Source organism: Helianthus annuus, chromosome 17, assembly GCF_002127325.2.
Source record: "Helianthus annuus cultivar XRQ/B chromosome 17, HanXRQr2.0-SUNRISE, whole genome shotgun sequence".
Taxonomy (NCBI): Eukaryota; Viridiplantae; Streptophyta; class Magnoliopsida; order Asterales; family Asteraceae; genus Helianthus; species Helianthus annuus.
The window spans coordinates 18,905,219-18,969,021 of record NC_035449.2 but is presented as its reverse complement, the minus strand read 5'-3'; the positions used below and the strand labels follow the sequence as shown (position 1 = coordinate 18,969,021).

Genomic DNA, 63,803 nt, shown 5'->3' with positions numbered 1-63,803 from the left:
AGGTGTTGTTGGTTTGCAAGTGTGTGTGTGTTTGATGCAATTTGGCATGTGTTCATGGATCATCAAGAACGAATTTGCTAATTGCTACCATGATGATTTCGGTCATTAATTAATCTTATCATTAAATGTCTCCTAATTATTCGTCAATCCTCTTTACTATCCGGATAATATCATATTGGTTTGACTAGGGTTGGTGTTTCTGCTTCGATTTTGGTTGGATTTCGGTTTTTTAAATTTTTCTTTTTGTTCACACTGCTTCTATTTCACCGGTCTACACTGAAATAGAAAGAGTTTCACACCCAAACTTGTCCCAGCCGAACCACTTGAAACCGGTTTGAACCGGTTTTGACCGTCAAGTTCGTTCTAGCCGTTAGAAAACGGTCATTTGATCGTTTGAGACTGATTTCTAGCCGCTTTGACCCCCCCCCCCCCCCCCAAATACTATTTTGTCATTCCATGTTAGTATAAATAGCTAATTGGTGTATTTAGTTGATCACAACTTATGTAACACCCCGTTTTGTTGACAAATATAAAACTAATATTTCAGATATTGTCAAAAGAGTAAGTAACAAGTAGAATCACTATTTGAAATATGTCGTGGATAGACAAGTAGTATTACATCAAAGACCATTTAATAATAATAAAAATATTATATTTCAATCTTACTCTGTTTCTAATGAAACTTAAGTCAAAATGTAGAGAAAAATAAACTGGTCTTAACAACAAATGAACTAGCTAAATTAGTTATAATAATATAATAATATAAAATTATAACAACAAAAATGTGAAAATATGTCGTGCATCCCACATCGAACAGAAAAGATGTAATAAGTTTCACATCCCACATCGAAACTCGAAACTTTGAAGAAACTAAGCAACTTATGACTTCTTGTAATAGTAATACTCATTTTAGAGTACAAGTTTTTCATGGGAACGATCTATACGGAGACTCTTAACCTTTTTATTTATTTTTGGAATGCAAGTAGGAAGACTCTATATCAAATTATAATTTTAAAGTACGTGCTTGCTTAGGTTTAAGTCTAGTTAATTATTATTTTATTAGGTTAAAGGGTGTGAAGATCATGGTTGGGACATGATTCGCTACCTAGAAACATGAATGGAAGGCTACACCACCTTCTTGCTTGATCCACCATGGTTTGCGTGGATTAAACCATGTCAACCATGGTCCTTCTTTCCATTTTTCACCAAATCATTTTCTTTTTCTTTAGACAAAGATAAATTAAAATAAATAAGGGCTAGTGGTTTGGGTCATGACCACACCCTTAGGGTAGTGGTTTTAGATGGTGGATTAGATGTGGTTTACATGGCACTAACGTGGATGGTCATGGTGGTCATAAGGGTCATGACCCCACCCTATAGCCTTAGTATTTGTATTATTATTATTATTATTATTATTAGTATTATTCTTTTAGGTATTAGGGTTATTGTCATGTGCGGATATCGAGTAGCCTAGTCTTAGTTAGGCATGGCCTGATCAACTATATAAAAACAAGGCAGCGCTTATAAACATCCAATCATGATAATAACTAGTTAGATGTGCCATAACCTAACCTAGGATTTCTTATGCTGTATCAGGACCTAGAGATATTGTTTGATTATGCTAGCCAGTGTCACACATGTGAGTTTTGTGAATGTTTTCAATACGTGAACAGAAATATTGTTTGATCATGTTAGCAACTGTTACACATGTGAGTTTTATGAATGTTTTAAATACGTGAACATGTTTGCCCCAAACTTTAATAATGTGGCATGACTGTTGTACGCATGTTTATAACCTATGCACGCATACACATGATATTTGTGGTCCCTTATACGTGCTGCTACTGTGGGATTTATCAGGTACTACACCAGTCGGTGTAGAGACATTAACTGTATGATGATATATGTCACGTGGTGACGTTGATTTATAATGATATGGATGGGTACAAAGTCATAGTGAAATAATGCGGTCTTTTTATTAAGAACGTGTCACAAGTGATGAGGCATGATCACTGCTCATAGTCCCAGACTTGTGATAGTCTCGGATCAGTGTGATCTGGTGGAAACGTTGTTACATCAGGTTAGACTTAATCTGATTAGATGTTGTAATTTGAGTTTCCAACATTTGTACAATACGTTTATTATCAATAAGATAAGCACTTTCCGTATCAACATGTGTCATAAAGCATCCTTATCGGGTGGGGTGTCACAACTTACAAAAAAAAAACCCCGCTCTTGTTTCACTTCACTTACTTTCGAAATGCTTCCAAGTGTTCCCATTTGGATTGAAGACGAGGAGTATGTCGTGGGCCTTGCTTTTATACACGTTAGAACCTTAGACATACAAGAGGGAGGTATAAGGTATCGTTGTGGTCCTGATTTTTTAAAGCGCTAAACGGATAGATTTGACGAGCAAATTGGTTTTGCAATTAAGCGTACAAACGATGAAATCAAAAGAAAGATGCTGAGTATATCCAAAGTTCTTTAAAATCTTCACATAATCCACTGCAGACTGATGGACAAGTTGGAAGATCCACTTAATGATGAAAACGTTGTGAAAGAATCTATAGCAGAATATTAACGAGATAATTGAAGGTCATTTACCAAGTTAGAAATTTAGAATGTTATATTGGACGTCACTTTGTAATTTATCTTATAAAATTTTTATATTAATGATATTATGTTTAAGAAAGTGTAAATTGGAAGGTGGGGAAATAAGGATTATTTTTACAAATTTTTTATGTAATTTTTTTGTCGACTAATATATGCGCGAAAAAAAACACGAATCGGTTTGGAATCAAAACTAAAACTAACACCCAAATCGGTTTATAAGCTAGAAAAAAAAAGATATTGACAAACTCTATTCAACTCTATATATAAATATAAATGACCTGTTATACATGATCTATATATAAACAAATATAACTTGTTAAATGGATATGTAAGACTTGTAAGTGCCCAACTAGAATCTAAGTAACTCACTAAAATTTATTATCAGTATCGTGGCAAAGCAAACTGATTCTCGTCGAACAACACTAGTACCGATATTGGTTCGATTAAAACCATTACCGGTATTCGTTTTTATAGTTTTCGATTTTTGTAAAATATATGCCAATACCTTTAGGCATATCATAACTAAACACCTTGCATGCATGCATGTAAACTTTCGCTCTAAATATAAGGATACCCTAATAAACCGACCTTTTTAATCTCTTGCCACACAAGAAACCATAGAAACTACCACTCATAGACTGCATTCTCTCAATCCTCCACCCACACACACTATTCCTCACATTAGAGTATACATTCAAGCGTAAATACATAACCATGAGTACAGACATGGAGAAAACAGTTACAAGTTCTTATTGTGACATCTGTGCCTCCACGGCCATCGAACAAATACCGAATCAATGAAATGTTGTGTTTCATACTTGATATTTGTATAAATATGTGTATCGTTTGCACATATCAATTCTTGTTCGATTTCAAGCTTTAAATCGCTTACTGGAAGGTTATACGCAAACTGATGGGTAAACGCAGTCAGTATAACGTGAAAAACACTCCGGAATAGTGACATAGGCTTAACATACCTTAAATAACCTTTACCTAACTTAGAAATAAGTTTTGGAGGGTTTGGTGTGTCGAAATCAAGTTCATTCGCTTAAAGGGACTAAATACGACAAACTGCGAAAGTATGCCGATTCGTACTGTAACGAACCTTCCGGAACATGATCATAAGTTAAACATGCCCTAAATATCCCTTACATAGCATAGAAATAGGCTTTGAGGTGTTTTGATGCGCAAAAATAAACTTATTGATCAATAGGGACTAAAAGCGTCAAAAAGTGCATAAGTTTGCATTTTCGCGCATATCTTACGTTCTGAATATATCCAGACATCCAAAAATTTATGTAATCATTAAAATATTTTATTTTAGTGATTGGCATGATAAAATTTCATTCGTCGCGTAATTTGGATCGTTTTTGCGTTCGTTACGATTTCCGTCGTAATTAACCGAAAAACACAACCGTACGACCAAACGAACCGACATCCGAGATATTTTTGAGCACATTTCAAGTTCCCTATACTTTAACTTCCTTTTAGAGCCTTGAAATGGGGTTAACAGGGCTTAAAAGTGGCAAAAATCAAGTTTTACAAGTGCAGGGACCATTTTTGAAATTTCTAGCAGATACATTGAACTTGGTACATTTTTGAGGTTTTGATGGTTTTAACCCAAGGTTTTGCACTCTATGGGCTGGAATTTGATGGTTTTAAGTATTCCCATGGTTTTGAAAACCATGTGCCCAAGTGGAGGGCCAAGATCAAGGCACGAAATGCAAGAAACGATCCTAACGGTTCTCCGAAATCTATAAATACCCAAGCTCCCATTCCATTTTCCTCACACCTTGATCTAATTTTATGCTCTAAGTTGAAGCTTTATGCTTCATACCTGAGTATTTAGATTAAGTTCTTCCTAGCTTGGACCCGTTGTAAGTTTCTTTCGTGCTTTTATGCGTTTTTAAACGTAAAAGTCGAACAGTGTTTGACTTTCTGCTTTGACCAGCCTTTGGTCAACACGAAGTTCGTTAGAACTTCTCAACGTGAGCGTAATCACGATAATTATAGTCTCTAGTGACTATACCTACTGATTACCACGTTGATTAGGTGTAGTGACGAGTCATAGTTTCGGCCAAAATACGTGCCTATGCGTATTTTGTAACCAAACTATTCTTGGGTATCAAAACCGTTTGTTTTGATATCAAATTTGTTTTCTAACTTCGTTAAACATGTCTTAACATGTTTAACTCGTCACTTTAGGTTTAGTGCTTATATAGGGTCGTAAGATAAGCGGTCTAAACAACCGCTTAGACTTTCGAACCCGACCCGTTTGGTCAATCATTAGGATCCGATCAAACATGTTTTGTGACCATAGTTGTATAGGGAATAACCTTCCGAGGTTATACCTTATGGTCACTACGTTTAGTTAGTTGTATGATAGGTAATTTATATGCCTTAAGAAAACGACCAAAATGCCCTTTTTTATGCATAAATTCATTTTAAGCATATGTAACCTAAATTTTCACATCTAAACTGATTAGGTAACATTATTAGACATGTTAAGGCATATAATACTTGTCATAGGACTAGTTAGGCGGTCCAAACGCGTTTTACGCGAACGGCGCGTTAAAGTAGCGTAAGCTACCTAAACGAGTCGTAATGGGTCATAAGCACTTAGGTTAGATTTCGATTTAGTATGTAGGCCTTGTTAAACCATATCATATGAGTTCCAATACTCATTTGGTTTACGAAATCTCATCCTATCCGATCTTCCGATTTAGGTCCGGTTTATTTACATAGTTACTTATATTAGGTGCCGATTGATTCCGTGCTCCCTCTAGCTTTGCTTGGTTGTTATTTAAGACTTCTAAGCATTCTCAAGTGAGTACATAGTTCCCCTATTTTACTGTTTTCAAATGTTTTGGGGTGATTCATATGTGTTAAATGATTTCGATGTTTTTAACGATGGTTTCGAAAATGATTAAAATGGTTTATATTAAATTAATAACGATTTCGATAATGTGGATAAACTTGTTGGTTGTAATTACATAATGAATAACATTCATTAGTTTTGGCCGAACCGACCAGTATTAGGTTATGGTACCATAGGATCTGACAAATCCCGTTATCAGACTGCACCCATGGTTATGTGTGGGTTAGGTGGGTAATGACTGAATCTGTGATTGTTACTTTACCCTTTGGTGGTTTATTAATGCGAGTTTCGAGATAGTCGAGTCACGAAGGTTTGGATGTTATTAGCGAGATGACCAAAAGTAGTTTTCACAATTTAAAACGAGAATGATTTAAACGACTGAAGCGATTTTTAACGAGTTAAACAATTTGGGTAAACGATTGGTTTTTGGTTAGTATTTAGATAACGGGACGGGTGTAATATGATGAAAACATGGTAGATACGCCGCTGGTACTTCTTATATGTAAGTGTTTTCATCATATTACATGTCGTGGCGTTATTTAGTTCACTTGGGTAAACGATTCCGAAACGATGTCACACAATGATGTTTTTTAAATAATATAAACCATACGAGTTTTATTAATGAGTTTTTACGAGATGTTTTACATTTTGATTTAATTAAATAAATGTTTTGGGGTTAAGAATCATGGCTACGAGATTTTATAAATTATAACCAACTTGATTTGAGTTGGTTAATTATGTCGCAATACTATACTTTTCAAAACAAGGTTTTTAATTAAGTATTGCAACATGTAAACTAGCCATGAATCCGACATTCTCATAAATCTATGTGCTCGCCGAAGCGCAGTTGGAGGCTGAGGAATGGCATTATATGGAGTTGATCTTGGCGGCAAAAGAATGGCGACTGTGGTTAACCGATTGATATATGTTAACAGGTTTTGGTTGTGGTTGTTGATTTCGCCTTCAGATTTTTAGGTTTCAAATATTATATATTGTTGGTTTGCAAGATGTGTTTAAACGTACCCTCGATTACTAAAGTCTAAACATACCTCATGCATGTGAAGCTGTGAGGGGGAAATATATATTTTAATAGTGAGAGTCTGTGTGACAGAGAGAGGGTACGTTTAGCAAGACTTTAGTTTGCAAATGTGGCTTGTGTGTTTAGATTAAATGATAAATACACATTCTAAACTTAAGACTGTTATGATCTCTATTGCAAATCCGTCGTTCCTTTTTTCTTAATTTATTAACTATGGTCGCAATTGTTATTAACTATGGTCGCAATTGTTCAGTTTTCTAGTAGTGTTGGATTTAGAGTCCATACGTGTAGGCAAGACTACAAAGGGATGCTCCACTGCTCATTATTATTCTTTAACCATCACAACACCGTATCATTATCTCCTAATTATTTGCCGCTCTTCTTTCCTATCTAGATATATCAGATTGGTTAAGTTTAGATTTCTGTTTCGATTTTGGTTGGATTTTGTTTTTTAATTTTTTTTCCTTTTTGTTCTCTGCTTCTATATATTTCCGATTTTACACTTATTATAAATATTTTAACGAATTCAATCTAAATGCTATATTTATTCCACCGGTATAAACATAATATAAAACAATATTATTACTCATCTCACAAGTTTTTCATAAATGATATTTATAACCATACTAGTGCTAATACTCGCGAATTTCGCGGTGTTGAAAAATGATATGTTTATACTTCTGATAGACGGACTGTACGGATAAAATTATAATGGCAATCTGAATTTAAAATACTAAAAAAAAACAAACGCATTGTACTACAAACTTAAATAAAGGGGGATCGAAAAGTAAATGTAAGATATATGTTTTTCGGGTTTTCAATATAAACTGAAACTCCATTACTGTAACACTTCTGCTTGCTGGAGTTTCGTAACCAATAACTTCGAATTCGTTTTAGACCAGTTGAAAAAACAATCGTCACCTAAGGAAATACGTTCAGCTTCAAGTATATCATGCCATCCAACAACACCGTACCTATGGTAGATAAAATATGAAAAAATTTGTTAGTAATACATATACAAATAGGGTAAAAGATAAATAATAACTAAGATAATAAACTGATTGACAAACCTTCTTTGACCATCAATATTGTGTGTACAAAGATTCTTAACCCAAGTATTTCCTTTAATAACTTTGATCTTTAGTTCAGAAAACTCATTTAAACCACTTAAGTCAGTAATTAACTTTGAAGGATCTACATTTTGTAAGAACGTTAAAAATATGTAAATGTTATTAAATGAAAAAACACTAAAAATAAAAAAATAAACGTAAAACAGGATAGTATAATACCAATTGATGAGTTACTGTCATTGCAAAAAAAGGATAGTTAGGATCGTCACTAACTTGTCGATAACCTTCCACATTGCTAATATGTTCATATTGTTGCTCAATCAAAGGAGTGTTGTTTAACAAAACTTGACGACCATGTTTATTGAATATGGTAATATTAAAATGTTTCACGTCCTTTATTTGAAAACACAAAATATCCCCAGGATTTAACCTTAGATCATCAATAAATTTTAACCAACCATCAGCAAAACAATAATTTGGACCAATCTTTCTAATACGGACTTCCCATTGATGATTCTCGGATACGTTAAGTATAACCATGTTATCCGGTAAACGATAATCATAATGTTTTGAAATAAAAGTGCTTGGTAGAACCTGTAAAAAATAATTATTACAAATTTATGCGTATTATGGTTTTTTAATAAATCGTAATAACAATAAATAAAAAATTAAAATCTATAATAAAATTACGTACCGTTGGACTTTGTAAAGGATTTTGAATAATTTTACAAAACGATTTTCCATACTTTTTATTTGGATCATGAGAGAAGAGCTTGAACTTGAAAGTACGATCACCAAGATAGTTGAAAATCATGAAGAAAGATTCATGGCCAAAGTAGTTTAAAACCTCACACCATCCATCCGTAAAGTAAAATACATCTTCTATTAATTTGATAACAACAGACCATGAATGCGTTTCATCAAATTTAAGACTAACAGTTGAAAATTCTAACTTATTCATCCATATAAATCTACTCATACATATAGGTATAGCCTGAAAACCAAAAAAAGAAAAGGCAAATTTCTTTCGAATAAAAGATAAAACAATACAAATCATTAGTTTTAAGAAATAATACGGAAAAGTATGTACCTGTTGAAGAGATAGCGGATCAAGTATAGTTATGATAAAATACGGATCATGACGATACATGTTAACCCAAACACGAAAATTCAGAAAGAAGACTAACAATCGAATAGTACTTGCAACACATACAATGAAAGAAAAAATTAATAGTATGTATTTATAAGAGAAAATTGATAAATTATTCTTAAAAATACAATAGAATCAAAAGTTGTTATAACTATTTATGTAAATTATTATTCAACTGAATATTGGCCAAAAAAATAAAATTTTTTGTAAATGTGTAATAAAAATTTAACCGATTTAAAAAATCTTGAAAGTAAATAACAAAAATCATTGTAATAGATATAACAAATCGTAATACTTTCATTAGAATATATAATTAGTTTAGTTATAGATAATGCATACTCAAAGATTTTCCTAATGAATGTACTGAAAAATATAACAAATCGTAATACTTTCATTAGAGTATATTCATTTTTATTCATTACTATACTTGTAAATATATTGAAAAATACTTGATTTAAAGTATTAAACGTTTAATAAAAAGATAAACAAAAAAGCCTATATCTATTTATGTAAAATATTGAAATAAATAATGGGAAAAAAATAAGTTAATGTAATATACTGAAAGAAACGGATATAGCAAATAAAAAGATCAATATATATTTAAATATTATAAAATCTAATACAATCATAACATATCAACTCAACTTCCTTCAACACTCATATCATCTTCAATCACAAAGCTCAAGAAAATTACAATCGACGGTTGAACAAATTGGTAAAGTTACTTTACCGACTTAATTTCCGATCACTTGAACGGCATTCTACGGTTTGATTTACACACTTATTTTCCGATAACTTGAACCGCAATCTTCCCTTTGAGTTACTTTACCGACTTGTTTCCGGCGATTATTGAAAAATTAGACGTGAAATAGAGTTTTAGGTTTTCATGAATTTGAATGTTTTTTATGTTATGTGTATCTAAGAGGGATTAGATTCTATTGCATGTGTTTAAAAGTATAGAATTTTGGTTAATTATGTGATTTGGTTGATATATTTTGTGGATCTTCTTGTGAAAAATAGAATTTCTTGGTTAAGATTGTTATTTGGATGATTGAATAGCTTATAAGTATCACATAAAACTTAAGATTGAGCATATTTTTTGTTGACTCATAAGGTGTTTTTTTCCGGCTATTATTGAAAATTTAGACGTGAAATCGGGTTTTAGGTTTTTATAAAATTGAATGTTGTGTATGTGATGTGTATCTAATAGGGATTAGATTGTATTGCATGTGTTTGAAAGTATAGAATTTCGGTTAATAATGTTATTTGGTTGATATATTTTGTGGATCTTCTTGTGAAAAAATAGAATTCCTTGGTTAACATTGTTATTTGGATGATTGAATAGGTTATCAGTATCACATAAAATTTAAGATTGAGAATATTTTTGTTGACTTATATTGAAATAGGATTACATTGATGTCATATACTTTTATTTTTCCTTATCTATGAGAATATATATATACAATAAGATTCAACACTAAAAAAAGAGGTATGTCAACTAAATTGAGTATGTATTTACTAGTAATCAAATACATTGATCTGATAACAGTTCCTTTGTTATTGTTTAAAGTCTACATAGACAGATTTTATGTAGATTATGAATTTGGATTATTGCTATAAAGGCATATTTATAAAAAATGTGTATCTAGTATTGCTTAAGACGTAATTTTGTTATTGCTATAAACATATATGTATGCATTCAAGTTGAATACTAAATGTTTATAACAGTTGTTGCTATGTTACAGGTATATAAAAATGAGTTCGTCATGCGTAGCTGTGTTAGATGAGCAATACTCGTTAAAACTGGTATGCTACAAATGTTACAAAAAAGTATATATAAATTGTGTTAGATACGATCTAAAACATAAATTTAACCACAGGTGCTGCCAGTTGACTTTGTTAAGAGTGTATATGGTGATTATTGGCAAAGAACTAAATTAATTATACATAATGAAAGTCGAAGAAGTTGGCCAGTTTCTTTGAGAAGTGTAAGCGGGGAATCTGTTATCACTGACGGATGGAGTAATGTGGTAAGGGATCTTCAGTTGACAAAGCAGACGTTATTGCGCTTAAGGATAATCGAAGATAAAAATATTCAAATGGATTGTTTCATCGAGAACATGTGTGGTGAATCTTTTTTAACAGTAAATCGTTACGGCATTTTAAAGATAATAGTAAGTATACTAATATGTATGAATCGATTTTTTTTGTTATAGTTGTAAAATAAATGGTATACATATATATTTGACAATAAAATGCTACATAACTTTTCAGGTGATTCCAGAAGCTTATGTCACAAAATGTTACTCTTACACGCCAGTCAACGATTGTTATAACATATATGCAGCAGGTCAGATTTGGAAAGTTGAGACGAACAAAATCAATGATAATTATGTTTTTTACAAAAGGTTGTCCTTATTTCATGATCTTGCGATAGAAGATGATGATATATTGTTGTTGATGAAGACGGACAGCAACACATTTGAGTTAAAAATTTATCGTCGAGGAGTTGAGGTTGTTTTGACTGTAAGATCCGTCTCTATTAATCAATATTATAATATTAAACACGTATTTTATACGAAAATGCAAGCTTACAAAAACTTTTCCAAGTTAAACTTCTTACATAATTTAAAACATTAAAAAATATAATTTCAAGTGTTTACAATATCCATTTTTTAAACTAGAACAAAATAAGATCGTTGCGGAAGCTTCGAGACATGTGTTCGGTTCTCCTTTCTTGCTTGATCCTCATCCGGAGTTCCATAAGACATTCCTAAAATCAAAACCAACATAAAAGTTAGTTTTGACAGTTTCACAACAAGTTATAGACATTTTTCCATCCAATTCATTCATCCATTATTCAAAATTCTTGTTTCCTTCGAATTCAAATTTCCGGTTCTTAAACCGAATTATTTGACCTGTTATGGGTATTTATGTCAAAACTATAATTTTATCAACTCTTATTAAAAAATAAAACTCTTATTTCCTCCAACCATAATCCATATTATGGTTGGTACATGTACCCTTCACGAGAGTATCATTCCTTGTGTGTACCTGGCACGGGTCAACATTGACTCGTTTTTAATACATTGCATTACCTTTCGCCAACCTTGGCAAAACATGCTCATACTTTTCGCTTGCCTGTATTTGTAACACTTAACAATACATAATATTAACAATCATCATTTATATTATTATACAACTTCTGACCAATTATTGAGTCAAAACTAAGTGTTTAAGACCCCGAAACAATTTCTGCAAGTACGGACCTGCTTGCTGTCAATAACTATTTTGTTGACAAAACGTCCGCAAAAACCACGTTAAACAACTTCCGAAAAATTTATAAAAATTACCAGTTATCATTTATATTGTTATACCACTTCTGACCAAATATTGGGTCAAAACTAAGTGTTTAAGGCTTCGAAACAATTTCTGCAAATACGGACCTGCTTGCTGTCAACAACTATTTTGTTGACAAAACGTCCACGAAAACCACGTTAAACAACTTCCGAAAAGTTTATAAAAATTACCAATTATAGTTTATACTGTTTTACCACTTTTGACCAAATATTGAGTCAAAACTAAGTGTTTAAGGCTTCGACACAATTTCTGCAAATACGGACCTGCTTGCTGTCAACAACTATTTTGTTGACAAAACGTCCGCGAAAACCACGTTAAATAACTTCTGAAAAGTTTATAAAAATTACCAATCATCACTTATATTGTTATACCACTTCTGACCAAAAATTGAGTCAAAACTAAGTGTTTAAGGCTTCGAAACAATTTCTGCAAATACGGACCTGCTTGTTGTCAACAACTATTTTGTTAACAAAACGTCCGCGAAAACCACGTTAAACAACTTCCGAAAAGTTTATAAAAATTACCAATCATCATTTATATGTTATACCAATTCTGACCAAATATTGAGTCAAAACTAAGTGTTTAAGGCTTCGAAACAATTTCTGCAAATACGGACCTGTTTGCTGTCAACAACTATTTTGTTGACAAAACGTCCGCGAAAACCACGTTAAACAACTTCCGAAAAGTTTATAAAAATTACCAATCATCATTTATATTGTACCAAATATTGAGTCAAAACTAAGTGTTTAAGGCTTCGAAACAATTTCTGCAAATACGGACCTGCTTGCTGTCAACAACTATTTTGTTGACAAAACGCCCGCGAAAACCACCTTAAACAACTTCCGAAAAGTTTATAAAAATTACCAATCATCATTTATATTGTTAGACAACTTCTGACCACATATGGAGTCAAAACTAAGTGTTTAAGACCCCGAAACAGTTTTGCAAATAACGAAACTGTTTGCTATCAATAACTATTTTATTAACAAAATGCCCGCGAAAACCATGTCCATTTTATTATTCACAATGCTATCCATTATACAAGTAAGTATTGTATTCTAGAAGGTGTAAGTTTTACTTACCTTGCATCCGGTTATTCTTTTCCGCGTGCTCCATCCGTTTGACCCGCTTCCTTCCCAAGCTTCCATCTAGCTTGTTAAGCGTCAACTATCATTATAATTCGTAAGACGGTTAGATTAGTCATTATCAATTATGACTATTCCACCTTACGTATTTCATATAAAAATTATCATTCATCATATTGTTGGTCAGTTTGACTTTCTAAAAGTCAAACGACCATTAGTATTTAAAATGCACATTCAAGTTCATCAACTAATTTAGGCACTCTTTAATTACCCGGTTGGCGTTATCTTTAGGCCACCGTTTTAACCAAGGTTCTAACCGAGTTTATTACATTTCCCACACTTTATCTTATTCAAGTGATTATCAAGACTAATTTGTTCATTCATTTCGCACGAACTAGGGGTTTCTCATATACAAGTGAAACCCGTTTCGTCATATCACTAGCATTCATCCGAACACCTAACATAATCAAGTTCTACCTATCAGTTAGTAGATAACATGATTTCATATACCTAGTTACATGAATATATTTACCGGATTTCATCATAACATTCAAAAACCCGTTTCAAATCGTGTATGGGTATTCACTCGAACCTATAAATTGTTCAAGTATCTCGGTTCAACTATCAATTATGATGATTTTAAGCACAAATATATCATCATCTTCACTATTTAATCAAAACCCACTTCCTAGTTTACTTGTTAATCACTTACAAGTAACTTTACATTAAATTCTTCATAATTTTATCATAACTAACGAAATTAAACACACAATAGCATTCAATTTCAACTATGGATCCTACTCCAACAACCTAATTACAAGTAACATACTTGTCTCACATTTCAACTTCAACCAATCTAGGTTTTATGACATACCTTATGATCCCCTTGACTAGGTGATCATTTATACATGTTCATGCATCGATTTGGGTCTTGATTTGAGCTTCAATTTGATCATTTAGTGTGAATTAGGGTTTGCTCCATGGGAGCCCTTTCACGAACACACTGTGTTTGTGTGTGTGTGTGTTTTTTTTTTTTTTTTTTAATAATTAATCTTTTAAGTTATCCCACCTTTGGCCCCTCAAGTTTTGTTAATTAGTAAGTAGGCTACAACCTACTTATTTTCAACAATATTTTGTCTTGTTAACTAGGTTAAACATTCCTAGTTAACTTATTGAGTTCGGGGAGGTTATAACCCATTTTATTTAAGTCCCGTTAACTCGGGCTTTTTATAACCTTTATTTCCTCGAAAGCTTTTATTCATTCATTTTTTTATATTAGGTTTGGTTTATTTATTTAAATCCTAATTAATTTTTTTTACCGGGTTTACCTTTACCACTAACGGTATTTTACCCGTTTATTTATTTATTTTTTTTGGTTAATTTGATATAATTAACAAACCCGTTTTTTGGGTGTTACATTGACCAATAAAGAAGAAAGTGAAGATGACTCTCTGCTGGAAATACCTAAAGACACATACTACAAAAACGTTCAGTTTGTAAGTATTTTCAACTAAACTATAACGGTTTACTAAAAAATACAACTTATTTACGTATCTTATTGTATACCAGACATTCTGTGATGATGATGACTCGATAAATCAGTTGATTTCTGAGGTACTAACCTTACATTTATGTAGATTAAAATACATTACAATCAGATTTTGTCATTTTATTAACTATCATACACAGATTCATGAAGGTAGTAACAAAGAGGAGGTGAATAAGAACATTGGTGGAAAAGAAAAGTCGAAGGTAGAAACAAAGATTTTGATGAGAGAAGAGACAAACCAACCAACAAAAGATGATGTAATTATTTCAAACATAATAATAGATGATTAGTTTCATTAATATATGTAGACATATTTAGTTAATAATTGTTGGTTATTGTTATCTAACGTTAGTGGTTGTCTTAACAACTTAAGAAGAAAGGAAAATAGGTTGAGGCATATTGTCATGCGGACGACAGTAAGGAACTGATATGCGGAACAGAAGTCGAAATGCCAAACATCTCGACAGTTGGACAGAGAACTCGCAGCCGGTTGGTATGTATAGCATAACTTAAAAACATTTAGTGATCAATATTTGTTATAAATTAAGAGATTAGTCTAAATATAATGTATGTCTTAAAAAATAAGGTAAACGAAAAAAGAAAGAGATATGGTCATGCATTGAAGATATTGGATGTTGAACGAAAAGTTGTTGCAAGGACAATTGCTGTTGAGAAAAGTGGTAAATATGAATTCACAAAGAAGGGAGAAAACCGCATGGTATGTTTTTTTAACCTAGTCAATAATAAACAGAAATACTATAATATGCATAAGGCTGATTTACTTGTTAATTACGGCATTCATGCAGAGAATGCCTGCTGATGTCGTAAGATTTGCCGGATTCAGAAATAAAGTGCATGAGTTAAAAGTGACGAACATGAATGGAAAAACCATCGATATGAATCTTAGGCGCCAGAAGAATGGAGATGGTGTAAGGTATGCAATCGAAGGTTGGTCGATGTTCATGAAGGAGAATGGCCTTCGTTTGGGTGACACAATGCATTTCACATTTGTAAGTTCAGGAAATCTCCTGATCTTATTACACGTGGATGGGGTTAATGCAGGTTAACAGGTAATCTAATGATGAAGGTGTTTGTGTAGACGAAATCATGACTCTTTTGTGCTACTGATTTTATGTTTCCTCTTTTTTGGACATGCAATCTATGGTTATCATGTTTTATTTTGTTCCTAGGGGTAGTTTAAGGTTAAAGACAATTAGTATTATATCATCCAACCACGTACGATATTTTTGAATGTAATTAATAGTTGGTATCGTGTATAAACAGCTGTTGATTATCAATGTTTAAATAGATATATTTACAAACTAGGTTGTGGTTGTTTATATGTGATTCGGATTGTTTATATAAGTTGTAAGTAAGATGTACTACAAATGTAATGTAACCAAATAAGCGGAAGTAAAAAGTAAGGATGAATATCAGAAAAAAAAGGAATAAAAATACAGTTGGAAAGTAATATACACTACATTTGTAGTTTTATTAGTAATGTTCCCATCATTGTCTAATATTAACATCCTTAAACCATCCATGCTTTTGACTCTTGAAACTGCAACATATAGTTGTCCGTGAGTGAAAACATGCTGCTTTAGAAACAAACCAACCTTCGATAATGACTGTCCCTGGCTTTTGTTTATCGTCATTGCAAAACACACAGCTATCGGGAATTGCCTTCTTTGAAGCTTGAAAGGTATTCGTTTGTCAGAGAGCGAAAGATTGATCCTTGGAATAAAAGTTCTAGTACCAATATTATTACCAGAAATGTTTCGATTATTATTCTTTAAGGGATGCTCCATCGCTCATTATTATTCTTTAACCATCACAACACCGTATCATTGCTCCTAATTATTTGCCGCGTCTTTCCTATCTAGATATATCAGATTGGTTAACTTTAGATTTCTGTTTCGAGTTTGGTTGGATTTTGTTTTTTAATTTTTTTTCCTTTTTGTTCACTGCTTCTATATATTTCCGATTTTACACTTATTATAAATATTTTAACGAATTCAATCTAAATGCTATATTTATTCCACTGGTATAAACATAATATAAAACAATATTATTACTCATCTCACAAGTTTTTCATAAATGATATTTATAACCATATATTAAACATTAAAAAAACCAATTTAGAAAAAAAAATATATACCTATTGAATATGTCTTTTTCATTTATTTTAGGATCATCTACAATAATAATATTATTATTAAGCTAACTAAAATACCTTGCTTTAGATAAAACTTGTTACATGGAGATAGGACGTAAAGTGACCATTTAAGACGAATTGGGTGCCATTTAAGAAGAATTGCTTTGCGTAGAAAATGATTCGTAATCGAATCCCTCTCTTATTGAACCTAAGGCGAAGAAGATCCAAAAACTAGTCTTGCAATGGAAAAGAAAGATCCGGGAACGTTACAGAATTGGAATGGAAACTAGCAAAATGCAAACAATTAGACTCGCCACATAAAGAGGGTTTCTTTGTGAGCATACTCTAGCGTGAATTATGGATGGACGTATATAAAGAGAGAAAATGGGTGATTCAATGTAAATCTTTTTACTAGTGATCCAGTGGGACCCATGATAAGTTACGATAACATGAAACGACGGGAGGGTATGCATGGGTCGTAGCTTGTTGGTTCAGCCGACGAGGTCGTTACCTCTTCAAACAAGGTTGTTCTTTTTGCAGCAGCAATGTAGATGATGGGTGTACGTTTTCTTATCAGATTTGGCAGTGGCTTTTTAGTTGGGTGTGAAACGTCTTGTAAATCGAGTTGAGTTGTTCAATTTGTTAAAAGACCTATTCGACTTCAAAGACAAATGCTAAGCTTGTTAATTGTAGCACTTTTGCATACGGTTATTTGGCAGATGAGGAATGCTTGGGGGTTGGGTTTGATCAGCTAAGAAAACAACGGCTGGTTATCTTACTACGCCTTTCAATTGGATATTCGTTTTAGAGCTATGTTATTAAATACAGTGGCGAAGCTTGAGATTTCCGACCGGAGGGTCGAAAACATATATATCAAAAAATTTCTATACGAAAACTATACTCTCCACTGTTGAGCGAAAAGTTCAGGGGGTCGGCCGGCCCCTCCCGCCCCCACTATGCCGCGCCCCTGATTAAATATATCCCGCTCAGATGGAGGAAACGACATGTAGTTTGCACAACAGTTTTGTTGGATCTTTCCATTCTATCTCTGTTAATACTTTTAAAATTCTCTATATTTAAAAAACACACCGTTGCATCAATCTCAACTACAAATCACAATAATATGGTGTGATTAAGATTCCTCCCTACACTTACAACCTAAGATTTTGACCGTTTGTACAACCTATGAGTTACATCTTAATTCTATTATAATTATAAGTATAAATAAATGGGACTTAAGGAAAAACAAAATTATCAGGATAAAAAAATCAAAGATAATTATACATTATACATATGAATAGGAACAGCTGATGAACAGTGTTATTTTAATTGTTTTTTAATATTGGTTTTTTTAAAGGTTTTTATTATTATATTGTTTTATTAGTTTAATTGATTTAAGCATATATTTTTATATAACTTTTAAGATACGATCAAAGTACCATTTATCAAACAAGAAATCGTAAAAATAATGTATACTTATACATATGAATAGGAACAGCTGATGAACAGTGTTATTTTAATTGTTTTTTAATATTGTTTTTTTTAAAGGTTTTTATTATTATATTGTTTTATTAGTTTAATTGATTTAAGCATATATTTTTATATAACTTTTAAGATACGATCAAAGTACCATTTATCAAACAAGAAATCGTAAAAATAATGTATACTAGTACCGATGTTGTTCAATATGGTATGGTAGCGATACAATATTAATTCATCGAAAGCAAAAACACTAAAAATAAATATTGATACGGATGCAGATGTCATTCAATCGGTTTTGATTGAATTTGGTACGATAATGACACAATATCCGTTTAAAAAATATATATCGTAGTGTTGAAATAAAAAGAGGGGAACAATTGTTTTTGATTTTTTTTCAATATTGTTTTTTCTAAGGTTTTATTATTTTATTGGTTTATTACTTTAATTTATTTAAGTATATTTTGTTCTCTCATATAACTTTTAAGCTACGATCAAAGTACCCGTTATCAAACAGGAAACAATAAAACCGAATGTATACCGGTACCGATGATGTCGGTACAATATGGTAGCGATATAGTATCAGTTTATTTATTGAAAGCAAAAAAACTAAAAATAAAAAAAAATATTGGTACCGATACAAATGTTGTTCAATTGGTTTCGATTGCCGATTGGGCTTGGTACGATAGCGGCTGAATATCGGTTTTCAAAAAAAAATATCGTAATGTTGAAATACAATAAACATAAAATGCAAGCGAACCAAACCGATATCAACTGAACAACATATATAGGTACCATATCAATATGTGTTTTTTTTTTTGTTTTTGATCGATGTAGTGCTTTCTCTTACAATTACCATATCGAGTGCAGGTACTATAACGAACCAAGTTGATACCAACTTAATCCCCGTCGCGAAGCACGGGGGAATATCACTAGTTAATATAAAATTAAATGCAACTAGCATGCGCCGGACGGATAGGACAAAAATTAAATAAGCTCTATTTTTAATTAAGAAAAACTAAATTAAGTTGGATTTTGGATATCGTTTCCATAATATACGCACATAAGAAATCAATCACATAGAATTATAGATACGATTATTATCCAGTTATCCAAAGGTGTACAAAATTAAAAGATTTGCATGCAGCCATGCAAGTAAAAAAAACTAAGGATACTCTAATTAATTAGTTAGCCGACCTGAATTTTATACATGCCACTTAAGTTACCAAAACAACTATAAATTCCACTCATAATTAACTTCATTCATTCTCTCCACACACACACACACACACACAAACACACATTCGGTTATACGTTCAAGTGTACGTACCTATATAATCCAATAGGTCCATGAGTATTGAGATGGAGAAAATGGTTACAGGTTCTTCTAACACTAGTGGTACTTTCGAATGCAAAACATGCGGAAAAAGGTTTCAAAGTTTTCAAGCACTCGGCGGCCACCAGGGAATCCACAGGAAGGTTGATCATATTAACGAAAGAACCTTGTTAACTCTGAATTTCTTGGCTCCGAAGGCGGCGTTGCACCAATGCAAGATTTGCATGAAGGAGTTTGAGACGGGGCCTGCGTTGGGTGGCCACATGACGCGCCACAGGCTTCAAAAAGATTTGGACAAGGAGGTGGTGGAGGGTGGTGGTTTGATGCTGATAGCGGCCGAAGCGCAGTTGGAGGCTGAGGAACAGCATTATATGGAGTTGATGTTGGCGGCGAAAGAATGGCGACTGTTTATGTGATTTTTTATGTTGTGCGTAACTAGGTGTTGGTTGTATATGGTTTAACGATCGATACATGTTTATGGTCATGGTTATGGTTGTTATTCGGCTTTCAGTTTTGCGTTTTTTTTCAAATATATATGTATGTTGTTTTTTTAAGGGGGGGGGGGGGGCAAGATTAATATATAGATATGTAGGTGTTGTTCGTTTGCAAGTGTGTGTGTTTGATGCAATTTGGCATGTGTTCATGGATCATCAAGAACGGATTTGCTACCATGATGATTTCGGTCATTAATCTTATCATTAAACATTTCCTAATTATTCGTTGATCCTCTTTACTATCCGGATAATATCATATTGGTTTGACTAGCGTTGGCGTTTCTGCTTCGATTTTGGTTGGATTTCGTATTTTAAATTTTTCTTTTTGTTCACACTGCTTCTATTTCACCAGTCTACACTGAAATAGAAAGATTTTCACACCCAAACCTGTCCCAGCCCGAACCACTTGAAACCGCTTTGAACCGTTTTTACCCGTCAAGTTCGTTCTAGTCGTTAGAAAACGGTCATTTGATCTTTTGAGACCGATTTCTAGACGCTTTGACCCCCAAATACTATTTTCCATGTTGGTATAAATAGCTAATTGGTGTATTAAGTTGATCACAAGTTATGTCCAGATAGATAAGTATTTAGTATTACATAAGAGACCATATAATAATAAGAGTAAATTACAATTTTCGTCCTTTATGTTTGTATCAGATAGATAGCCTTTAACTTCAATAATTACAGTCACAATCTTTTATTTGGAAAACTTACTATATCTTTCGTCCCTTAGCACTAACCAGGTTAAAAATTTTAGTTAAGTCTATTCACTTAACACGACAGTTTAGTCTTTTTACTTAATTATTTAAGATCAAATATAAACACGTCTGTTCTCTTTTACTCTCTCTTTCTCTCTCTCTCTCTCTCTCACACTTTGATCTCTCTCTCTCTCTCTCTCTCTCTCTAAACAAACCAACAGCCACCACCATCAAACCCACCATCTCCCACCAATAACCACCATTACCAGATCTGAAACCACCCACCAACAACCACCATCACCACAACTCTCTCTCTCTCTCTCTCTTTTAACTGAACACCGCCACCATGCCGAATAAAGCCACCACCACCGCCAAAAATCGCCGCTTTTCTCACTACTACTGTTATTTTCCACAACCCAACCTCCAACCTTCGCTAACCACCACCCCCAACTTCACCACCCCCACACTATCTCATCACCAAAAATAGAATTTGTCACCACCGTCATCCCCTATCAACATCACCATCTTCATGTAACACCTCGTAAAATCATGTCCAATAATGCATCGACACGTGTCCCTAAACCTAATTGTGCCTAATATTGGCTAGGAGGGACTATTGTTGCCAAACAATGAAAAGTATGAATGTAGAGGGACTAAAATTGTCAACATGCTCAAACTAAGCCTCTGAATGACCTTTAACAGTATCCATATTCTCAAATGAGCCACTTATTGGACGAGAGGAACCGTTTGTGTTTTTAATCAAAAGATTGTTAATTGGATGGTTAAAAATGTCAGCATGTTAATTTATACCTATGAGTGACCTTTTAATGAACCCGGAGCTTTATGATGTGCGAGTATACTTTCGAGAATATCTAATAATGACTTTGAAAGGGTTAAAAGTGTAATTAGTGAAAGTTATATTGAGTCTTATGGCTGAGGGGCTAAAACTGCCAAACTTTGGAAGTTATTTGAGGCGCTCGCGGGCCGCGACTACCCTTGGTCAACTCTATCGCGGGGCGCGAGAGAGGTATCTGGGCGATTTTTGGCGTGCAGCCCCAGGGCCGGCTTTGGGCCCGGCAAACCCGTGCCGACGCCCGAGGCCCAAAATTTCAAAGGGCCCGAAAAGTCTTTATAAGCTTGTATATATTTATTAAATTATATATTTGGTATATTCATCCATTTAATATGCTAAAAAATATTGGTGGTGTAGTGGCAAAAACCATCTCAAAATAATGCAAAGGTCTCAAGTTCGAGTCTTTGCTCCATCACAAATTTTTTATTTTTGTAATTCATTTACCCTTAACCATAATTTTGGGCCCAATTCTTTTTGTCGCCCGAGGCCTAAATTTTTTCAATAGTTTTCAGGGACGGCTCTGTGCAGCCCACACATACAGCCAAATCCCACTCAAATCGAAACCATGGGCTGTTTTATCAGTTGTGCCACGTCTTAGGACACTTGTAGGCCTCTTAGAACTACCCATAACACCTGTTGCAACTTCCTCAAACCCTCAACTTAGTATAAATAGGTGCCAAGGTTCACCATTTATCCTTGCATCTTCTTTACTCACTTTGCTCTCTTTGAAGATTCCCAGCTAAAAGGAGACTCCTCTTAAGTGCAACTTCGAGCTAGGACTTGTAAGTGTTCTTACCTCCTGCATTTTCGTTTATAGGCTTTTAAAGCCAAAAAGTCAAGCTTTTTCGATAAATGCTTTGACTTTCGGTTTAGACTTTAATGGTCCAGCCATTGTTCGAGGCGAACTTGGCTACGTGATCGTATCATTATTATTCGTTAACCATCACAACACCGTATCATTATCTCCTAATTATTTGCCACTCTTCTTTTCTATCTAGATATATGAGATTGATTAAGTTTAGATTTCTGTTTCGATTTTGGTTGGATTTTGTTTTTTAAATTTTTTCCTTTTCGTTCACTGCTTCTATATATTTCCGATTTTACACTAATATAAATTTTAACGAATTCAATCTAAATGCGATATTTATTCCACCGGTCTACACATAATACAAAACAATAATATTACTCATCTCACAAGCTTTTCATAAATGATATTTATACGTACCTGATGAAACAATGGTTAACCGGGCAGGGTTAACTCACTGGTCTCGTCAAGAAGGGTTAATCCCTTCCTCTCGAGGATCGCTGGCTGGTCACCGGTGGGTTGATCTCCTGCACAAGGAAACAAACCGTGACTCGTAACAAGGAGGATGGGGTGGGGGGTGCTCCTTGTTACCACTCTCCGGCGTGAGAATCAGTAGTCTGCTTGGGAAGCAAAGTGTGATAGTAGTTGTAGTGAGAGAGTTGTGAAGAGATACCTCAAACCTGGTTTGGGGTTGGTATTTATAGCCGAGGAGTGAAGGAGGAGGTGGATGGATAGACTGACGGCATGCTGCACCTTTGCAGGTGTGTCAGACATGCTGGCCGGGGAGGCGACGCCACGTCAGTCTGTCGCTTACGTAGTCCTGACAGGCGGCTGCCATTGGTGCTACTTGCTCTGTGGTGTCAGTCCCACTTGATGAGTAGACAGGGTGCGGTGCAAGCCGCATCGCTGTCTGCGGTAACTGTAGATGTTCCCGCGTCCTACTCTTCTGATCAAGAAATACGCGAGATGCGGTGCCAGGCCGCATCGTCGGCTGTGGTGACTGTTGTTGTTATCCAGCTTCTCTGTATTGATAGAAGTGTTCACTGGATGTGGTGCGGGGCCGCATCGCTGTGAATACTTCCGTTTTCATACACCAGATGCGGTGCCAGCCGCATCGCTATACCGTTCTCATATTCCAGGTAAGTCCTCCTCCATCACTGGACATATTGGATTCAACCACTGTGTCGATGCGTTCCCGCACGGACATAAGTAGGTTGTTAGCTAGTGGGGGTTTTGATAAGGGTAATGGTCACTCGCGGTCGATGCTGACGCGAGATCTGGGACCATACCCCTTCAAGTCCCCCCAGTCTAGTGTTGATGCCATATGCAAGTTGCATGTGGGAGGAGTATTGGACTATGGTGTTTAGAAGGTAGTTTGGAGTCTAGAGAAGATCCTAGGCCATGTGGATGGTCTTTGCTCTTTGTAAATCAAGCTGGAGGTCTGGAAGGGTCATTTGATGCCTCTTCCGTACCGGTGAGAATGTTTCGTCTGATGCGAAATTCTCAGCCTCGGGTTGGGTGCCACCTGTTGGTGTGTCGAACCAACCTTGAGACCTTACTGGGCGTATGCACAAACTTCGAACCAACCTTTGAGGTGGTGAATGAAGAAGAGAGTTTTCTGATGTCATGATTGGACATCAAATGATGATCCCTTTTGTGGGGTGTTCATGTTCTTCCAATTAGCTCTCTAGTAACCGCACGTCCTTTGCGGTTACCTCGTTGCTTGACATTGTTGGCCACGGTTGTGGGAATATTATTGAGTACTTGCGTCATTGTTGGCCATGTTTGGTCGAACAATGTGATTCTGGATAATGGCCAAATAAACATGGTCATAGGCATGGTAATGCCCACCATTGTTTATTCTATCCGTCTTACAAGTAGGGTAACAAAGTCATAAGCAGACTTGTTACCGCTTGTTCGATCGCTTGTTGTTCGACGAGATCTCGTATGATCATTGGGGATCTCGTCCGCATCTCTTCCTTAGCCACCTTCCTTCACGCTCCAATACCGAGGAGTTTTCCTTGAAGTAGTTTCGTTCCTCGATGTGAAGACTTAGTTGTGGCTCTTCCGTAGCAACCGTTTGCGGAAGGTATGGTTGTGTCCGCAGCGACTCATGAGTATCTGCGGTTTTGTCACCCCATATTCGCTTGAAACGGGTGTGTTGCTCGGATGTGGCTTTTGAAGGATCAGGACTCAGGGTTGCTGATGTGCGTACGCGTACATTCCCTTCCTTCTTTTCGTTAAAGAAGTTGTTTATGCACCCTCTGTGGTTGTGAACCGGACAGGAGGGATTTGAAGCTTGAAGAGAATGAAGGCAATGCGGTTTACCTGTTTCTGAGATGCGGTTCGGTCCAAAGAACAACGCTGGTTCTGAGTATCTGACACACCTGTACGGGCTCGTGTGTGTCATCTCCGCATTATCCACGTGTGCTCGTGGGTATGTGCGGACATGTTTATACCCCTTAACCATGGATAATTTTTTGGCTATTTTATGGGGTATGTAAAAAAAACGACATGCGGTATGGGTTATGGTGCGGTATACCAGAGAAACCGCATGCCGCTTATGTTTGGATAATATTGTCGGTTTTTGTTGTACACGTGGCTGAGCGCACGTGTGAGTTGGTGGAAGTTGGTGAGATTTTCTGGCATGTGCTGAAATGAAAGGACAGTTGCACTGCCCGAGGTCATTAAATGCACTGTAGCAGGAGTGTAAACGTCTCCTTTGTCAGGCGCGTGGGCGGCCACGCGCGCGTGGTAACCGTCAGCGAAAAAGTCGCTTGACACGTGGTGCCGCGTAATTCGCTCTTTTTTGGACGTGATGATTCAGTTTCCATGCTGCATTTATTGCGGTGAGTATATAAGGGGAAACCGTTCGTGGTTTCCCCTCACTTGTTCAAAACAACGTCTGATAATCTTACAACGCCTTTCAATTGGATTCGTTTTAGAGCTGTGTTATTAAAACACTGGCGAAGCTTGAGATTTCCGACCGGAGGGTCGAAACATATATATCAAAAAATTTCTATACAAAAACTATACTCTCCACTATTGAGCGAAAAGTTCAGGGGGTCGGCCGCTGATTAAATATATCCCGCTCAAATGGAGGAAACGGCATGTAGTTTGAGCAACATTTTTGTTGGATCTTTCCATTCTATCTCTGTTAATACTTTTAAAGTTCTCTATATTTACAAAAACACACCGTTGTATCAATCTCAACTACAGATCACAATAATATGGTGATTAAGATTCCTCTCTACACTTGCAACCTAAGATTTTGACCATTTGTACAACCAAATGAGTTACATCTTAATTCTATTATATTATAAGTATAAATAAATGGGACTTAAGGAAAAACAAAATTATCAGGATAAAAAAAAAATCAAAGTTAATTAGTATAAAATTAAATGCAACAAGCATGCGCCGGACGGATAGGACAAAAATTAAATAAGCTTTATTTTTAATTAAGAAAAACTAAATTAAGTTGGATTTTGGATATCGTTTCCATAATATACGCACATAAGAAATCAATCACATAGAATTATAGATACGGTTATTATCCAGTTATCCAAAGGTGTACAAAATTAAAAGATTTGCATGCAGCCATGCAAGTTAAAAAAAACTAAGGATACTCTAATTAGTTAACTAGCCAACCTGAATTTTATTCTTGCCACTTAAGTTACCGAAACAACTATAAATTCCACTCATAATTAACTTCATTCATTCTCTCCACACACACACACACACACACACAAACACACATTCGGTTATACGTTCAAGTGTACGTACGTATATAATCCAATAGGTCCATGAGTATTGAGATGGAGAAAATGGTTACAGGTTCTTCTAACACTAGTGGTACTTTCGAATGCAAAACATGCGGAAAAAGGTTTCAAAGTTTTCAAGCACTCGGCGGCCACCAGGGAATCCACAGGAAGGTTGATCATATTAACGAAAGAACCTTGTTAACTCTGAATTTCTTGGCTCCAAAGGCGGCGTTGCACCGATGCAAGATTTGCATGAAGGAGTTTGAGACGGGGCCTGCGTTGGGCGGCCACATGACGCGCCACAGGCTTCAAAAAGATTTGGACAAGGAGGTGGTGGAGGGTGGCGGTTTGATGCTGATAGCGGCCGAAGCGCAGTTGGAGGCTGAGGAACGGTGTTATATGGAGTTGATGTTGGCGGCGAAAGAATGGCGACTGTTTATGTGATTTTTTAGGTTGTGCGTAACTAGGTGTTGGTTGTATATGGTTTAACGATCGATACATGTTTATGTTTATGGTCATGGTTATTGTTACGGTTATGGTTGTTAATTCGGCTTTCAGTTTTGCGTTTTTCAAATATATATGTATTGTTGTTTTTTAAGGGGAGGGCAAGATTTATTTATATACACACACACACAGTGACGGACCTAGTAATTTTTTCATGGGGGTGCGAAACATTTTTAAAAATTTTAGGCCCCTACGTATATAAGTAAAAAAATCGGTTCGTATCGGGTCGGGTCATGTAAAACAAAAGAAATTGCGCCATAACGTCCCTACTCATGGTTCCTATCACAAACAAATTGATGCATAAGTTCATCGCTCCATAAAATAATGTTTCAATTTTAATTTTCAACCCTAGAAATCGTGTGTAATCACCCTAAAAATCATCTAAACAACATAATCACCCTAAAAATCATCTAAACAACCATAAACAACGTCAAAACACGTGAAATTTTAAACCTATTTAAAAATTTGGTTACCCTTTGGTGTCGGACGGTGGTGGTTCGCGGCTGCTGATGACGTGCTGTTGTGGTTGGTGTTGTGGTCGATGATCGCTGGTAGGAGACGACCCAAGAGAGGGAGGGCGGGATGAATTCTAAGGGACTATTGGACTTATTTTAATTATTATAGTTTGAACTTAGGTTGAGTTTGCTTAATGGGCTAGTAATTAGTGGGCTAATTATGTTTAATGAAATAGTGGGTTAAGGTATTGGGTATTTGGGTTAAGTTGGGTAGTATAAGTTTATATAATTTAGGTAGTTTTTTAAATTAGACTTTACTAAAAAAATTTAAAATATAAATTGAAAACATTTTTTACCTAAGGTGTGTGGACGAAAAATTCCAAGGGGTGCGGATGAAAAAATTCAAGGGGTGCGGACGGGATTTTCAACAGAAAATAGCACTAAAATATTTTTTTCCCGGGGGTGCGCCCGCCCACCTTGGGCTATATGTATGTCCGCCCCTGCACACACATATATATATATATATATATATATATATATGGGAGCCGCTAGAATGAAAACCACCCCGAGTTGTAAGAACCGCGAGAACTACACCCCACGGGTGGGCGTTCACCATGATTTTTTTTACAACTAGATGCGTGCATTATAAACACAGCCGTAAAAAAAAATTTTAAACGCCGCGGCCGAAGGGGTAGTTTTTTACACCACAAGTTTGGTGAAAAAAAAAAAAGAAAAAAGAAAAAAAATTAAAAACACCAAACTTGTGGTGTAAAAAACTACCCCCTCGGCCGCGGCGTTTAAATTTTTTTTTTTACGGCTGTGTTTATAATACACACATCTAGTTGTAAAAAAAAATCATGGTGAACGCCCACCGTGGGGTGTAGTTCTCACGGTTCTTATAACTCGAGATGGTTCTCATTCTAGCAGCCCCTATATATATAGGGTAAGGTTCATGCGAGAACCACCTTTATTGCGAGAACCGCGAGAACCAATGTGAACACAAGCTAAAATAGCTAAAAAAACCTAAAAAAACCCTAAAAAAACCTAACCCCCACCCCCCCACCCCCAAAAACCTAAACCCCCCCACCCCCCCCCCAAAAAAAACCTAACCCCCCCCCCCCCAAAACCTAACCCCCCCCCCCCCCAAAGCTAAATGCTAAAAACTAAAACCCTCAAAAAACCTAACCCCCCCAAGCTAAAATGCTAAAAACTAAACCCCCCAAAAAACCTAAAAAATCTAAAAAAATCAAAAAAAAATCTAAAATTTTTTTTTATTTTTTTACTATTTTTATGTTCAAATCGCTACTTTTAGTAGCCAAAAAAAAAAAAAAATTTTTAAAAAAAAATTTAAAAAAAAAAATTTTTTTTTAAAAAAAAATTTAAAAAAAAAAATTTTTTTTTGGATACTAAAAGTAGCGATTTTTATATAAAAAATAGTAAAAAAATAAAAAAAAAATTTTTAGGTGTTTTTTAGATTTTTTTAGGTATTATTGTTTGTGTTCACACTGGTTCTCGCGGTTCTCGCAATAAAGGGTGGTTCCTAACGGATCTTTGTCCTATATATATATATATATATATATATATATATATATAGGTGTTGTTGGTTTGCAAGTGTGTGTGTGTGTTTGATGCAATTTGGCATGTGTTCATGGATCATCAAGAACGAATTTGCTAATTGCTACCATGATGATTCCGGTCATTAATTAATCTTATCATTAAATGTCTCCTAATTAATCGTCATATTGGTTTGACTAGGGTTGGTGTTTCTGCTTCGATTTTGGTTGGATTTCGGTTTTTTAAATTTTTCTTTTTGTTCACACTGCTTATATTTCACCGGTCTACACTGAAATAGAAAGAGTTTCACACCCAAACTTGTCCCAGCCGAACCACTTGAAACCGGTTTGAACCGGTTTTGACCGTTAAGTTCGTGCTAGCCTTTAGAAAACGGTCATTTGATCGTTTGAGACTGATTTCTAGCCGCTTTGACCCTCCCAATACTATTTTGTCATTCCATGTTAGTATAAATAGCTAATTGGTGTATTTAGTTGATCACAACTTATGTAACACCCTGTTTTGTTGATAAATATAAAACTAATATTTCAGATAGATATTGTTAAAGAGTAAGTAACAAGTAGAATGGCTATTTGAAATATGTCGTGGATAGACAAGTAGTATTACATCAAAGACCATTTAATAATAAAAAAAATATTATATTTCGACCTTACTCTGTTTCTAATGAAACTTAGGTCAAAATGTAGAGAAAAATAAACTGGTCTTAACAACAAATGAACTAGCTAAATTAGTTATAATAATATAATAATAATATAAAATTATAACAACAAAAATGTGAAAATATGTCGTGCATCCCACATCGAACAGAAAAGATGTAATAAGTTTCACATCCCACATCGAAACTCGAAACTTTGAAGAAACTAAGCAGCTTATGACTTCTTGTAATAGTACTCATACTCATTTCATACTCATTTTAGAGTACAAGTTTTTCATGGGAACGATCTATACGGAGACTCTTAACCTTTTTAGTTATTTTTGGAAAGCAAGTAGGAAGACACTATATCAAATTATAATTTTAAAGTACGTGCTTACTTAGGTTTAAGTCTAGTTAATTATTATTTAATTAGGTTAAAGGGTGTGAAGGTCATGGATGGGACATGATTCGCTACCTAGAAACATGAATGGAAGGCTACACCACCTTCTTGCTTGATCCACCATGGTTTGCGTGGATTAAACCATGTCAACCATGGTCCTTCTTTCCATTTTTCACCAAATCATTTTCTTTTTCTTTAGACAAAGATAAATTAAAATAAGAGTTAACTGCCATTTTCGTCCCTGTGGTTTGGTCACTTTGGCCATTTCAGTCCATTTTTAAAAAATGCGCCATTTTCCTCCCCGACGTTCTGGAAAGGTGCCATTTCAGTCCAAAAATCATAACCCAGTTAAGTCGGTTTGTAAATAAGGACTGATTGTGTAAATTTGTAACATAAAGGACCATTTAAGTAAAATGTATAAATATTAATATAATTATAAAATATATAATATAAAAACACCACCACCACTAGCCCTGCCACCACCACCACTCCGCTGCCACCACCACCACCACCGCCACCACCGCCACCACAGCCGCTGCCACCACCACCACCACCGCCACCGCCACCACCACCACCGCCACCACAGCCTCCACCGCCACCACAACCACCACCGCCACCACCACCGCGCGCCACCACAGCCACCACCGCCACCACAGCCACTGCCACCACTCTCTCTCTACTCTCTCTTTCTATGCTTTGCAATCACCACCACCATCACCTTTACCTCTCTACTCCAGTGACCAGAGTAAATCCGGCCATCTTTCCGACACCCCACACCCCCACGAACCAAACTAACCACACACCCCTCCACATCTCACAGATCAGACGAGAGAGGGAGAAAGTCGGAGAGAGAGAGAGAGAGAGAGAGATAACGACGAGAGAGAGAGAGAGAGAGAGAGAGAGAGAGAGAGAAGGAGGCGGGAGAGAGAACTGGCGACGGTGGGGGTGCCGTTTTTCCGGTGAGTTGCAGGCGACGGCAGTGGTGATGAAGGTCTGATGATGATGATGAAGATCGCGATGATGATGATGAAGGTCGATGATGATCGATGATGATGATGACGATGATGGTGGTGGCAGTGGCTGTGGTGGCGGTGGTGGCAGTGGCTGTGGTGGCGGTGGTGGCTGTGGTGGCGGTGGCGGTGGTGGTGGTGGCGGTGGTGGTGGTGGTGGCAGCGGCTGTGGTGGCGGTGGTGGTGGTGGTGGCAGCGGAGTGGTGGTGGTGGCAGGGCTAGTGGTGGTGGTGTTTTTATATTATATATTTTATAGTTATATTAATATTTATACATTTTACTTAAATGGTCCTTTATGTTACAAATTTACACAATCAGTCCTTATTTACAAACCGACTTAATTGGGTTATGATTTTTGGATTGAAATGGCACCTTTCCAGAACGTCGGGGAGGAAAATGGCGCATTTTTGAAAAATGGACTGAAATGGACAAAGTGACCAAACCACAGGGACGAAAATGGCAGTTAACTCTTAAAATAAATAAGGGGCTAGTGGTTTGGGTCATGACCACACCCTTAGGGTAGTGGTTTTAGATGGTGGATTAGAGGTGGGTTACATGGCACTAACGTGGATGGTCATGGTGGTCATAAGGGTCATGACCCCACCCTATAGCCTTAGTATTTGTATTATTATTAGTATTATTCTTTTAGGTATTAGGGTTATTGTCATGTGCGGATATCGAGTAGCCTAGTCTTAGTTAGGCATGGCCTGATCAACTATATAAAAACAAGGCAGCGCTAACAAACATCCAATCATGATAATAACTAGTTAGATGTGCCATAACCTAACCTAGGATTTCTTATGCTGTATCAGGACCTAGAGATATTGTTTGATTATGCTAGCCAGTGTCACACATGTGAGTTTTGTGAATGTTTTCGATACGTGAACAGAAATATTGTTTGATCATCCTAGCAACTGTTACACATGTGAGTTTTATGAATGTTTTAAATACGTGAACATGTTTGCCCCAAACTTTAATAATGTGGCATGACTGTTGTACGCATGTTTATAACCTATGCACGCATACACATGATATTTGTGGTCCCTTATACGTGCAACTACGGTGGGATTTATCAGGTACTACACCAGTCGGTGTAGGGACATTAACTGTATGATGATATATGTCACGTGGGGACGTTGATTAATAATGATATGGATGGGTACAAAGTCATAGTGAAATAATGCAGTTTATAACTCGTGTATATTTATGAACTCACTAGCAATAGCTGACGTGTCTTTTTATTAAGAACGTGTTACAAGTGATGAGGCATGATCACTGCTCATAGTCCCAGACTTGTGATAGTCTCGGATCAGTGTGATCTGGTGGAAACGTTGTTACATCAGGTTAGACTTAATCTGATTAGATGTTGTAATTTGAGTTTCCAACATTTGTACAACACGTTTATTATCAATAAGATAAGCACTTTCTGTATCAACATGTGTCATAAAGCATCCTTATCGGGTGGGATGTCACAACTTACAAAAAAAAACCTCGCTCTTGTTTCACTTCACTTACTTTCGAAATGCTTCCAAGTGTTCCCATTTGGATCGAAGACGAGGAGTATGTCGTGGGCCTTGCTTTTATACACGTTAGAACCTTAGACTTACAAGAGGGAGGTATAAGGTATCGTTGCGGTCCTGATTTTTGAAAGCGCTAAACGGATAGATTTGACGAGCAAATTGGTTTTGCAATTAAGCGTACAAATGATGAAATCAAAAGAAAGATGCTGAGTATATCCAAAGTTCTTTAAAATCTTCACATAATCCACTAGCAGACTGATGGACAAGTTGGAAGATCCACTTAATGATGAAAACGTTGTGAAAGAATCTATAGCAGAATATTAACGAGATAATTGAAGGTCATTTACCAAGTTAGAAATTTAGAATGTTATATTGGACGTCACTTTGTAATTTATCTCATAAAATTTTTATATTAATGATATTATGTTTAAGAAAGTGTAAATTGGGAGGTGGGGAAATAGGGATTATTTTTATAAATTTTTTATGTAATTTTTTGTCGACTAATATATGCGCGAAAAAAAACACGAATCGGTTTGGAATCAAAACTAAAACTAACACCCAAATCGGTTTGTAAGCTAGAAAAAAAAAAGATATTGACAAACTCTATTCAACTCTATATATAAATATAAATGACCTGTTATACATGATCTATATATAAACAAATATAACTTGTTAAATGGATATGTAAGACTTGTAAGTGCCCAACTAGAATCTAAGTGACTCACTAAAATTTATTATCAGTATCGTGGCAAAGCAAACTGATTCTCATCGAACAACACTAGTACCGATATTGGTTCGATTAAAACCATTACCGGTATTCGTTTTTATAGTTTTCGATTTTTGTAAAATATATGCCAATACCTTTAGGCATATCATAACTAAACACCTTGCATGCATGCGTGTAAACTTTCGCTCTAAATATAAGGATGCCCTAATAAGCCGACCTTTTTAATCTCTTGCCACACAAGAAACCATAAAAACTACCACTCATAGACTTCATTCTCTCAATCCTCCACCCACACACACTATTCCTCACATTAGAGTATACATTCAAGCGTAAATACATAACCATGAGTACAGACATGGAGAAAACAGTTACAAGTTCTTATTGTGACATCTGTGCCTCCACGGCCATCGAACAAATACCAAATCAATGAAATGTTGTGTTTCATACTTGAGATTTGTATAAATATGTGTATCGTTTGCACATATCAATTCTTATTCGATTTCAAGCTTTAAATCGCTTTTTGGAAGGTTATACGCAAACTGATGCGTAAACGCAGTCAGTATAACGCGAAAAACACTCCGGAATAGTGACATAGGCTTAACAAACCTTAAATAACCTTTACCTAACTTAGAAATAAGTTTTGGAGGGTTTGGTGTGTCGAAATTAAATTTATTCGCTTACAGGGACTAAATACGACAAACTGCGAAAGTATGTCGATTCGTACTGTAACGAACCTTCCGGAACATGATCATAAGTTAAACATGCCCTAAATATCCCTTAAATATCTTAGAAATAGGCTTTGAGGTGTTTTGCGCAAAAATAAACTTATTGATCAATAGGGACTAAAAGCGTCAAAAAGTGCATAAGTTTGTATTTTCGCGCATATCTTACGTTCTGAATATATCCGGACATCCAAAAATTTATGTAATCATTAAAATATTTTATTTTAGTGATTGGCATGATAGAATTCCATTCGTCGCGTAATTTGGATCGTTTTTGCGTTCGTTACGATTTCCGTCGTAATTAACCGAACAACGCAACCGTACGACCAAACGAACTGACATCCGAGATATTTTTGAGCACATTTCAAGTTTCCTATACTTTAACTTCCTTTTAGAGCCTTGAAATGGGGTTAACGGGGCTTAAAAGTGGCAAAAAATCAAGTTTTACAAGCGCAGGGACCATTTTTGAAATTTCTGGCAGATACATTGAACTTGGTCCATTTTTGAGGTTTTGATGGTTTTAACCCAAGGTTTTGCACTCTATGGGCTGGAATTTGATGGTTTTAAGTATTCCCATGGTTTTGAATACCATGTGCCCAAGTGGAGGGCCAAGATCAAGGCACGAAATGCGAGTAACGATCCTAACGGTTCTCCGAAATCTATAAATACCCAAGCTCCCATTCCATTTTCCTCACACCTTGATCTAATTTTATGCTCTAAGTTGAAGCTTTATGCTTCATACCTGAGTACAATGTTGCAGAAATCGGCCTAGGCGGCCGATTAATCGGCGCCTAGGCGCTAGGCGGTGAGTTACTGACTAATTTTTAGCTAGTCGGTCCAATTAGGCGGATATGGTCAAAATCGGTCTTAGGCGGTCAAAATCGATCCCAGGCGGTCCCAGGCGGCCAAAATCGGACTAATCGGTCCATGTTTTACAGCCCATTAAACACAAAATTTGACCCATTTTTGAATCTGGCCCATTGTTTTACAGCCCAAATATTACTTATAAACCTAGTTTAACATTTAATTTTAGTTATTTTAACATTTAACCCCCTCTATCTTTCACTAGTTTACATATGGTTCCTAAACTTTTAAATTTCTTGATAAAAAGTATAAAGTTATCTCCTAAACTTGTAAATTTATTAATAAAAAGTATAAAGTTATATATATATATATATATATATAATTGTAACATTATACTTAAAAAGTCCAATTCGATTAATCCCGATTAATCCCTAGGCGGTACCTCACCGCCTGACTAGCGCCTAGCGCCTTCTACAACATTGCCTGAGTATTTAGATCAAGTTCTTCCTAGCTTGGACCCGTTCTAAGTTTCTTTCGTGCTTTTATGCGTTTTTAAACGTAAAAGTCAAACAGTGTTTGACTTTCTGCTTTGACCAGCCTTTGGTCAACACGAAGTTCGTTAGAACTTCAGAACATGAGCGTAATCACGATAATTATAGTCCCTAGTAACTATACCTACTGATTACCACGTTGATTAGGTGTAGTGACGAGTCATAGTTTCGGCCAAAATACGTGCCTATGCGTATTTTGTAACCAAACTATTCTTGGGTATCAAAACCGTTTGTTTTGATATCAAACTTGTTTTCTAACTTCGTTAAACATGTCTTAACATGTTTAACTCGTTACTTTAGGTTTAGTGCTTATATAGGGTCGTAAGATAAGCGGTCTAAACAACCGCTTAGACTTTCGAACCCGACCCGTTTGGTCAATCATTAGGATCCGATCAAACATGTTTTGTGACCATAGTTGTATAGGGAATAACCTTCCGAGGTTATACCTTATGGTCACTACGTTTAGTTAGTTGTATGATAGGTAATTTATATGCCTTAAGAAAACGACCAAAATGCCCTTTTTTACGCATAAATTCATTTTAAGCATATGTAACCTAAATTTTCACATCTAAACTGATTAGGTAACATTATTAGACATGTTAAGGCATATAATACTTGTCATAGGACTAGTTAGGCGGTCCAAATGCGTTTTACGCGAACGGCGCGTTAAAGTAGCGTAAGCTACCTAAACGAGTCGTAATGGGTCATAAGCACTTAGGTTAGGTTTCGATTTAGTATGTAGGCCTTGTAAACCATATCATATGAGTTCCAATACTCATTTGGTTTACGAAATCTCAACCTATCCGATCTTCCGATTTAGGTCCGGTTTATTTACATAGTTACTTATATTAGGTGCCGATTGATTCCGTGCTCCCTCTAGCTTTGCTTGGTTGTTATTTAAGACTTCTAAGCATTCCCAAGTGAGTACATAGTTCCCCTATTTTACTGTTTTCAAATGTTTTGGGGTGATTCATATGTGTTAAATGATTTCGATGTTTTTAACGATGGTTTCGAAAATGATTAAAATGGTTTATATTAAATTAATAACGATTTCGATAATGTGGATAAACTTGTTGGTTGTAATTACATAATGAATAACATTCATTAGTTTTGGCCGAACCGACCAGTATTAGGTTATGGTACCATAGGATCTGACAAATCCCGTTATCAGACTGCACCCATGGTTATGTGTGGGTTAGGTGGGTAATGACTGAATCTGTGATTGTTAATTTACCCTTTGGTGGTTTATTAATGCGAGTTTCGAGATAGTCGAGTCACGAAGGTTTGGATGTTATTAGCGAGATGACCAAAAGTAGTTTTCACAATTTAAAACGAGAATGATTTAAATGACTGAAGCGATTTTTAACGAGTCAAACTATTTGGGTAAACGATTGGTTTTTGGTTAGTGTTTAGATAACGGGACGGGTGTAATATGATGAAAACATGGTAGATACGCCGCTGGTACTTCTTATATATAAGTGTTTTCATCATATTACATGTCGTGGCGTTATTTAGTTCACTTGGGTAAACGATTCCGAAACGATGTCACACAATGATGTTTTCTGAATAATATAAACCATACGAGTTTTATTAACGAGTTTTTACGCAATGTTTTACATTTTGATTTAATTAAATAAATGTTTTGGGGTTAAGAATCATGGCTACGAGATTTTATAAATTATAACCAACTTGATTTGAGTTGGTTAATTATGTCGCAATACTATACTTTTCAAAACAAGGTTTTTAATTAAGTATTGCAACATGTAAACTAGCCATGAATCCGACACTCTCATAAACCTATGTGCTCGCCGAAGCGCAGTTGGAGGATGAGGAATGGCATTATATGGATTTGATCTTGGCGGCAAAAGAATGGCGACTGTGGTTAACCGATTGATATATGTTAACAGGTTTTGGTTGTGGTTGTTGATTTCGCCTTCAGATTTTTAGGTTTCAAATATTATATATTGTTGGTTTGCAAGGTGTGTTTAAACGTACCCTCGATTACTAAAGTCTAAACATACCTCATGCATGTGAAGCTGTGAGGGGGAAATATATATTTTAATAGTGAGAGTCTGTGTGACAGAGAGAGGGTACGTTTAGCAAGACTTTAGTTTGCAAATGTGGCTTGTGTGTTTAGATTAAAGGATAAATAGACATTCTAAACTTAAGACTGTTATGATCTTGTAACACCCTAGTTACTAAATTACGGTTTTACATGTAAATACGACAATTTAGATGTGTAGTTAAGACATACTATAAGAATACGGGTTTATTAAAACTTTTACAAATCATAAGTTATTCAACATAACGTAATTGAGTTCGTCGTTTAAAATTTACGGCGAGGCAATGTGCGGAAGCATGTATCTTTATCGTGTTCGGTTCTTTGCTGAGCTTGATCGTCTTTCGGCATCCAAAATGTACCTACATTTCATAAACATGAAATGCTTTAGTCATACGGGGATTATAATGTGTCTACACAAATCCGGTAATGAAAATGGAAGGAAAAAGAATCCCAACGTTAAACTCTTGATCTTAAAACAAAGATTTCCAACTGGTCTCCACTGTAAGTTATGGTGGGCACCGTAAGTTACGGTGGCCCCTGTATTACAAATCTCCTACCGTACTTCAGTAGACAGCCACCGTAACTAAATCAGCTCCACCGTAACTTACGGTGGACACCGTAAGTTACGGTGGTCCCTGCATTCAACCTTTCTATTTTACCGCTTATTGATACGAAAACTTCCGTATCTTTCAATCCGCTTGTCCGTTTGACCTACCGTTTCTTCCTACATGATTGTAATTTGGTCCTCCATCATATGGAGTTTAAATCCATCATTCGGTTTGAAAAATTTTAGACTTTTAAGTCTTCGGCTTATTACCCTTTTTACCAAATTTTGACCCGTTCGATCCTTATCAAACAAACAAGTTTGTTTGACCCTTATCTCTCATAAACCTATTAAATTCAATGATGTTTAACATAATAGGCTCCAATTACAGGTTCATATACCTTCTTAAACCCATTTTCACTCATATGCTTATTTTGACCCGTTAAGGGTATTTAAGCATATTTTAAGCACCAATCTCTTTCATTCGTTTCTAAATGCATATATCCACATTTCTTATCAAATGACCTCCCACCACAATTATAGTTGTGGTGGATTCAATGTGGTGATTTATGTATTCCAAATTTTACCCTTCAAATCATTATTCTACGGCAAAGACTCTTTATAGAGTCATTTGGCCAATATTTTACATCTTTCACTTTTCATACTCATTCAAAGTATTTATTTCATCCTATCACTTATTTCCAAACAACCTTTATGGTTTATTTGCTCAATTTCGCTTACAAGGGCGTTTTAGTAAATTTTAGTCCTTCTTTTACGACGAAGGACTTTTAGTACTTGTTTGACCCAAAAGTCCGACTTCTAACTATAGTTTTGTTTAGGAACCATTATGTTTCTAAAATGTCATAATCATGACTAAATTTATTTGGTTTACCTAAAAGTTAACTAAATATCTATACTTTAACCTTGTCTAACTCTTATAGAACTCCCAATTCTACATGATGAGTTGTATCACTATACATACCTGGATCGGATCAATATATTGACCCGTTTCAGTACCTTTCCTTAGTGGCTGTAAATTGATAGCGATGTAAGAATCCTTGTGCTATTTATTTCCTAAAATCATACAACTTGACAACCCATTAGCCGACATTGTCAAAGGGTGATAATTTCACCTTTTGACTTGTTTGGTCTATATGACCAATTACCATCGTCAAATTGTCAAGTTACCATTTTGCCCTTAATGGTTATTATGATTTAACTTATATGATAACCATTAAAAGTACATGTTTCGTTCGTCATAACATGATCGGATTTCAGATTTAACTCAGTTTTAGCCATCATTAAGTTTTCTTATCATATTTGATTATCTTGTTCCGTACGACCACACGTCGGAACACCGTATCTCAATTAGGTATTTGTCTTTTTCGTAACTAATAAGACGAAAGAATATTCTAAATTATATGACTAGTGTAAGATATACTTACCTTGCATCCATGCCACACTTTTCTTTCCGTACTCGCTCCGTTTGACCCGCTTCATCCACTAGCTTCCACCTAGCTTGTTAGGAGTCAAACTATCATCATAATTCGTAAGACGGTTAGTTTAGTCATTATTAGCTATGACTATTCCATCTTACAAATTTTATGTCGAATCTACCATTCGACTTCATCATTGATTAGTTTAACTTTCTAAAAGTTAACTACCGTTATTTATATGACAAGTATCATTTACATTAAATCAACATCACGATTAGAGTTTATATTACCCCATATCATACGGGATAAATCGAGTTTGGTAATCAAGCATTTCATTTACAATTTAGCACTTTAGTTTTCATTTAGGCATTTTAACAAATACCTAGTGTGTATAATTTTACATATTTACTAACTAGTTCATAACTAGTTATTTTTACCAAAGTTAACATCAATTTGGTAATTTCGCATCAATTTTAACATCAATAAACCTGAAATTGCTCTATAGAATTCAAATTACACTAGTACAACTATCATAATCCTAGTGTCTTCATACTTCTACATCACCCACTTAACACCTTCAATGGTGATTATGGAATTCTCAAGTATTGAGCATAATTTCAACGATCTAATGACTAGGGTTTATTCCTAGGCACTATTTCATTCTAATTTCATCCAAACAACATTCATGCATGATTATCAAATTTCACAAGTATCATCGAAATATGAATTTCGACATACCTCTTGATTCACATGAGTAGGTGATCGTTATTATGTGTTCAGATCCAAATTCGGGCTTCAATTAGCCTTTCAATTTCTTGATTTGTGCTTGTTAGGGTTTTGAGCTCAAGATGTTCTTGGCTCCTGTGGATATCTTGACCAGAACACACACTTTAAGTGTGTGTTTTGGTGTTTAACTTTTGTTTTAATAAAACAAGTTTCCCCACTTAACAATATTAATCCCTCATGTTTCCTTTTGATCAAATGAAGTTGTAACTCACCATTAGTCACTTAATCACATGCTACTAACTAGGTTAATTATTCCTTGTTACTTTAGCGGGTTCGGAAAGTTATAACCCGTTATGTTTTTAAGTCCCGTTAACTCGGGCCTTTCGTAACTTTATTTACTCAAGCATTTATTTTCCTTTTTAATTAATATTAGGATTATTTGTTTAAGTCCTAATACTCGCCGGGTTAATTTTACCATTAACGGTATTTCATCCATCTTTTAATACTAACGTGGTTTGACTACCAAACCCGTTTTCGGGGTGTTACAAGTCTACCCCCCTTAAAGAGGTTTCGTCCACGAAACCTTTTCTTACATAATTCATTGAGTTTAACTCTATGCATTTGATCTCGATAATCAATTGAGCATTGTTCATATTTTATACAATTGTTAATACTACCAGAAAGTATGATAATATCTTTTTGGTTAATAATCATCTACGTATCATATACGGCATAATGTAACTTGAAATAACATAATCTCGTTATTTCCACTAGTTTAATTAGCTTAGAAATATTCATCGCTCGGCTCTAATGTGATTATACTTCACATTACACTTCTTGACCGTGATCCTATCACGTCATGTTTAATTTATATCAACCTTTCATTTTTGAAAATATCACTTTTCGAATATATCGTCTTGCGCCTATCAGTGTCAAGACTTGTATCTTTCATGTTTAATATTTGAATTCCTACCAGAATTTATATTTGTAAAAACGTTATTCTTACTAGAACAGAAGTTTTAGTTTAGGATTTCCTCTTTATCTTTTGTCAATTATCCGTACCAGGATATTGACAGTCCGTAATTTATTCTTTTACAGTCTTAGTTTTATGTGGGAATTCTCTACTGGTTCCCTCGCTCGTCTAAGTAACCCGTAGATTCTTTCACTTAGCCTCGTAGGCTATTTCTTTTAGGCTTTCACCTCTTTAGGGCGTTGCCTTTATGATTCTTTTCCTTTTTATTCATGACCCATGGGTCAGTTTAGTCCCGTAGACCATTACACTGTTTATAACCCGAAGGTTATAATGATTCCCGTAGATCGTCCTTTTTATATTCTAAAATCATTTGTTTTTGCATCAAAATTTCGTTCACTCTGACTGTAATTCGTGTCCGCAATTTTTTCATATTTAATTCCGACCCATTACATGGGTTCATTAATATCTCGTGCTTTCCTTTATTCGGTTTGCGCTTACTTACTTTAGCAAGTGTCATTCTTTACTAAATTCGTCTGACTTGTTCGTGTGAAAATTCATCACTTATGAATGTCAAACTTCAATCTTTGTTCGACCTGTTCAACTTTAAAATAGTTGAACATGATATATCAAAACTTCTATTTACTTCATCTTGTCGTCTTTTAGTCATGACTCAAAATCCAAGTCTTTTAGCTTTCCATCCGAGTTCCCGTTTCTCGGTCTATGCGTGTGTTTAAATCCTTACCCATCAACCGGGTGTTTTACCGAAGTCGTTATTATTGCAACCCTCCCGATATGCATTAAGACCTCGCTTCATTTTTATATTCTGACTTTGTCCTCGAGTTTGACGTTTTACAAAAATGACCTATTTAGAGATATATTCGCATTTTCCGGGTTCGAGTGTAAGTAAACTACCTCCCAATGCATATCTTGATCATTTTACATGTTTATATTCTTCGGGTTCGAGTGTAATACACCCCCTCCCAATACATGTCTACATCATTTTACATGTTTGCATTTTCCGGGTTCGAGTGTAAGTACACCCCCTCCCGATACGTATTCTGATCATCTTACGTGTTTCTTTGTCCCTTCACTCGGGCTCATTATCCTAATGTAATACGCTTCCGTCACTCGGCTGTGCGTTTACATTATTATCAAATATTTTGCTCATTTGATTCTTTTGGGTACTTTTTAATTTGTCCCATTTACCCTGTCCTTACTACATCAGATGTAAATGTGTCCGCTATAAGAAACTCATGGTATCATATGCCACTACTTACTTGGCCAGAGTAGGCGATTAACACATGACATACACGACCTTTTTATAGTTTTCACATCACACCCCATGTAAGTAACACCTCTATTTAGTTTTCTTGGAAATAATATCCTGGATAGGTATTCTATTCAGGTTTCCCAAGTTTCTAATTTACATATGCGACAATCATTCTTTACATGTTTGTTGCATATTGCTAATTGCGTGATTATATTTAAAAGCACGCACCTGATAATGCTTGCCCCGACGGGCGTTTCTTGCCATTAACCTTGTTCGCGGTCTTTACGCGATTTAGTCCTTAGTGAGCATGTCCTCTTGTCATGCCTCGGACTGTTCCTCTATCACATCCTTAATTTGTTTAACCTTTATCATCTTTAAATGCAAGTGTCCTTCAATCAAGACATTCACAAAAGTTAGTAATGTCAACTTTACTAAATGCCCGTATCATAATACAAGACTTTTGTACTATATGTGTCAACGCACGAAATGTTGTTAACTATATCTATCATTTAATTGGGGTAACGTGTATTACATGATAACCCTATGTGTTGTTTATAACACTTTAATACGCTAAACGATTAACATACATACACTTACCGGATTTGCGATCAAGCATCGAACCGAACACCAATATTTATTAAGAGCATAAGGTTTAAGTCCAAGCATAGTTTTCCCACCATACTCGAATCTCTTAAACCAGGGCTCTGATACCAATTTGTAACACCCTAGTAACTAAATTACGGTTTTACATGTAAATACCACAATTTAGATGTGTAGTTAAGACTACACATACTATAAGAATACGGGTTTATTAAAATTTTTACAAATCATAAGTTATTCAACATAACATAATTGAGTTTGTCGTTTAAAATTTACGGCGAGGCAATGTGCGGAAGTATGTATCTTTATCGTGTTCGGTTCTTTGCTGAGCTTGATCGTCTTTCGGCATCCAAAATGTACCTACATTTCATAAACATGAAATACTTTAGTCATACATGGATTATAATGTGTCTACACAAATCCGGTAATGAAAATGGAAGGAAAAAGAATCCCAACGTTAAACTCTTGATCTTAAAACAAAGATTTCCAACTGGTCTCCACCGTAAGTTACGGTGGGCACCGTAAGTTACGGTGGCCCCTGTATTACAAATCTCCTACCGTACTTCAGTAGGCAACCACCGTAACTAAATCAGCTCCATCGTAACTTACGGTGGACACCGTAAGTTACGGTGGTCCCTGCATTCAGCCTTTCTATTTTACCGCTTATTGATACGAAAACTTCCGTATCTTTCAATCCGCTTGTCCGTTTGACCTACCGTTTCTTCCTACATGATTGTAATTTGGTCCTCCATCATATGGAGTTTAAATCCAACATTCGGTTTAACAAAATTTTAGACTTTTAAGTCTTCGGCTTATTACCCTTTTTACCAAATTTTGACCCGTTCGATCCTTATCAAACAAACAAGTTTGTTTGACCCTTATCTCTCATAAACCTATTAAATTCAATGATGTTTAACATAATAGGCTCCAATTACAGGAATATACCTTCTTAAACCCATTTTCACTCATATGCTTATTTTGACCCCGTTTATTGATTTGAATATTATTGTTGTGATTATATTCACGTACATCATACAAATATATATAAAGAATGAGAGTCCTACCTAACCTCTTCTAATTATGCTCCTTCCTATTATCTCTATACAATTATATGGAAGGTGAATAATATAAATAATGACATAATAATGGCCGAGTAAATGGGTTGACTAATACTCCCCCTTAGTTGGACCGAGAGTGTGTACAGACGGTCAAACTAGAACGAAAGTTTTCAAAAAGTTGTCTGGAGAGACCCTTGGTGAAGATGTCGGCATACTGATAGGAGGCTGGTACATGAAGGACGCGAACCTGACCGAGTTGAACCTTTTCCCGAACGAAATGAATGTCAAGTTCAACATGTTTGGTACGTTGATGTTGGACTGGGTTATCTGACAAATAGACTGCGGAGATATTGTCACAATATACTACAGTGGCTCGTGTGATTGGGACCCGGAGTTCTAGAAGAAGATTGCGTAGCCAACTGGTTTCAGCGACGGCATTTGCAACACCGCAATATTCTGCTTCGGCACTTGAGCGAGACACTGTAGGCTGCCGTTTTGAAGACCATGAGATGAGGTTGTTGCCAAGGAACACACAATACCCAGATGTAGAGCGTCTGGAATCGGGGCAACCAGCCCAGTCAGCATCAGAGTAGGCGACTAGCGATGATGGTGATGAAATAGAGAGGCGCAGACCATGATCCAAGGTGCCTTTTATGTATCGAAGAATGCGTTTCAAGAACGCAAAGTGTGGTTCTCGAGGAGAATGCATGAATAAGCAGACTTGTTGAACTGCATATGAGATATCGGGTCGAGTAAAAGTTAAATATTGAAGTGCTCCGGCCAAGCTTCGGTGCAGAGACCCATCGGATAGTAATGGACCATCAGCAGCGCTTAGTTTAGATGCTGTGTCGACTGGGGTCGTGCAAGGTTTACAATCTGTCATATTGGCCCGATGTAAGATATCACGTGCATATTGAGATTGGGACAGAAATAAACCTTGAGTGTCTCATTTCACAGATATGCCAAGAAAATGATGGAGTGTGCCTAAATCTGTCATTGCAAATTCCCGAGATAATAGGCTGATGATGTTCTTGAGCAAATCATTTGAGGAGGCGGTTAAGACAATATCATCGACATATAGTAATAAATATGCCGTATGTTGTCCTTGTCGAAAAACAAACAAGGAGATGTCGCAAACACTACCTTTGAAACCATGAGAAACAATAAACTTCGAGAAGCGTTGAAACCATGCACGAGGTGCTTGTTTGAGTCCGTATAAGGATTTGCGAAGGCGACAAACATGATCTGGTTTGGTAGCATCATAGAACCCCGATGGTTGGTACATATACACAGTTCCCTCAATATTGCTATGTAAAAAGGCATTTTTAACATCAAGTTGATTTATAGGCCATTGGTTATGAAGAGCAATGGATAAAACTGTACGGATGGTTGCCGGTTTTACTACCGGGCTAAAAGTATCTTGACAGTCGATGCCAACCGTTTGAGACTTTCCATTGACCACAAGTCTCGCCTTGTACCTTTCAAGACTACCATCCTGTTTAAATTTGTGGCGAAATAGCCACATGCATCGAATAATAGGATGTATAGGGGGTCGAGGAACCAATTCCCAAGTTTCATTATCTATTAATGCTTCATATTCAAGTTGCATAGCCCGTTGCCAATTAGGATCAGTAAGAGCCTCAAGGTGGGATGTGGGAATAGGTGAAATGTTTTCGGGTGTGGAGGCCGATAGGTTATATTTCGTGTTTGGTTTGTGGATTCCATCTTTTCCCCTAGTAGTCATGTTATGTGTGTTATTTGTAGGGGGTGGTGGTGGTGGTGGTGGTGGGTGCACGGGATTGGGTGTAGGTTGGGGTGTGACGGTTGGTGATGGTGATGGTTGGTTTGAGGAATGTGGGCCGAGGGATGGATGTGGGCTGGATTGGTTTAGCGGGGCGGTGGTAGGGTGAGGTGTGGGCTGGGTTGGGCTATTGTGTGGTATGGTGGAGGATGTTAGGCTAAGGTGTGGGCCGGTAGTTAGGCTTGGTCCAGTAGGCGAAGGGAAATAGTATGGGAGGTCGGGTGGTTGGTCATCATCTAAAAAGGAGTAATTAAAGGGTTGTTGTAAAGTAGAAAATGGAAAAGAGGTTTCATCAAACTCAACATGACGAGAAATATGGACTTTACCTGTTGAAGGATCTAGACAACGATAACCTCGAAAATTAGGCGGGTAGCCAAGAAAAATGCACCGGATGGATCGGGGATTCAATTTGTTGGATTCGGTGGCAGAAAAATTTGGGTAACAGGCACACCCGAACACCCGTAGGTGATCGTATAGAGGATGACAAAGGTATAAGGCAAATGTGGGAGTGTTGTAGTTTAAGCGGGTGGTGGGGAGAATGTTGTGTAGGTAGGTGGCGGTGTGAAGTGCCTCAACCCAGAAGGTGGAAGGAATATGTGCATGGGTGAGGAGTGCTCGTATGATATCATTGAGGCGACGTATCATACGCTCGTAGCGACCGTTCTGTTGGGAGGTTTGTGGGCATGAGAAACAAAAAGTGAAACCATTTGATGTTGCAAAGTTATGAAAGGCATGGTTGTCAAATTCTCCCCCTAAGTCACATTGAAAAGCTTTAATGTTTTTGTGAAATTGGGTTAGTATATGTTTATGGAACTTAACGAAAGTGGGAAAAGTTTCCGATTTGAATTTAACTGGGTAAACCCAAACATAATTTGAATAATTGTCAACTAAGACCATGTAGTATTTATAAGATGCATGACTATGGACAGGAGATGTCCACAAGTCGCAATGTATGATGTCAAATGGTGCATAAGTAAAAGAAGTAGAACTAGTAAAAGAAAGCCGTTTACTGTTAGATAAATGGCAAGAGTCACAAAATGCAAAAGATTGTTCATTACAAGGAATATTAAAACGACTAGAAAGAAATTTTAAAACTTGTGTGCCAGGATGTCCAAGACGATCGTGCCACTTATTGGTTTCAGCTGCAAAAAGGACTTGACGGGGTGGGGTAAATGGGTAAAGATCACTGGTGCTATCATGGCGCGAAAGAGGTTGTCCAGTCTTGAGACCCTTCAATGTAAAACCATAAGGGTCAAATTCAACAGATACAAGGTTATCCCGGGTAAATTTTCGGACTGAAATTAAGTCTTTGACAACAATTAGTGCATAAAGTATGTTGTTTAAATGGTAAGTGGTATTGGGTGTTTTGTGATAGCCCTTACCCGACCCCAAAATAGGCAACGATTGGCCATTACCAACTGAAATATTTGCATTAATAGAATTAGAAGATAGGGAATCGATTTTACCTTGATCCGAAGTGATGTGCGAAGATGCCCCGGTATCCATGTTCCACTGTGCCATGGGTTGATTGATGGTTAAAGCCGAAAGGGCGGTGCCAAGCTCAGTTGGTTGCATAGGGTCGACGGGTGTGATGGTGGGTAAGTAGGTGGGTACGGGTACTGTGATGGTGGGTAAGGAGATGGGGCATAGTTGCGCTATTTAGCATAACTCCTATTCTGGACCTCGGATTGACGTAAAATTTTAGGGACATGCTTATAAATCAGTAAGAAAGATTTTTGCTCTCTCACATTTCCAAAATTCTCGTTTTAAAGAGGAAAGGGCGTTACGGTCAACTTTTAAGCATTTAACGGAAATGTGCTAAAGACTCGGACAAACATCGAACCGGTCACAGAGGGTTATACCATCATGTAACCTGGTCCTAAGAGAGTCCTAAGGCATATCTAATTCATACCATAACGGGTCAGAACTGAAGTCAAAGCAAAAGTCAAAGTTTTGCGACTTTCGGTTCCGAACCGGGTCAAAACAGTAAATGGTCGGATCAAACAAGCTTAGACTAGTTAATATACTTATTATCATGTTATATGTGTGTTAAAACAGATTATACGCCATCTACATTACTAATTATGCATAAATTCGCAAAATAGCATTCTGTTGACTTTTTCTAAGCACGTTTGACTCGACATTCGGACTAGTTAGAGTGGGAATCAGAGGGTGCCCTTTTTGGGGTTTAAAGCCCACATGATTACCAACATATAACTAACTTTGATTCGACAAACCACTGGACCATTTGTGATTTATCGTAAAGTCAATCGTTAATTACGATGGATTGACTTTTAAGCTAAACTATGCAAAAACTAAACCACAAAGGGTTAGGCAAACTTACAGAAGCTTGGTGCACGACCAGAGATGTTAGAAGAATGCTTTTGAGCTCCAGAAATGAGCAGATGAGTTGTTTGAAGGTGTGATGAACAATGGTGCACCACATTGCCTTTTATAGTGAAATTTTGGGCATAAGATCATTACAACTCAACCTATAATTGCTCATGGATGATCAGCAGCTGTCCCTGAGTGTTAGGGGACATGTAAGGGGCACCCATGCTTCAATTAATGCATCCAAGGTCGGTTACAAGCTCAAATAGTGAATCTGTGATGTTTTCTGCATCTGGCACCTTGACGTGGCCCGCATTAAGGTTCAGGCTAGGCTCACGCAGGCCGCCTGAATCCTTATGTCAGGAACCGTATCTTCATATGGCTCGCGGCCCGCATTAGCTTGCTTGTTTCTCTAACGCGGCCCGCCTGAGGCCTGCAAATCAAGATTTTCAAATCTTTTACCATGATTAGCCTGACCTTTCGGTTCCGAAGGGGTAACTTTGCGTTTTGGGCCTCGTTTATTTACGAATAAGGGCCTCGCGACTTTTACCCGCATTGTTAAGTCCCCGGTTAGTTTAATTACTATCCGAAAAGCCTTATCTTTCATTGTTGACGCTTCTAACCCCTCGCATACGGAATTGATCATAACTTTCTCGTTTCAAAACGGAACTTCGTGAAATTTATATCGTATATTCTAGTGAGCGTAATTTACTGTTACAAAGCCTCGGGTATGTTAAAGGGTCACTCAGAGGTATAACTTAAACATGTTGACACAATTAACCCCAGTAGTTTGTAATCTCTCACTTTCTTCCGTATTTCGTTCCGTGCGATCCATGATTTATCCGTTTGAAGGTACGAGCATCATTTAGGGCTACTGTACAATGTATTTACCCCTCGTTGACATTCTTAACCCTCGAATTTACATACTTTCCATGTTTGTCAACTTTAGTCCTTTACTCTGTATTTAATACCACGTGTAAACTCAAGACACGTGTCAATACATTATTGGACGTAAAATTTTGAGGTGTTACATCCTCACCCTCTTAAAAGAAATCTCGACCTCGAGATTTATTGGAATAGATGAGGGTACTTCTCCTTCATCGTGGACTCAACCTCCCACGTGTACTCGGGACCTCTACGGGCATCCCATTTCACCTTCACTATTGGTATATACTTCCTGCGAAGTTTCTTAACCTGTCGATCCTCGATCGACACAGGTTTCTCGACGAATTTTAAGATTTCGTCGATGTGTACATCTGTATGCGGTATAACCAGTGATTCGTCAGCGAAATACTTCTTCAGGTTACAGATGTGGAACACATTGTGGATACCACTGAGCTCTTCCGGTAAGTTTAATTTGTAGGCAACCGACCCGACACGTTCGATTACCTCGAAAGGTCCAATATATCTCGGGCTTAGTTTGCCTTTCTTACCGAATCGCATCACCCCCTTCCAGGGTGATACCTTAAGTAAAACCTTGTCGCCTACTTCGAAATTGAAAGGCTTACGCTTCAAATCCGCGTAGCTCTTCTGCCTATCTCGGGCAGCTTTCAATCGATCGCGAATTTGGACAATCTTGTCCGTTGTTTCAAATATTATATCAGGTCCTGTCATTTGGACATCTCCAACTTCTGCCCAACAAACGGGCGTTCTACATTTTCTACCATATAGAGCTTCAAAAGGTGCAGCCTTAATGCTCGTATGGTAACTGTTGTTATAGGAGAATTCGACCAATGGTAGGTGGTTATCCCAACTACCTCCTAAGTCGACTGCACATGCACGAAGCATGTCTTCCAACGTTTGAATTGTATGCTCACTCTGTCCATCTGTCTGAGGGTGGTAAGCCGTACTGAAGTTCAAACATGTACCCAAAGATTGCTGGAAGCTTTGCCAGAAGTGTGACGTGTATCTGGTATCTCTATCAGAGATGATAGACACAGGCACGCCGTGAAGGGCTACAATCTTATCTACAAACAACTGGGCTAATATATCAGAGCTATGAGTCTCCTTTATGGGTAGGAAATGTGCTGACTTAGTCAGTCTGTCCACTATTACCCATATTGTATCGTTTCCCTTCTTTGTCTTTGGTAATTTGGTGATGAAATCCATCGTCACCATTTCCCATTTCCACTCGAGAAGTTCAGGTTGTTGTATGTCACACCCCGATTTCCACGTGTCTCACCAGTGGGCCCGGTGGGGGATTACCGTGACGTAGTTGGCAACAATATAGTCAAACCACACAATATATGAATGCACAGCGGAAGCAAAAGATAAATATATTACGTTCCGAAGATGAAATAATATCAAGTGTTACAACGGAAAGTAAAGGATCCACAGGTGAATCAAATCAAAGAAATTGTTCAACAGACTTTAGACGCCTAGAACTTGCAAGATTCCTTATTAATGTCCTGAGCAGCTCCCAGCCTATTACGTACTTGTACCTGTCACTTAGACTTTTGAAAATACGTCAGTTCTCACTGGTAAATACACTCAACTGACTCATTTGAAAAGAGTTTAGGGAAATTGATTTAGATGCACCAGGCACAAATTATTTTGACACTTTGATTAAAATGCACAGAGGCAAAATTAATCTTTTATAACTTGAGACAATCATAATTATGATCTTGTATACAGATTTACATGTTCGTTGTACGTTCAGGGCCCGATATAGAAACCGAGTCAAGATTAACAGACACGTCACAAGTATAGGCCCACTGAGCGTGAGATACCGTTTCCCTTATGCAGCGGTCAGGTGTATGCCTACACCCCGTGCATAAGACGTGACCATTTTATAATACAATGATGTCAAGGATATCCGGGACATGGTCATTAACCCCTAAAGGCTTTTATTTCAAACAATACAGATCAAACCGGGTTACCTCAATAATTTAATCACAATCCGATTAAATATTCAATACCCGACCAAGCGGTATTATTATACCGTATCCCAAGCCCGTATAGGGAAATAAGTTAAGAGTATTTACCTGAGCTAGCTCCTGTCTTAAAATAGCAAGAATAATAACTCAGCCGTATTCACTTAAGTAAGCGTAGGTACAATTTACCGGAAGGCTCTAGTCTGGAACGAGGGTATAAATAACCAATTAGAATGCTAACGGGTCTTTAATTAAGCCTAAGCTTAGACCGGTTAGTCTTAAAGAATTGTTACGGTTTAATCGCGTGAAAGGCGAAAACCGTGAATGGAGTGTGATTTTGACCCAACAAGTTTGAAGACTTGTTTCATATGGGTATAACAATTATACTCTGGATTTTGGGGTTAAAACAATATAGTTTGACCCGTTTCGGCTAAATTATGTAAACTAGTTACATAAGCCGAACCGTGCGCGCAATAGGCGCAACGGGTAACCGTGAGAGTCCTACGCTTGTTTCCTAATTCAATATGCCTTAAAGAGGTTGTGGTATCAGTAGGATACCTTCCGTGATGCCCGAAACGAGTTTAAGTTGGTGATACGCCCCGTAGGGGTTTTTCGGTCATTTTAAAGATTTTTAAAGGGTTTTTCGAGTTCTACAGGAAATCTGAGTTTCCCGAACAGTTTATAAAGTCCAAAATACTTTATTTATTATTTAAAATTAGTAGCAACTGGAATCGGGTCAAAAGACCTTATAGAACTCGATTTATGGCCGAAAAGGGCATATTCGGTATTTACCGAACCGTAGCCATAACCGCAGGTTATGAGCAAGGTAAAAATAATTAAAAATTTTTAAAAATCCCAAAATATTATTTTACATCAGCGAGTAAAAGTTTTGGTGTCGAAATCCGGGTTTAGATAGGCGTTATGCTAATTGCGCTATTTAATTACTAAAGTTTCGTAATTTGCGCTAATTGGCATAACTCTTATTCTGGACCTCGGATTGACATAAAATTTTAGGGACATGTTTAGAATTCAGTAACCAAGGTCATGATCCGTTCACATGTCCGAAAATCTCGTTAAAATTTATAAAGGGCGTTACGGTCAACTTTTAAGTAATTAGCGGAAATGCGTAAAAGACTCGGACAACCACGAACCGGTCATAGAGGGTTATACCATCATGTGACCTGGTCCTAAGAGAGTCCTAAGGCATATTTATACCTCACTAAAACGGGTCAGAACTGAAGTCAAAGCAAAAGTCAAACTTTTGCGACATTCGGCTCCGAACCGGGTTAATATAGCAAATGGTCGAACCAAACGAGCGTAAACAAGTTTATAAACTTATTATCAGGTTTTATGAATATCAAAACAGGTTTCATATCATTTATATCATAGATTATGCAAGAATCGTTAAAATGGAATTCTGTTGACTTTTTATGCATTCGTTTGACTCGATTTTTGACATAGTTAGAGTGGTGATCGTGGGGAACCCTTTCAGAGGTTTATTACCCACATAAATACCAACTTATAACTACTTTTGATTCGAGATATGACTGAGCTATTTAGGAGTTATATCGAAGCCAAACCGTAGTTACGACGGTTGAATTTTTAGCTATATACTAAGCAAAAACTAAACTCCAAATGTTCTAAACAACTTACAGAAGTTTGAGCACGATTTAGATGGCTAGAAGAAGTCTTGGGAGCTTCAGAAATGATCAGAGAAGTTGTTTTGAGTTATGATTAAGTTGTGAACTTAATATGGCCTTTTATAGTAGTTTTCACCACAACTTTTTGACACACAAGTCCCCCAACTATCCACAACCTTCCAACATGAGTTCCTAATGCTTAGGGGTTGTTTAGGGACCAATTGGCAGGGTTTAAATGCATCTCATGGCGTTTAGAAGGCTGAACAGCCAATTTGAGCATGTTTCTGCATCTGGGCGCCTGACGCGGCCCGCATGGAAGATCCATGCACTTTGTACGCGGGTCGCCTGAGTTCAACATCAGACGCGTACAATTTAGGAGGCTCGCGGCCCGCCTCAACTTAACCCAAAACGCAACGCGGCCCGCGAGAGGGTTATTTTTCAAAGATTTTAAATCTTTTGTAATGATGACTAAATCTTTGTAATAAATAACAAAATCTTTAGTAATTATTAATGAAATCTTTAGTAATCATTAACTTGACCTTTCGGGTTTCGAAGGGGTAACTTTGCGATTTGGCCCTTGATTATTTACTGCTAAGGTCCTCATGTTATTTACTCGCTTAGTTAAGTCCCTGGTTAGTTTATTTAATTATTCTGAAAGCCTTAACTTTCATTATTGACGCTTTTAATCCTTCTCATACGAATTCGATCGTATCTTTCTCGTTTTAAAGCGGAACTTCGCGGAATTTATACAGTATATTCTAGTGAGCGTATAATACTGTTACGAAGCCTTGGGAACGTTAAAGGGTCACTCAGAGGTATAATTAAACATGTTGACACAGTTAACCCCTGTAGCTCGTAATCTCTCACTTTCTTCCGCGTTTCGCTTCCGTACGATCTATGATTCATTCGTTTGAAGGTTCAAGCATTATTTAGGGTTACTATACAGTATATTTACCCTTTTTGACATTTATAACCCTCGAATTTATATACTTTCAAGGTTTGTCAAAATTAGTCCTTTATTTAACATCAATGCCACGTGTAAACAAATGACACGTGTTAACACATTATTGGACACAAAAATTCGAGGTGTTACATCCTCACCCCCTTAAAATAAATCTCGACCCGAGATTTACTCAAATAAATAGGGGTACTTTTCTTTCATTGTGTCTTTGACTTCCCACGTATATTCGGGACCTCTACGAGCATCCCATTTGACCTTTACAATCGGTACGTGCTTTCTTCGAAGCTTCTTCACCTGTCGATCTTCAAGCGACAAAGGTTTTTCTATAAATTTTAAGCTCTCATCTATATGCACATCTGTGTGTGGAATCACCAATGATTCATCGGCGAAGCACTTTTTGAGATTGCAGATGTGGAACACATTGTGAATTCCATTGAGCTCTTCTGGTAAGTTCAACTTGTAGGCAACCGGTCCGACACGTTCGATAACCTCGAAAGGTCCTATGTATCTCGGGCTTAGCTTGCCTTTCTTACCAAAACGCATCACCCCATTCCAGGGTGATACTTTAAGCAACACTTTATCACCTACTTCGAAGTGAAAAGCTTTACGCTTTTGGGTCTACGCAATTCTTCTGCCTATTTCGGGAAACTTTGAGATGGTCACGAATCTGAACAATCTTGTTCATTGTTTCGAACACTATCTCTGGTCCGGATAATTGGACATCTCCGACTTCCGCCCAACAGACGGGCGCTCTACTCTTTCTACCGTATAATGCCTCGAAAGGCGCAGCCTTAATGCTGGTATGGTAGCTATTGTTGTAGGAGAATTCGATTAACGGTAGGTTCTTATCCCAACTACCACCCAAATCGATCACACATGCACGTAGCATGTCTTCCTACGTTTGAATAGTACGTTCACTCCGACCGTTAGTCTAAGGATGATGAGCCGTACTGAAATTCAACGTGTGCCCAAAAGATTGTTGGAAATTCTTCCAAAATGCGATGTGTATCTAATATCTCTGTCAGAGATAATGGACACATGTACGCTATGCAAGGCTACAACCTTAGCAACGTACAACTGGGCTAACATGTCGGAGCTATAAGTCTCCTTGACGGGTAAGAGGTGTGCTGACTTAGTCAATCTGTCAACTACAACCCATATCGTATCATTTCCTTTCCTTGTCTTGGGTAACTTGGTAATAAAATCCATTGTTACACATTTCCACTTCCATTCAGGAAGTTTAGGCTGTTGTAGCATGCCAGACGGCTTTTGATGCTCAGCTTTGACTTGCGTACAAGTCAAGCATTTGGCTACATAAGCGGCTACAGACTTTTTCAGGCCTATCCACCAACAATTTGCCTTTAGATCCTGGGCATCTTATGGCAATTCTTAGTTGTTGCTTAATTAGGGTTGCGGTCATTAATATATAAGCAATATGAACCGTCTTTCTTATTTAATAACATAAAACCTTCAGGATATTGAATCAGGCTATATGAGCCTATGTCTTAAAACTTACTTAATCAAGGTTTTGATTGTTCTATAAGCAGTATGGAGTTTTCGTAATACTCCAGCCCACAGCGGGATGTTAATATTAATTCTACCTGCCTTCCAGGAGGTAAGCAGGGAAAACTTATGAGAAGATAATCTAGATACAGGGAGACTACCGAGATTTTTTTTTTCATATCTCAGGCTCCAGTTCATTCATTATTGTTTGTGCCAAACAAGTGACACATATTAGTCCACGAATTCCAAATTCGGGAGCATTTATTTGGACAATTCCATTCTGGATATCTTCTTTGAATACTACTAGTCGACATTAGGACAATATGACCATTGGGATATCTCAGGTGTTCCATGTATTAAACTTCCATACTGATCAGGCATGGAAATAATCTATGGGACACACTAGAATACGCCAATCCTCATATGGTACTTTTATCAAACATAGTTTGGCATTCGCAGGCGATAGAAAAACAAATGAGAAAAATATATGAAAATAACATATGTTGTTGTATTCTATGCGAGGAAAAAGTACTTTTAGATTTTTCAGAAGGATTTCTTGCCGATACCAGAAGAATCGGTTAATTTGGTTTCCTTGGTAAGTTATACTTTGCGAATAATAATAAAGTTTGCTAAGCTTAGGGTTTATTGGTATCCAATCCAAAATAAAACTCTTAGCATTTATATTTCTGATAAAAAAGATAGGGAAAGTACCTGAGACCATTATTTATGAACTAGCTCAGGTATTTAGGCGCTTTCATTCTTAGGCTTTCCTTCTTTAGCCGCTTTTCCTTTGACATATTTAGGGCACGTGTTCTTGATGTGGACCTTCTCATTACAGCCGTAGCAGACTGCATTCTCCATGTCCCCGCAGTCCAACGTTGTATGTTCCCCCGATTTGCAGATCCCACATACCTTTGGTGGTGATCGGGATTTTGGTTCGAACCTGCACTTCCCATAGTGGCACTTCTTGCAGGTCTTGCATACCGGTTTCTGGTTGGACTTTTGTTTGTTCTTCTTTATAGAGCTCTGGGAGTTATTTTCCTCCCTTTTTCTTTTTAGCTTATCCTTGGCATTTGAGGTATGAACAAGGTCCTCTTTATGAGTAAGGAAATGTGGTCCTATATAATATTTGGAGTGAGTAGCATGGGGCTCCTTGAACATTTTCACAGCCTCCTTCACAACCTTCCCAACCGCTGTGTTTATCATTGTTTGAAGAACATCTTCGGAAATTCTAAGGCTCACAATCGTAGCATCATCTGCATGTGTCACATCATTCATAACACGATCGACGGCTGTCTCATCTGAGTTTGCCATTTTCGATATCGGTCCCTAACACCAATAAAAATAACTTCTTAGCTGCAATCCATCAACCGCTATTCTTTATCCTGATGGCCTTAACACATACTAACCATGGTATTTATAGACCATATGGGCTAATATATTACTAACATTCTCAATGAATGTTATTTAGTATATTCATTATGTTTAGCCTAGGTCACGAAAGACCATCAATGGCATTTAAGGTTTGGGCCTAATTCATCATCTTTTTGACAGGGGATCAAAACGTCACATCTGTCTTTATTATGTTGATGAATTTTGGATAGCTTGAAAGCTTGCCATAAGGATATCAGAAAAGAGTGATTCCTAATAGATACAAACATCAATATAGGATTTGTTGGAGCGTTTTCTTAAGTATCAATGACAACTTTCCATCTCGTATTAAATGATCGAAGTCCTAAACAGGCGGAGACAACAGTTCTCAGCAACTATGACTCATTATAGAATTATGTGTGCCAGTATTAACTAATTTCTGCATAACTGCTTGATAAGGAAGGTACCTGCTATATATATTTATCATACTGTACCATCTCCCGGGAGTTCATCCTGACGACTCATGCGTTTGTTCTTTCGGCTCCTTCGGGCTTCTTCTGATTCCTAGGGCAGTTGGTCTTGATATGCCCCTTTTCGTTGCAACCGTAGCAGGTTGCATCCTTCAACTCCTTGCATTCCAAGGTTTTATGTTTCTGAGACTTGCAAATTCCACACGGTAGAGGCTGAGATTCAAATCTGCATTTCCCGAGGTGGTATTTCCTACAGGTTTCGCACTTGGTCTTCTCAACCGACTGCTGGCTGTCTCTTTTAAACCTGGTACTCCTCCTATCGGAGCGATGAGAATTCTCACCCTCCCTTTTTCTCTTTCCATCTTCAGAGGCCTTGGCAGCCTTGTTTCTAACCATATCGAGTGTGAGAAATAGCGACAGATCTGCTGTTGACCTGAATGTAGTAGGTCTCGAAGCCTTAACACTGGCTTTGATTTCTGGGGCTAAACCCCCAATGAAGCGAGCAATCCTCTTGGGTTCTGGTGTTACTAGGTAAGGAACCAGTCTGGACAGGGTGTTAAAATTGGTGAGGTAAGCTTGACAATCTAAGTTTGTCATAACCAATGATAAGAAATCCGATTCGATTCTTTCGACCTCATGTTGAGGGCAGTAGTTCTCCCTAATGAGAGTAACAAACTGTTCCCATATCATGTTATAGAGCGGGATCTTCCCAGTAGCTTGAATGAGAGACCTCCACCATGCCAGTGCCTCTCCTTTGAACGATTGGGATACATACTTTACTACATCCCTTTCAGCACAACCGCTGATGTCCACCACCATGTCCATTTCTTCCAACCAAGTCATACAATCTACTGCTCCCTTTTCCCCCGTGAAATCTCGGGGTTTACAGGAAGCAAAGTATTTATAGGTACAAGACTTGGTACGTTGTTCATTATCGAACACTCGCTTCTTGGATGGAACACTGTGTTCATTTGATGAATGACGATCGTCATCCTTCTTTGGTCCTTCATTCTTAGAGGACGGCTCGTTATGAGGCTCTGAATGAGTTTTAGGGACAGATTTAGAGTGAGGTATAGATGAGGCTTTACTATTAGTCTCACTATATTCCCTAAATCGCTCCTCTACAGCTTTAGATACTGCTGAATCAATCAATGTACGAAGCTCTCCTCTGGTTATATTAATCCTTTCATCATCGCGGTTATCCAGAGAGTGACTGTTCTCTTCCTTTGACCTAGCCATGTAGCTTTATATGCTACATAAAATCAAACAAGGGCAAGGTTTATATGGAAGCTCTTACAGTTTTATCGTCTTAAACGATTTATTAACCATGGTAATATAAACCATATTGGTTAATTTGTTAGTTATATTTAATTATCATCTTCATTATAATTTATCCTAGTTATAAAACATCAAGGATATTAAGGTGGCGCAGAGGGCCTAGTCACAAGGACAAATTTTAAATCATAAGCCATGATTTCAAAGAATCAAGGCCCTTAAATCTATTAGCACAACAGGCTTAGTCATAAGGACATATATAATTTATAAGCTATGATTTCAGAGAATCACAGCATGAAGGTATTCTGGCACAATAGGCCTAGTCACTAGGACATTTATAATTTATAAGCTAGGATTTCAGAGAATCAAAGCCTTGAGGTTTGAACCTAGTTCATTACCTTCTTCTGACAGGGAGTCATAGACTACCACTGCCTTATATGACAATTAGTATGGCCCGTAGGCACTACATCACTATTGGATGTTTATTAAGTTTGGCCTGTAGGCACTACATCACTAATGGATGTTTAATAAGTTTGGCCCGTAGGCACTACATCACTAATGGATGTCTTAATAAGTTTGGCCCGTAGGCACTACACCACTAATGGATGTTTAATAAGTTTGGCCCGTAGGCACTACATCACTAATGGATGTTTAATAAGTTTGGCCCGTAGGCACTACATCACTAATGGATGTTTAATAAGTTTGGCCCGTAGGCACTACATCACTAATGGATGTCTAATAAGTTTGGCCCGTAGGCACTACACCACTAATGGATGTTTAATAAGTTTGGCCCGTAGGCACTACATCACTAATGGATGTTTTTAAAAATGATCATCTTTATTGACGATTTAACCCATGATTTATAAATCACTAATTTGGGTTTTGGAATCCATAGAAGGATTCTCTTATAGGAATGACGCGTGCGATTTTTAACGAATCACATCTGCCATGGATGTTAACATGATCACAGAGGTTAACTGGAATTCTGAATCTTTTAATCAGGTCTTACCATCTTGGCCCGGTCTTATAATTGACCCGAAGGCTAGGTTTCACACTTAAGATTCTTAATTAATAATTATCGCAGATCAATTTTTAAATTGAGGTGTTAAATATGGATCTGAATCTAATTATGGAACTACCATCTTGGCCCGATCTTTACAATGACACGTGGCTAGGTCTTGCCCTTTTTAGATTTTGCCATTTTATTATAATGGTAGATCCTACAATAGGAAATATTATTTTCCATTTATTTAATATTCTTGTTTAGAATGAAAGTTTAAATTTAATCATTCCACTATATGAAAATAAAAATATAAGGTTGCCCTAAGCGGGACTCGAAAATAAGAATGTTGTCCTCGAAGGGACTGAAAGGTAAATATGTTCTTATAAAGACTTATTAAGGAAACGATCTTCAGCAAGAGGAGTTTCTTCTTCATTCATTTCCTGAATGCTTTCTCCTTGGTTGCACGTTTCATCATGGTCGCGGTACGAAGCTCAGCAGTTCAAGACTGCGGATGTGGAGACTTCCTATTACAGCTCCTTCGCTTGGCGACGTATAAAAATTTGGAAGCAAATTTCCATATCAGAATTTAGAATATTCCTATGTTAAGTCTAGACTCGGATATGTGCAATTGTGTCATTGAGATTAAACACATAAGGATAGTGTTTAATTCACTCAATGTTGGCTCTGATACCAACCTGTCACACCCCGATTTCCACGTGTCTCACCAGTGGGCCCGGTGGGGGATTACCGTGACGTAGTTGGCAACAATATAGTCAAACCACACAATATATGAATGCACAGCGGAAGCAAAAAATAAATATATTACGTTCCGAAGATGAAATAATATCAAGTGTTACAACGGAAAGTAAAGGATCCACAGGTGAATCAAATCAAAGAAATTGTTCAACAGACTTTAGACGCCTAGAACTTGCAAGATTCCTTATTAATGTCCTGAGCAGCTCCCAGCCTATTACGTACTTGTACCTGTCACTTAGACTTTTGAAAATACGTCAGTTTTCACTGGTAAATACACTCAACTGACTCATTTGAAAAGAGTTTAGGGAAATTGATTTAGATGCACCAGGCACAAATTATTTTGACACTTTGATTAAAATGCACAGAGGCAAAATTAATCTTTTATAACTTGAGACAATCATAATTATGATCTTGTATACAGATTTACATGTCCGTTGTACGTTCAGGGCCCGATATAGAAACCGAGTCAAGATTAACAGACACGTCACAAGTATAGGCCCACTGAGCGTGAGATACCGTTTCCCTTATGCAGCGGTCAGGTGTATGCCTACACCCCGTGCATAAGACGTGACCATTTTATAATACAATGATGTCAAGGATATCCGGGACATGGTCATTAACCCCTAAAGGCTTTTATTTCAAACAATACAGATCAAACCGGGTTACCTCAATAATTTAATCACAATCCGATTAAATATTCAATACCCGACCAAGCGGTATTATTATACCGTATCCCAAGCCCGTATAGGGAAATAAGTTAAGAGTATTTACCTGAGCTAGCTCATGTCTTAAAATAGCAAGAATAATAACTCAGCCGTATTCACTTAAGTAAGCGTAGGTACAATTTACCGGAAGGCTCTAGTCTGGAACGAGGGTATAAATAACCAATTAGAATGCTAACGGGTCTTTAATTAAGCCTAAGCTTAGACCGGTTAGTCTTAAAGAATTGTTACGGTTTAATCGCGTGAAAGGCGAAAACCGTGAATGGAGTGTGATTTTGACCCAACAAGTTTGAAGACTTGTTTCATATGGGTATAACAATTATACTCTGGATTTTGGGGTTAAAACAATATAGTTTGACCCGTTTCGGCTAAATTATGTAAACTAGTTACATAAGCCGAACCGTGCGCGCAATAGGCGCAACGGGTAACCGTGAGAGTCCTACGCTTGTTTCCTAATTCAATATGCCTTAAAGAGGTTGTGGTATCAGTAGGATACCTTCCGTGATGCCCGAAACGAGTTTAAGTTGGTGATACGCCCCGTAGGGGTTTTTCGGTCATTTTAAAGATTTTTAAAGGGTTTTTTCGAGTTCTACAGGAAATCTGAGTTTCCCGAACAGTTTATAAAGTCCAAAATACTTTATTTATTATTTAAAATTAGTAGCAACTGGAATCGGGTCAAAAGACCTTATAGAACTCGATTTATGGCCGAAAAGGGCATATTCGGTATTTACCGAACCGTAGCCATAACCGCAGGTTATGAGCAAGGTAAAAATAATTAAAAATTTTTAAAAATCCCAAAATATTATTTTACATCAGCGAGTAAAAGTTTTGGTGTCGAAATCCGGGTTTAGATAGGCGTTATGCTAATTGCGCTATTTAATTACTAAAGTTTCGTAATTTGCGCTAATTGGCATAACTCTTATTCTGGACCTCGGATTGACATAAAATTTTAGGGACATGTTTAGAATTCAGTAACCAAGGTCATGATCCGTTCACATGTCCGAAAATCTCGTTAAAATTTATAAAGGGCGTTACGGTCAACTTTTAAGTAATTAGCGGAAATGCGTAAAAGACTCGGACAACCACGAACCGGTCATAGAGGGTTATACCATCATGTGACCTGGTCCTAAGAGAGTCCTAAGGCATATTTATACCTCACTAAAACGGGTCAGAACTGAAGTCAAAGCAAAAGTCAAACTTTTGCGACATTCGGCTCCGAACCGGGTTAATATAGCAAATGGTCGAACCAAACGAGCGTAAACAAGTTTATAAACTTATTATCAGGTTTTATGAATATCAAAACAGGTTTCATATCATTTATATCATAGATTATGCAAGAATCGTTAAAATGGAATTCTGTTGACTTTTTATGCATTCGTTTGACTCGATTTTTGACATAGTTAGAGTGGTGATCGTGGGGAACCCTTTCAGAGGTTTATTACCCACATAAATACCAACTTATAACTACTTTTGATTCGAGATATGACTGAGCTATTTAGGAGTTATATCGAAGCCAAACCGTAGTTACGACGGTTGAATTTTTAGCTATATACTAAGCAAAAACTAAACTCCAAATGTTCTAAACAACTTACAGAAGTTTGAGCACGATTTAGATGGCTAGAAGAAGTCTTGGGAGCTTCAGAAATGATCAGAGAAGTTGTTTTGAGTTATGATTAAGTTGTGAACTTAATATGGCCTTTTATAGTAGTTTTCACCACAACTTTTTGACACACAAGTCCCCCAACTATCCACAACCTTCCAACATGAGTTCCTAATGCTTAGGGGTTGTTTAGGGACCAATTGGCAGGGTTTAAATGCATCTCATGGCGTTTAGAAGGCTGAACAGCCAATTTGAGCATGTTTCTGCATCTGGGCGCCTGACGCGGCCCGCATGGAAGATCCATGCACTTTGTACGCGGGTCGCCTGAGTTCAACATCAGACGCGTACAATTTAGGAGGCTCGCGGCCCGCCTCAACTTAACCCAAAACGCAACGCGGCCCGCGAGAGGGTTATTTTTCAAAGATTTTAAATCTTTTGTAATGATGACTAAATCTTTGTAATAAATAACAAAATCTTTAGTAATTATTAATGAAATCTTTAGTAATCATTAACTTGACCTTTCGGGTTTCGAAGGGGTAACTTTGCGATTTGGCCCTTGATTATTTACTGCTAAGGGCCTCATGTTATTTACTCGCTTAGTTAAGTCCCTGGTTAGTTTATTTAATTATTCTGAAAGCCTTAACTTTCATTATTGACGCTTTTAATCCTTCTCATACGAATTCGATCGTATCTTTCTCGTTTTAAAGCGGAACTTCGCGGAATTTATACAGTATATTCTAGTGAGCGTATAATACTGTTACGAAGCCTTGGGAACGTTAAAGGGTCACTCAGAGGTATAATTAAACATGTTGACACAGTTAACCCCTGTAGCTCGTAATCTCTCACTTTCTTCCGCGCTTCGCTTCCGTACGATCTATGATTCATTCGTTTGAAGGTTCAAGCATTATTTAGGGTTACTATACAGTATATTTACCCTTGTTGACATTTATAACCCTCGAATTTTTATACTTTCAAGGTTTGTCAAAATTAGTCCTTTATTTAACATCAATGCCACGTGTAAACAAATGACACGTGTTAACACATTATTGGACACAAAAATTCGAGGTGTTACATTGTAGCAAGCCTGACGGCTTTTGATGCTCGGCTTTTACTTGCACACAAGTCAAGCACTTTGCTACATAGGTGGCTATAGACTTCTTCAAGCCTATCCACCAGAAATTTGCCTTTAAGTCCTGGTACATTTTATCAGCACCAGGATGAACGGAATATCGGGAACTATGGGCTTCCTGAAGAATAACGTCACGAAGACCTCCATAAACAGGAACCCATATCCTTCCATTCAATCTCAGAATTCCGTCTTTACCATAGGATAATTGCTCCTCAGTTACCCCTAGCTTTTCGTTTGGATAGTTAGCTTCCAACACAGCTTCTTTCTGTGCAGCTAACAATCGTTCATTCAGACTGTTCTTTCTTTCAATGCTCTTGGCATTGATCCGTATTGGCTTCACCCTTTCTTTCCTGCTCAAGGCATCTGCGACTACATTGGCCTTGCCTGGATGGTATCTTATTTCACAGTCATAGTCGTTCAGAGTTTCCATCCAGCGTCGCTGCCTCATATTCAGATCTTTCTGATTGAACAGGTG

The 63,803-nt window shown here is 36.9% G+C and overlaps 2 protein-coding genes and 2 long non-coding RNA genes across 4 annotated transcripts; 2 read left to right on the top strand and 2 right to left on the bottom strand.

Annotated features, from left to right (window-relative positions):
• Positions 1–13,209: 13,209 nt before the first annotated feature.
• Positions 13,210–14,161, bottom strand: LOC118489122. The gene is made up of 2 exons (XR_004886291.1): positions 14,070–14,161; positions 13,210–13,277 (listed from the first exon to the last, which is right to left on the bottom strand). It is a non-coding gene; the product is annotated as an uncharacterized LOC118489122 (long non-coding RNA).
• Positions 14,162–19,728: 5,567 nt separating this feature from the next.
• Positions 19,729–20,130, top strand: LOC118488799 (zinc finger protein ZAT11-like). The gene has a single exon (XM_035986158.1). The coding sequence runs from the start codon at positions 19,729–19,731 to the stop codon at positions 20,128–20,130; it is 402 nt and encodes a 133-aa protein (XP_035842051.1).
• A 6,237-nt stretch (positions 20,131–26,367) lies between these two features.
• LOC110923809 (zinc finger protein ZAT11) lies at positions 26,368–26,769 on the top strand. Its single transcript, XM_022167867.1, has one exon. The coding sequence runs from the start codon at positions 26,368–26,370 to the stop codon at positions 26,767–26,769; it is 402 nt and encodes a 133-aa protein (XP_022023559.1).
• Positions 26,770–46,683: 19,914 nt separating this feature from the next.
• Positions 46,684–47,278, bottom strand: LOC118489121. Its single transcript, XR_004886290.1, has 2 exons — positions 47,161–47,278; positions 46,684–46,924 (listed from the first exon to the last, which is right to left on the bottom strand). It is a non-coding gene; the product is annotated as an uncharacterized LOC118489121 (long non-coding RNA).
• Positions 47,279–63,803: the final 16,525 nt, after the last annotated feature.

Bases quoted from the DNA above. Each gene is read 5' to 3' on its own strand.
- LOC118488799 (XM_035986158.1), top strand. From the start codon at position 19,729: ATGAGTATTGAGATGGAGAAAATGGTTACAGGTTCTTCTAACACTAGT.
- LOC110923809 (XM_022167867.1), top strand. From the start codon at position 26,368: ATGAGTATTGAGATGGAGAAAATGGTTACAGGTTCTTCTAACACTAGT.